Here is a 60,948-nt window from a genome sequence, read left to right as displayed (position 1 = left end):
GAGTTAAAATTTGTCATCTATTCAGCTGACCACAGAAAAAAGAAAAGAAAAAAAAAAAAAGACAACTTTTAGCCCCAGGATCCAGCAGTTAAGGTTGAAAGTACCAAGCCTGACAGAAATCCCTTGTTAAAAAGATTATATTTGAATGTAAATTTACTCAATTTTACTCAATTATTTGATCAAAACACTGTTAATAAAGGAAGTGTATCACTGAAACTCCAGCTTCAAATGTTACACATTTACATTCAAATTGCAGTCACTCTGAACAGCTTCAGAATAAACACTTCTGCTATATAACCCTTCTGCTGGAGAGAACAAGAGCAGAAAGACTAGTCCTTTCTGCCAAAATCCACTGGAAGGAAAAGAGCTGAGGCAATAAAACATCCTTCCTTCCCCTTGCTGGTCATCTGCTCCCACAAAATGCCTTCAGGGCAGATTTTGCATGGGTCTGGCTTCTGCCCATTTCAAGAGGATGTGGCTGGATGGGAAAAGGTGGAGCAGAGGGACCGTTTTTGGCCAGGCTAGTTGTGAAACACCTGCTGTGCCCCTTCCACCCTCAAGCCCAAGTGCTTCACAGGCCAAAATAAAAAGACTGCAGCAGCAGAGGGGTTGGGTGAAAACGTACACCAGGCAGGATGGTGAGGCCTCCGCTGGCTTGCAGGACTGCCCAGTGAAGGTCAGACCTACCCCACAAGTCCTGAGATCTCTGGTAGGTAAGATTCACTCCAGGCAGGCCCCTGGGACCTACTCGGTGACTCGGCAGATGTGCTCACATCTGGGCAGGTGCGCTAATGGCACTGAAAGCCTTTCAGTCCCTGGGATGCGCTCAGAGAAGATGCTCCTCTCCCATCCTGCTCCCATTCCCACCTGCTCACCTTTGCCAGAGGGGGTCCCTGTAGTTATTGGTGGGAGCAAAGACCAGCAGTCTCACTGAAGGGATGCTCGTGAGGGTGTCAGCAGGGACAAAAGCATACTGCTGCAGGGCAACTCCCTAGAAAATAATGTTTCTTATTCTAGTACACATTTCTTTTTTAAGATCAAGATGACATCTGCAGCTCCTCATGGGAAGTCCTTACTTTTTGGGTATGCACCTCATTATTGGGGTGGATTATGGGGAACCATGTTCTTTAGATAGTGAAAGAGCCCAGCGATGACCCCTGTGAGAAACTATTCTAGGCTGAGACCAACATCTCATCTTATGTGAAGTGCAGGTTTTTCAGTGTACAGGAAACTGTGAGGGAATGCTATAAAAAAAGTGAATTATTTCTTCTGCACTCTAAGCATGTCCTCGGCAATGCACTGAGCATCGCAGGGGTTTCTGACAATGTTTTGAGGCTGAGTATATTGAAAGAAGACCACCGGGAAAGGAAGGAGAGCAACCAAAACTATGTTATACTCTCAGGCTCATTCTAGACCTTTTTTTTTTCTCTTCTTCATTATTTCATTTTTACCAAAACTCACTGTCCTAACAAGGACACCTCTGCTGGCACAAGTCCTAATGCAGATGCAGTTACATAAAAAAAGCCTATTCTATTTGGGAATATGCGAAAGAGCTCTTGTGTCTCTCAACTGCAAACCTTCGCCAAGGCAGATGGGCTCCAATTCAGGCATATGTTTGCTAAAACAAAGGGAAGGGCTAAAGCACAGTTTCCTTCAGTGTCAAAACTCACCTTCCTGTTAACATGCAATATGTACAAAGTGTAACAGACCAAGATTGCTTACTTAAGCATCTTCAGAACAATGTTTTCTCTTTTCAGGTCTGTGACAGGTTGAAGTAGCTCTTCAATGCTATTTATTTATCCGTTCATGTCCCATCTCATGCAGGTCCACCCCTCACAAAACACTTGACATACTGTTTCACAGTCATTTAAAGATAATCTAAAACCAAGCTGCCATTGAAATGAGTAATCCCAGCCTTCTCCTCTCCCTGCCTGCTGCCTCTCAGTCCGTGTCCCTTCCTAAGGTCAGCTCCAGCAATTGCGCAGCTACACATCTCACGCCTTCAACAGTAAAGCCTCACCACTCAGTGACAGCTAGGTAGCTTTCAGATTAGCCAGGCCAGGGGAACACTAGGACACAATCAGAAGTTCCCTGTCAACAAACAGCCCTGAAGAGTAAGAATCCACCAAGCAAGCAAGTAGATGCCCCAACTTCAAGCACAACTGCTCAAAACAGATGTCCCTGGCACCGCAGGCCCTCTGTCAATAAGGACACATGTCACTTTGGTCTAAGGTGGGCTGCACCACTTACTGCCACCAAAAAATCCTTTTTTCCTGACCCTATCCAAAGAATCTGTCTTTGATTAAAGCTGGCCCTCGCTCTGTGTGAAAGGCAGCACCAGGAGCATCACTTAGGCTGTTCCTCCCCAACACCTTCATCAATTCCTCCCTCTGGCCACGTCTGTATGTGGGCACAACAGCAGGTGGCAAAAGAGAGGATCCCAATGACCCTTTCTTTCTGATCATCGATTGCTGGGCAGCCCCCTTAGGAAAACAGCACGGTTGTTTCTCAACCATCATGGTGCCCATGGCTAAGAAACAGAGCAAAACCACAGGGACATCACTCCTTTTGCAGGATGCTGCATGGTTTTACCTGCTCAGAAGGAGAAGGGATGGGAATTCAGAGCAATCGTCTTGCTGTGGAGCTGCTTCCCTCTTATGGAGCGGAGCACCGGCTCCATCTCTCACGCAGCGCTGCTGTGCTCCAGCCAGTCACACGCACAATTGTCCCAAAGAGCTGGGATTTTAAAAGTACACTGGCCTTGAATGAAGTAGCTGGCTGGCTGGTGTTCCACTGGCTCTAAATGTGTGTTGGGGGGAAACTTCAGTCATCAAGCAATTGGCGACTCCAGCACAGAGTAAAGTCAGTTGCTATTTCAGGGAAAGGCAACTGTTCCCTGAGGGGAATGACTGCACTAGCTCAGCGCCAGGAATAGGCTGAGATTTTTTTAAAATCTTTTTCCCCCTACACTTCAGGAAAAGCGAACACACAATGTTCATTCGCAGGGATCGTTTCCTGAACATGATGTGTGCTCGCTGTCCCGCAGGTCACTTTCCAGTGTGTCACATCCTTCTGCACAAGGGAGAGCAGGAAACGGCAAACTCCCAGTATGAGGCAAAGCATTCCCATCGCAGCAATTGGTCCACAGGAGCTATAAATTGGTCTCCTCCAGAAACAGATCAAAATTTGTCTTTGGGGAGGTCGGCTGGAAACTAAAGGTAAGTTCGAACCAGTATTTTTTGGAGTCTCTCTGAGCACTGTATTAGGAAAGCATTTGCAGGTTTTGGACTAATGTATGCCTTTATTGTTGGGGAGATTTTTCTCTAAGAGCAGGAGTTGGTTTTGTTTTCCTTTATGCTGGCATAAAACAGTGTATGCCAAAGACATGTATCAGTGTACGGCTTATGCTATATATTGAATGACTGTTCTACTAACTGCAGTGAGATGGCCACTGTTACTACTTGAGACTGTTCTCAGCAAGAAAATCTGCAGAACAAATTGTTAACAGGCTACAGGAATCGATATATTTAATGATCGTCATAATAATCTGTTGTTAACTTATTGATGATATGCTCATTGTTCATTTAAATGCCGGTATCCATTTAGCTTAGTGTCAGTCCTTGTGCTTTCAGCTTCATCTCTGGCTATAGTGTAAAAAATAAGAGGACACTGCCTCCAGCTAAGAAAAGCACAATGTACTAAGTGGCTCAAATGGCCCGATGATACCAAGAGACACTGGGGTAGCTGTTCTGAAGGGCATAGGGGGAGGCCCTAAAGAATTCTGCGTAAGATGGATTAGGACAAGTAGAAGGGAAAAAAATAGCAGTGAGAATTATTTACTTACACACTTCAGGATGGAAAGACTATGGTTTCCTCCTTCTGAAACACAGAGATTCTGCAGAATGAAAGCCCCAAGGATCCTAACTATATACTGTGCCATGTGAGGGACCAGGCACCTCCAGTTCACACACTATAGAAGACTTAGAAGTGAAAAGGTGGCTGCAGCAATGAATAGTTTTTCTTAGTTGGCTCTGGGACACACTCTTTCTGCTGCAGAGATTGCTTTTGGCTATGAGGGCATTATGGACTGCAAATAGCTTCTTAGCTCTATGGCTAGACCTTGCTAGGTACAGACGCAGCGCAGCCTTGTGCACAGTGCAGTGTTGTGGAGCACAAAAGCTCTGCTCCCTGGTGATGCTCCATCACTCCTGTTGCCTCCCTTGCCTCAGTTGCCCTATATGTAAGCAGAGTTAAGGGTGCTGGCTTCCTTTGTAAAGCACTTTGCAGCCCTCGAGCAACCTGAAAATGCTTATTGGAACATTTCTTTCTACCCCTGTGACAAAGAACAGAGAGAGAAAACAGAGATTGACTAGCACAGAAACCCTGAAGATTCACCCTCTAGAAATACAGGTCCCTGCACTTCCAACTGTTCCCCCATCCCCAAGGGAGCACACACTGAAAGTGGGCTCACTTTTCTGATGTGCCCTTCATGAACCTTTTAAACAAGGTCCATAGACCTCCTTGCCACTGTCACTGGTAATCCATCATCACAGGTTGGAGTAAGCGCCACAGAACAATGGTTCCCATCTTTGTCCAGACCCTGACGCCAGGTTACAATAGGGAAAAAATGCTGCAGGACCTTGAGTTGCTTAGGCTTAAAGAAAGGAAGGATGTTCACAATGCCCGTCTGAGGCATCAATGAGCTTCTCACCTCCTAGATGGAAAAGCCAGACCTTGACTCCCCTCAGCAGCTTCCCTCTGTCCTCCTTTAATGGGAAAAGACCCCTAAATAACAACCTGGGAAGGGTGCTTTCACCTCCTCAGAGCCTGCCCTTTCTTGAGAAAGATGCCCTTGAATATTGCAGATCCTCTGAATCTCATCATGGGGACGACACATTAGTTCTGGCAGCATTACTACTCTGGGCACTGAGTCACTTAATCTCAAGGGAATTTCTGTCCCCAGGGTTGGAAAAGATGTTTTGTGTCTTCACAGAGGTAATAACAACAGCACCTCTGACCCCAGCCCTTAAGATTTTTTAGTCTACTCAGGGAACAAGAAAAACATTTAAAAGTTCCTCCGTCTGAAAGTTACAGTGCGACATGGTAATTAAATGTACATGTGTGTACGTGCACGTGTGTGTGTATACGTGAGCGTGTACGTGTGTGCAGACAGCAAACCTTTCATGTAGCCGGGTGAAGAAAAAAAAAATTGGCTGGATGCCACCCCTGAAATTGTGGTCCAGGCTGAGCAGGTCTCATGGATGTTTTTAACCTAAATCCCAACCCAGCCTTTTCTGTTTCTGGACAGAGGCCATGGAGAGAAACGGTGCTGCCTTTCCCCAAACACCAGACCCCACGCACCACTTCCACGTAGAGCTGCTGGATCAGAGGCGGAGGCTGCGTGGCCAAATCGCTCACCTTCACAAGGCGGCTCGTAAACTCAACAAGCTCCGCAAAAGGTCCCTGATTGCCAACGTCAGCGGGAGCACGCTGACCGCCGCGGGAGCAGTCACGGCCATCGTGGGGCTGTCCCTGAGCCCGGCGACGCTGGGAGCCTCTCTGCTGGCGTCGGCTGTGGGTCTGGGCTTGGCCACCGCCGGGGGGGCCGTCAGCATCACCTCTGATCTCTCCTTAGTGCTCTGCAATTCCCGGGAGGTGAGGAAGGTGCAGGAAATCGCAACGACTTGTCGGAAACAGATGAGGGAAATCCTCGGCTGCCTGGAGTTCCTCCGCCGGGGGCAGGGTCCGGGGGACCCCACGCTGCGCCAGTCGGAGAAGAGGGCCTCCATCTCGCTGTACAACTCCGTCTGCTTCATGGTCTTCTGCGGCTCCCACAGCTTCCTCGTGCCAGAATACACAAAGGAGGTCACGAAAGTGAGCCAGGCCGTGCTGAAGGCCAAAATCCAGAAGCTGGCTGCCAACCTCGAGACCTGCACCAGGGCAATGGATGAAGTTTGTGAACTTCTTGAGTCCAGGACAGAGCTTTCCCCACGCACGAGGAGTCTCAGCTTGGGTGCTAAAAACACTGCTGAGATCCCGAGACCATCCAGCTGAAAGAGTGTTTGCTCCATAAGTAAAACTGGGCCTGGAGACATTACATGATGAATTGTCACCGTTAGCACTGCTACCTGTTGCTATCATAATATTGGTGGTGCTAATCCACACAGCTCTGCACATCTCATGTGCATCATCTATATGAACACAAACTCCTTCCTGCTAGGAAGCCAGAGCTTCCACACACACACAGCCCCCACCGACTGACAGCAGCCACCTGATTCAGGTTGGAGGCTACGATGGACACGTGGACTATCGTGTACACAGCAGCAGATCCCAGAGCCTGAAGGCAGGGGCAGGGGTGGGTGGACATTCCTCAGACCTGTGTTTCCCCAGCCATCTCCCCGGCTCTGCTTCCCCAAGGCAGCAAAAAGAAGCGGGGCAGGAGGCTGCTGAAATCCCTGCAGTCCTGGTGCTGACTGAACCTCGTTTGTAAACAACTTACAAATCTATGAGTGGTGAAAGGGCTGGGGTACCCTCAAAAAGCCAGCAGCTGCCGATTTCCAGTAGAGTACAGTCCCATTACCAAGGTACATCTGAAAGGCTGCTGAAGGAAGCAGCTCCAGCTATAAGAGACTGTGCGGATGGGTCATCATCCCAGGGTGAAAGAGCAGGGCCAAAAATTGTTATCCCTTTTGAAGAAACCTCTCCAGGCTGAGAACTGTGATGTTTGTGTTCTATTTATTTACATAGGATTATTTTAAGGTTTTGATATTGTATTTAAAGATGGTTTGTTTTTTTTCCTTTTAAAAAGGAGGCCTCTGCTCCAAAGGAAAGCAGCTATTCTTAGAGGCAAAGCAAGTCTGTGGCATGCGAGAGCAAGTTACCTGTTCTTTGGCTGTGAGGGAGGGCAAGTCCCTGTAGGAAAAGGAAAGCATGACCTGAATGCTGGCAGTTATAAAATAGGTGAAACACAGTCAGCCAGTGACAGATCTTAGGAACCAAAACAGGGAGAAGGACAGGTCAGTGACCCTGGGAGCAGAGCCTGCCTCAGGGCACTGATGGAAGAAAGCAGTTACATCTCTTGCAACAAGGAGGGAACTGTAGGTTGGTGTTACTGGTCTGAGCTGGAGCCCAGCTGTGATGGGAGTATATCTGAGAGGTGGAAGTGCCGCTCTCCGTGCAGTTGAGCAGTCTGTGAGACCCACAGTAGTTTGTGAGGGAGGAGGCAGCACTCATGGAGAGCCACACATACTCCTAGCAATGCTTCCCGGGGAAGGCTTCATGTCAGCAAAATATATACTGGTACTAATACTCAAGAGGGGTGCAGAGGAGTAGGATGATTCAGTGGTGGAGCACTTATGAAGCAGGAGGAAGGACTGTGCCCCTGTTTCAAGTGACTGTTCTGTTAACTATGTCCTTTGTGATTTTTGACCCCTCAGTGCCTCAGTTCTCTGTCTAAAATGGGGATAGTGGCATTTCCCTACCTCACAAGGATGTTTCTGGGACAAATATTGAAAAGTTCTCAAGTACTGTGATGACAGGGATTATGTCAGTACCTGGAAGAGGTACAAAGAAGAGACCCCAGAAACTAACTTGAGACAACTAGAGGAGTGAATGCAGGGATAATTCCACCTCCACAAGCATGCCCCAATGGATAAGGGAAGCTTCCCTGCAGACACGTGAATCAAGATGATCAGAAAAACCCACTCTGTAATTCTGTAACACTGAGCAAACTCTTAGGAAGGGCAACACTTCACCTCACGAAGCTTGAGTCCTTGTCTTTTTTGTCTCTTCCTCTCATAACATCAACATTTGTTTTTACACACAAGAAGAACAAAAGCTTTGGTCCCTTACAGCATGACTCAGATGCTTGTAATGCCCATGCCTGTTTGCCAGAAATGAACAAGTACACTTCTGGTTCGATTAAATGAATATGAAGCACTTTTGTGTCAGTGTCTCTCTGCACACCTGCATGTGATCACATTCTTGCCCCCTGGCTCGCCCACCTCGATTTCATGGTCCAGGCACTGGAGCCAGGGAATCAATACGAGCAGCTGGACATGTTCAGAAGGCAAGAATGAAAAGTGAGGTCACCAGCTCCATGCCACACAGCTGGCATTCGTGTATGAGTGTATGCGTTTATGTCTGTGTGAGTGCATACCCTGATGTGCATATTAGCCCATGTACACTGTGGATGTTGGTCTCTGACATGCAAACACTGAGGTGCATATGTGTGAGCACGTAAGTGTGGTTTTGCAGTGTGAACTGCACACTATGCAGAGGCAGACACGATCCAAAATTTTTCCTAGTGCTCCAGCATATCACCAGCTAACTCCACCAGATCAGTAAGAGCTTTACCATGATCTGAGATGGCTGGTTTTATCATCACAGAGAAAATTATGTAACATGTACTTCTCCTACCTCCTCCCAGTTTTCTGGCAATGCAGCTTCGTCCACACATACACACACAGGGAACATCATAGGAACAACAAAAGCTCTGAACGGACTAATCTGACTGGCAGAAGGATCTGAATTTGATAGCTTAGAGCTTCATGAGGGCTGGTTTGCTGTGCTCAGCACAGTCCTGCAATCACAGCCACTGTTTCAGCAGCTGGGGACAAATCAGATACTTTTGCTTCCAGTCTCAGCCACACAGGCAAAAAATCCTTCTTCTGTTCTGTTTTTCCCTAGGCTAACCCTTCACTTGAAGTCAGGATTTGGACTGTTGCACAGTGCTGCTGTGCAAGTGTAATTGAGTCCAAGGTACCACACACTCCTGACCAGGTCTCAGCCACTCCCTGCTCCAGGTTTGTTTCCTAGGAATGCAAAAGGAGGCTCAGGCAGCGAGTGGGGCCCGCAGACGGGAAGATCTGTAATCCTACACAAGACAGAGGAGCTGTGTGACGTGGTTTGCTCCAAAACCCATTCAGTGCTATTGGACACCTTCTAAGCCAGGTAGTCCTGTGAATTTAAGCGTGCACCCTCACGCCTCAGCTACACTTGATCTAGCAGCTAGCAGACAGGGCAGGAGGCGGTCGGATCCTCCTCACCCAGCTCCTGGCATGCCGTCCTGTCTCCTCGCACACGGTCAGCGCTGGATCTCATGTGATACCCTGGGGAACCAGCTTTGGGAGCTGTGCTGGCAGAAATCTATCGTATTTGGGGGCAAGATTCATTTCTTACTCCTTTTGCTCCCTGAAACGGCTCACTGCTAGGTCAGATGAGCACTAGAGCTGGTACCAAGAAAGCACCAGAAGCAAGCGACCTGCGCTGGGACAGGGGTTCACCTACTCCAGTATTAGTATTGGCTTAGTTCCAATATTGTGACTCCCTTAGAGTCACAAGCAACATTTGGGGGAAGTGTCTTTGATAAGCAGCTTTTTTTGCTAGCAGTTTTATTATTTACCCTCCAAAGTAGTAGACGTGCTGGTGGAAACCTTCCTTTGGTAGCTAGGCAGCAGGGGGAGAAGGGTACGTGTGTGATTTGATGTTTAGCCTGGGCTGGCAGTTATGAAGCCTGGCCTCCTGATGCCATTTTTACTCCCCTTTTATTGAAACTGCTGCAGGGAGGAATGATTCAACAGCGAAGCAGGAATGCAAGCACCATTTTAACATGAAGTGCCATAGTATGTTTTGAAAGCATAACAAAAGGTGTCAACGACAAAGGAGCCCGAGTGCAGTCAGGGAGTCAGGATATCCCAATAGCCTCTCTCTGGGCATCCCAGCGGGGAGACAGGACCATTTACCATTAACTGTGACCTACTATACACACTGTCTATCTTGTCTTATTATGCATGCCTTACAAAATAACTGGCATTATACCTGCACTAAAATTCATCCACTGCGGATGCTCCCACCCTGTCCCCCCTAAGGAAGACTGAGCTTGTAACATGCAGTAGGACTAGGAATGTATTTGGTCAAAAGCCAAGTCTAGAAGCCCTGGAGTGAAAATTTCTAAATCCAGTATAATCTCCAGTGCCCTGTGCTGAAACACACAAAAAGAAAATCGACATTTAGAAGAGGTACTTATTTTATTATATATGAGAGTTCACAACAGCATTTTAGAACAGGAGGGAACTTTTATTCAAATACATCTACTGACAAAAGGGACTTACCCAAACTGGAATTTCACCAGAATAGAATTGCTCCACCCTGCTCACCACCAAAAACAGCACCTACCATATTATATGGGCAATGAGTTCAACAAAGAATCACAAGCAGTGATGTCCTGTCACATCCCTGACTCCATTTCCAGAGGCATCCCAGTGACTCTTACAAGGGTCATGTCTAAGTGCTGGCCAGACTTAACCTTTAGTACTAATGATATATAGCAAGCTCATGGATCAGAATGCTGTAATTTTTGAAACATATGGTTATCACTAGCATCTACATTGGGTGTTTCTTGTTGTTTGGGGGTTTTTTTGTTGGCTTTTTTTTTTTTAAATTTCTTATTTTAAAATCACTGCTGCTGAGCACAGTGGGATGCAGCAGTTTCATTTCCACTGCTGCCCAGTGAATTGTTTCAGGTTTCCTCTCCTTTCCCTGTCACGCAGAGAGTTTGTTCGGATTTCCTCTCACTTTCCTCATTGTTCTGGGAGCAGCGGAAATGGCACACTTGGAATCCAGTGACAGATGCTCAGGTACGTCAGCATTTCCACTGTGAACACACCCAGCCAGGCTTCCCAAACAGCAAGGGAAAGGGAGGTCTGCTCAGAAATGCAGTCGTGAGTTCCATTTTGCAGTCAGCTCTGCTATCCTTTCAAAGCCCAGGCTCTTGGATAGGTTAGCATCCTTTTCCCTAAAACAAAGGAAGTTCACCTAGCTGCAAGGTTGCCCTTCTGCAGTCAGCCTTGGGACTACAAATCAGAGAGGCCACACCCAGACCAGATGGAAACCAATGAGCTCAGGAACTACCTTCGTGACACGATATTTTGATGCTGCTCTCCCTCAGAGGGCACTAAATCCATCACCATTTTCACTTCTCACTGTGTGCTTGCAGGCTCCCTGCCTGAGTCACAACAGCAGCTATCAAGAGAGCTGGGGGAGTGTTTGCATCCATACCCATCCCCTATTCTCTTATTTCATGCTGTGAGTTGCCACAGTTCAGTTTACTTTATGTATTTCTGGGACTTCAAAATTGCATATTGGCAATTACCATAAACAGGAAAACAAGGTGGAACAATGACAGTTCTCTTCTTTTTTTCCCTTCGCTAGCAGGTCAAAATGTTTCATACCAGCGCTTCTGAAGAAGTTAATTTGCTCTTTATATGTATTATATATGTAATTTTATATATGTTCTGATATTTTTTGTGCCTGGCTAGCTCATTTTCTCTTGTTCTTTCACAGCTGTAGAATTTATGAATACAGAATGCCACCACACACGCTGCCTAAGCAGTGCAAATGCTGAGCTGCAGGCCAGAGGCTTAGCCACTTGCTCTTAATGCCAAGCAGGCAGGTTTTCACACAGCCAGTTCTGCGTGCTCTTATCCCAATACAGGCGGCCATAGCTCCGTAACAACCCCTTCCCTGGAGGGCTCTCTGGAGTTCAGCAAAAATCCACCCACGGTTTCTAATTTAGCCAAGCACAGCACTCGCCACGTAAATCACCCCCCTCCCCGTGCAGAAGCCCAATTAAGTCTGAAGAAAACAAGCCCTGAACACATTTAAGAGGAAAGGCCTCCTCAAGCGTTCTGCTCGGCAGCTCCTTTACCTCAGGAGAGGAGACAAGGACGGCACTCGGTGCCCCGAGCGTCACACCCGCTGCCCGGAGGGCTGCGCCCTGAAGGACCCCAGGCGCAGAAGACGCCTTCTGCCCTCAGGCAGACGAGACGGCCCGTACCTCACGGCAGCGCGGCCGCCATCGCTCACGGCAGCGCGGCCGCCATCGCCCACAGCAGCGGCCATAGCGACCGCCCCGGCGGGTAACGGCCCCCGCCCGCGGCCCCTCGAGCCCCGCCCCGCCCGCTCCGATTGGCTCTTTCCTCCGAACTACGAATCCCCTAACGCCCCTAAGGGAGGGGAGGCGGGACTACAGCTCCCAGAGTGCTCTGCGCTGCCTCAGGCGGGGACGGTGCAAAATGGCGGCAGGAGGCGAGGAAGGGCGAGCGGCGGAGCCGGAGCCGGAGGCGGCGGCGGAAGAGCCACGGAGCTTCAAGGACCTGGTGAGCCCGGGCTGGAGCCGCTTCTGCCCCTGCTGCTCCCTCCGCCGTCCCGCATATCCGGCCGAGGGAAGCTCCTCGCACAGCCCGGTGTGGCAGGCCGTGCAGGCCGCAGGCGGCCCAAGGCCCGGCGGGGCCGCCGGTGCGCGGAGGGGGGGGTGCAGACGCGTGGGCCGCCGTCGCCGCGTCGATCCGCGGGCGTGGTGCCGTGCTCGGGCAGGAGGTCTGAGGAGTTCAGGCCTCTGCTCTGGTGAGGTTGGCCTTGCTGCTCTGCTCTGTGCTGCTCAGCCGGCTGCCTGTATCTTCAGTTGCGTTAAGTTGCCCAGGTGTTTTCCTTTTTCCGTGCTCGTGGGATATCCCCAGAGGGGAAGAGAGACAGCTGGGGGTGCGTGGAAAGATCCTTGTGTAAGCTGGGGGGGGGGGGGGGGTAAATTATTAGTTTCTTGCTATGGCAGTTACCTCTGGTGGTTTTGAACAAATCTGTGGAGTTACTGCTGGAGGTGAGGATCACTGTGAGCAGCCTGCCCTTTCATGTAGTTGCAGTGAGGGTCTGATGGGATTTGTCTCTGCTAGAGACAAGCTTGGCTGTGTTGCAGCATGTTTTTAACGTAACTGTATGATTCAATTTAGGTCTCCTTGGTGATGTCTGTGCCCCTTTTCTCTTTTCGCTAATGTTCAGGGAGTGACAGATGTCCTGTGTGAAGCTTGTGACCAGTTAGGATGGAAGATGCCAACAAAGATCCAAGTTGAGGCTATTCCAGTGGCTCTCCAAGGTGAGCAGTGTGCTTCTCTGATCCCGAATCTGGGGATGCCCCAGGAGCTCTATGTGAATGAATTTTGATGAGTGAGAAGTGGCAGGGATGAGAGTGTTCTCACTTCTTCATCACTGAAGATTTCTGTCTAGAAGTAGTCTCTGTGTTCATTCTTGCGTCCTTCCCATGTGGAGCTTAGAATACTAATTTCTCCTGTAACACTGCCCACGATTGCAAACTTTCAAATGGGTACAAATGTGGGTTCTTGAATGTTCACTACTGTTGCATAGTTCTGACGCTCCATGTTAAACAGAATTATTGTCAATCGTTTGAGCTGCTAGTTTGTATCAACCATTTTCTTTCTGAAATACTCAAGGACACACAGGAAACTTCTGATAGATTTAGGGCTGTGCCTCTTCTGGTAGAGACCTACAGTGTGTGTCTGAAAGTGGAGATGCCTTGACTGATTACATAGCTTGTATAATCTGCTTTGCTGTGAGCAGGCAATTCTTAGAAATTAGATTTCTGGAGTGAATAATAACCAAACCACAGTGACTTTCTGTAAACATCCTGGAATTATAGGAAAATAAATTACTGAATCCAGCAAGCATTTCTGCCTCTAGAATATTTGGTTGGTTGTCGTTTTTTTTTAAAAAAACAAGTAAACAAACAAACAAAACAAACAAAACCCCACTGTGAAGCAAGAGCAGATTTATGTAGTGACAGAATGAGAATAAACTTTCAGTGTCTACTCTGTCCTAGTACTTTACTGTTGTCGGACTCTACTCCATATATAAGAATCTCTTGACAAAAACAAAAGTAAGATTGCATTCCTGAGAAGTCATCTCCAGTTTAAGGCCTTTTGACAGCATGTTCTTCTCAACTATAGAATTTTAGGAGATCAAAATGGATTCTACTGATGAATCCTACCCTGTTGCCTGCACTGGTTTTGGACAAAGGACTTGCTGTCCTAATCCTTCCTGCTTAAAACCAGTTTAGATTACTCTCTTAATCAATGGCATAAAATTGATTGTGGCTTATGAAATGTGAGTTTGGTAGTGCTGTTGTCTTGTAGTTGGTATGACCAAAGTCTCAAACACTAGCATCTTATTTCTTTGTAAGCCAGTAAACAAACAACAGTTGGTCTAGAATACTTACCCAGATAGAAGCAATAGGCTGTAAATGGACAGACAGATTTGACAAATAATAAAGCTTTTCTTAACCTAAAGTTTGTATGAAAATCTGTATATTGGCAGAAGTTTAACTAGAGAATGGAAAAGGATGGAGACTGTAATATTGTACAAATGAAGTTGCGCTCTAAAAATGCTGCAGAGATGTTCTGAAATTCTTTGGTTTGGCCCTTTGTTCTTCTTTGCCTTTTGCGTGTCTCCTTTTTTTCCTATCCTTAGGGAATTCTTGTGCTTTACTGCACAGTGCTTTAAAGGCTTCTTTCTCTGGTCTAGATTTGTAACAGTTTTTTTCCTCGTTGCTGCTCCTTGTAGGCAGAGATATCATTGGACTGGCAGAAACTGGCTCTGGAAAAACAGGAGCCTTTGCTTTGCCAATTCTTCAAGCACTGCTGGAAACACCTCAGCGATTATTTGCTCTTGTCCTCACACCAACAAGGGAGCTGGCCTTCCAAATCTCAGAGCAGTTTGAAGCTCTTGGATCTTCCATTGGTGTCCACAGTAGTAAGTAGCTTTGTGATACTGGAACATTTTTCCTGAAGACTGCTGAAGTTTGAAACTGAAATTTGTCAGCTCTAGATTGCAAAGGAAAAAGTACAGAGTATTTGTATGGAGGGTTGAACAAAAGGTGAGAAAAGCTCATGGTGCTGGAAGACAGAGATCTGGTTTGGGAAAGAAAGACTGTATGGTCTTTCCTCATGGAGTAGTCTGCAGCTCTTCTGCATCTTATATCCAAACAGTGAAAGATGGAAGTAGAAGATAATCTTCTCAATTGTCTGGTGAAATTGCAGAGAGCTCCACTCTGTAGTGTGATGTAGTTTAATCTTTCCTTCAGACTGTCTGTATTGGTTCCTTAGATATTGTCTATAAACATAAAAGTTTTGTGGGTATTTTTAGAATTCCTGGATTTTTGCAGCTGAGTTAAGCTGCAAGGAATAGATTCTGCCTGTAACTCTTTGAACTGTGAAAAGAAAATATCCGGGGTCAGTAAGGACTCAATTGTATGGCTTAAGAGGCCTGGGAAGGTCAGGTGTGCTAAAATAAAGTGAATTCTTGTAAAGATACGTAGCCTTTCATTTGTACAGAGTTGTTGTGGGTGGCAGGGAGTAGGAGGAAACACTATAGTACCAGGGTCTGGCTGGTGCTACACTGAGAGATTCACTGTATTTTTTTTGTTCTGCAGCGGTTATTGTGGGTGGAATTGACACGATGTCTCAATCTCTGGCCTTAGCCAAGAAACCACATGTAATAATTGGTAAGTTCACATGCTGGGGGTACAGGGTATGAATATTACCAAACTGCAGTTGTCCAAAGAAAGAGTGCCAAAAGGTTTTGTGCATTTGAAGAAGTGAGAGTACATCCTTCATTTGTTTTTGTCCTGAGATCTGAGTACTGGTTTGTTAATTTTTCTCAACTATACACCAGTAGCCTTGCTGCTACACGCTCATTACAAAGCATTCCTGCTAGACTGCCTTTGGCTTGGTTTTTCATTCTCCTCGAGTATTCAAAATGCTGGTCTCATCCTTCTCAGTACAGCTCATCTACAGTCTGTCTTGTTTTGCATGTTTGGTTTTGGGGTTTTTTAGGGGGAGAGGGGGAAGGAGGGCATTCTTCAGAGAGTCTGACTCCATTAGTCTTACTTCAAAACATTCTAAAGATATCCTATAAAAGAATCCTTCCCACAAAGCAACCTGCCTTTACTTTTCTTGGGCAAAGAATCCCATTTCTGTAATGGACTACTCTCTCGCTTCTTTGGATCTTTTCCTTTGCTTTTATTCTAAATTTGCTCTCGTGATTTTGTTGGTAGCAACCCCGGGCCGTCTAGTTGATCATCTGGAGAACACAAAGGGCTTCAACTTACGAGCTCTGAAGTTCCTAGTGATGGATGAGGCTGACAGGATCCTTAACATGGATTTTGAGACAGAGGTAGGAATCTGCTAAAAGAAGAGCTTGGAACACCGGATGAGTCCCTTTAAAATCGCTTCATACAGCCACATAGTAAACACTGAGCTGTTCTGTAGAAATTAATAGCAAATTGTAACTAAGATCTAATAATTGCACAAAAGCCTATGGTGGGAATAGAACTTTAGCAGAGTTCTGCAGAACACTAGCAAGGCAGTAGGAGGCATTTTGTCTCTGAAATCTACTGGTTTCTCTGGAGCACATGACATTGACACAGTTACTGTAGAACACGATCACACGCATGTTCCTATAGGAATATTGCCTGATAGTTGCACTGCTATTGGACTTCTGGAGTTCACAATGCCTAATTGTCAGCAAGCTATCAGCCTACACCTCTCCTTTAAAAGAGGGGAAGTCTGTTCCTGCTGTGCATCTGTTGCACACATGTATTACTCTTCATTTGGATGATCATTATATTTGGAGTAGGCTTATGTCTCGATTGCTGTTGTATTCAGCATTTCCATTTCCTTTCTATTTTTACAGGTGGATAAGATACTAAAAGTGATTCCTCGAGACAGAAAGACATTCCTGTTTTCTGCTACCATGACCAAGAAGGTGAGAGCAGAGTACTCTGCTTTAGTTCTTCCATCAGGCTATACTGTTGACTAGACTGCATGATGCAGGTTTCTGACAAGATCTCTGTCTATCTAGTACTAACTTACATTGATGTTCCCAGGTTCAAAAACTCCAGCGTGCTGCTCTGAAGAATCCTGTTAAATGTGCTGTGTCTTCCAAATATCAGACAGTTGAAAAACTACAGCAGTACTACATTTTCATCCCCTCCAAATTCAAGGTAATGCCACTTCTCTTTCTTCTCTCTTCTGATGGTGTCTTGTCTTGCTGTTCCCACATCTGCCCAATATCTTGCCATCTTTGCTGGCTTATACTTACTCTTTAATGTGGCAACATCTGTGATTATCTCTGGTGTTTTTTTGGTTTGTTTTTTTTTCTTTCTTTCTCTTTTCTTCTCTCTCTCTTTACAGGACAGCTACCTAGTTTACATCTTGAATGAACTAGCTGGAAACTCTTTCATGATATTCTGTAGTACATGTAACAACACTCAGAGGACTGCTCTACTGCTTCGCAACCTGGGGTTCACTGCCATTCCCCTCCATGGGCAGATGAGTCAGGTATGGGCATACACCACACAATGCAGTAGACGGGAGAAATGGGAAATGGGAAATTTTGGGAAATTGGGCTGCACCATACTGAGTCACAACTACCTTACAGAAGGAGTATTTCACAGCTAGTGGACTGGACTGATCCCTAGAAATTTAACTAAAGTGAATGCTGCCATTGATTCTGTAATAGTTCAGAAAGAAGTTAGAGAAGTGAAGTTTCTGAGTAGTTTCTCCCCCAGTTCTTCTGTACCAGTATTTCAACAAGAGCATATTAACCAGAATGAGCATTATTTTCTCATTCCCTTTTGGCCTCCTCTCTTCCAGAATAAACGCTTGGGCTCTCTGAACAAGTTCAAGGCAAAGGCACGTTCTATTCTGCTGGCTACTGATGTTGCAAGCAGAGGTCTGGACATCCCACATGTAGATGTGGTGATAAACTTTGATATTCCTACACACTCTAAGGTAAGCTAGTCTGTGCCAGCTGAGAGCACACTTCTGGTCACTGGGAGGTGTAGTGAAGCTAGACAAAGGAACAAAACCACCTTTTCTCTGTTCTGCTGACTGGAGGTCTAGTTCACGCTTCCCTAGATTAAAAGATGTAGTTCAGCCTCTGCAATTGAGTTGGTATCTCAGTTTGGTTGGGTGGCCTCATCTGGATTGCAGAACTGATCCCATAAGTGGAGAGGGGAAGTGAGGGATGTTCTGTGTCTTTGTATTTCTGCTTAGAGTATGTGTTTTGCCGTGTTACGTTAAAGGGCTTCTAGACTTTGGAAATAGTTTTAACATATTGCTGGTTTCAGGTAGTCATCTCTGTTCCTGTGATCCAGGTCTGCCTTCACATTTTAAACTGTGTTTAAAAAACAAAAAAAAAAACAACCAACCAACCAAACACCACCCCCCCCCCCCCAAAAAAAAAAAGTAAAAATTCTCCCATTATGCTCAACGAGGATTTGATCAAGAAAGATGTCTTTAATACGTTTCACCTTCATATCACAAAAGTACAGCAAACTGAAAAAAAGAGAGTTACTAACTCTCTACCTTATAGAAAGTATAGTATTACCTTAGGGGTATGACTTTGTTTCCCAGCCTAGTTTCAGAAAGCATGCCATTAACATGCATTTCAGGAATTGTTATTGTTCCTTTTAATGATCAGAGATACTATACATTGCAAACAGAAGAAAATATGGTGGTTCTTTTGAAGACACTGCCTTTGACATTGTAAAAGGACAATGGTTAAAAAAAAAATAATGGTGGGGGCAGCAGCTTGGATGACATCGTTACAGTTTTTGTGCCCCTCCCTGTTGCCTAACCATGTCATAGAACACATCTTTTCTCATGATGCTTCCTTTCTCTACAGATCCTGCATGGAGAAGGGAGTTTTTTAATTTCCATAAAGCAGTATAAAACCTGGAAAACAGCCTGGAAAACCATATAAACAGAAGATGCTCAATAGATCAGATGCTTCCAAATTGTTCTCGTTCATCCTCCCTTTCACTGTGCTTGTCAAACTTAAATCTACTTGCTGCAGGGTTTGTCTGGAAGGCAGACTATGTAGAGCACTAGATCCCAAGACTGAAAATGCAGACATTAGCTCACTTTAAATATCAGCTTTCCAAGGAAGTGATAGTTCATTAGCAAAGTCATGTATCACAACATTTGTCCTGCAGTCTTGAATAATTGGAGGTGGTCTCCTTCAGAAAGAGAGGAATTCAAATGTTGAAACCAAAGATATGCCACCACAAGCCAGCATCTTCTCAAATCCTAGTGCTGCACACGGTCCTGAGTATTTAATCCTGGCTGTATTTTCTCCCCATTTTCTTGTTCTTTCCTAAAGAAAAATTATATGGGCTGATTCCCCATAACTTCTGTTCTGTGTTTGGTGCACATATCTTACTGCTTATCACGAAAATTGTTTTCAGGATTACATTCATCGTGTTGGGAGAACAGCTCGAGCTGGGAGATCTGGCAAATCTATCACCTTTGTCACACAGTAAGTGTTAAAATATGGCAGACCTACTCTTCCCAGCTGTGTTTCAGAGCAGAAAACATCTGACCTCATCCTGGGTGAGAAGAAAATACTACTTTTCATTTTGAGGTGCCTGCTGGATTTATTTAGTTAAAGGGGAGAGAATTCTAAGCCCAGGGTGGGGAAGGAGAAAGGTCTAGGGTAAATTCTAGAAGCAGGCACGTAATGAGCAGAGTTAACTGTTTATAACTTGATTGTATAATATACATACATTTTTATAATACATAATACAGGTTAAGTAAGTGTGGGTTTTTGATAAATACTGAAGTATTTGTCTAAAAAAAGGCTTTGCCAAATACTTTGAACTGAGATGAGCTGAATAAATCAGTGAAGACATCCCCAACGATGGCATCGTTCAGATGCAATTATGAGTTGCTTGTAAGACCATCAGCACAAGCTAACAATATATGTGGGCTGGAGATAAGGGGTGATGTGTGTGGGTGGTGACAGCTGAAGCAGTCTCTAGAGGGCTGATTCAAACTGGTGTCTTGTCTTTTCTCAGGTACGATGTAGAGCTGTTCCAGCGCATTGAACACCTGATTGGCAAGAAGCTGCCAGCATTCCCCATGCAAGAGGAAGAAGTTATGATGCTGACAGAGCGTGTGGCTGAGGCCCAGAGATTTGCTCGAATGGTAGGTGCTGGCTTTTTGTCCCTCTTCTCACTGTTGTAGTCTGAATTTCCTTGAGTGCCAGAACTCTTGGTTAATGAATGTCTTGATTGCATTGCAGGAGCTGCGGGAGCAGGGAGAGAAGAAGCGATCTTGCAATGATGATGATGACACAGAAGAAGCTATTGGTGTCAGGAATAAGGTGGCAGGTGGGAAGAAGAAGAAAAGGAAAGCCTTCTAGTTCACTATTTGGACAGACTTTTTTATGGCTACATGAGCTCGGCAAAACCAGTCTACCAAGCAACCTCCAGTGGATTTTTTCAGAACTGCTTAGGAAATTGGGCAGTCCACCTGGAAAGCAACTCCCTCTCTTCTGCTTCACCAGTTACAGACTGAGCTTGGCCCATTGTGGTACCATGGGACCAGTCTTCCTTTCAGAGACACCAGACCATCACCTCTGGACCTGAAAGTAGCTGTGGTCTGGCCCTGCTCATTCACAGAGAAGTGCAGTGTGAATGCAGCTTTCCCACTGCTGCAGCCTGTCTCACTACCCAAAGTCACCAGGTGCACCTGGGGTCAGATAGGTCTGTCAGAAGAAAGAGAGGAAAAAGTTAAAAGTAACTGTGTTTCCACAGCACAGCTGTGATGCCCTTGCCTTAGTGAAGGGACATGTGGTGTGGAGAATTCCAAATATATTTTGCTTAATTTTAGAGCTACCTGGTTTTCCTTGTCTTATCGCTGCCATGTTCTGCTCATTTTGAGTGTCAGCTCTGCCAGAAGGTTTCCTTAGGTCAATCTTGGCGATTCAGACGTGACATCAATACCTTAGATGTGTCAGCTGAAGAGTGGCCCAGCACAGAGAGAACCTGTTTCGGCAGGATTAGGCTATTCACTGCCTGGAATTCCATCCAGAATCTGTAATGGTTGGCAAGATCAAGAAGAGGTTTGGTTGTTTTGGGTTTTTTTTGTGGCTGATTCTTGTAGTACTTACAAACCAACACAAGAGGGTAGTATTTACATAGGAAAGCAGCTCACGAGCTTGGTGGTGAAGAAAAACGGGTACTGTAGAGGCTCTTTCTGTTCCCCTATTTATTTTTCTGCCTTAGGCAGAGTTCAGTGCCATATAAGTAGACTTCTGCAAGAATGGGATAAATGTACTTGTCGTCATATCAAACCAGTTGATTTGTGCTAGTTCCCACTGGCAATAAAAATTTTCACACTGGACATTTCTGCTGGTGAGTGGGCAGAGAAGGGCGAGAAGCTCCTTCGTGATCACTCAACATGAAAATTTAATGTCTGTTAGAACCATTTATAAACTGGATTTTCTGCTACATGAAAAACAATGTTCAAAAGATTCTTTTTTTAGATGTAAATGGAAAGCAGAAACTACTGCAGTAGTCAAGATGAGCACAATGGTTACTTCATTGTGTCAACATTAAGTCTAATATACACACGTATGCTAGAATGCTTTTATACTTTTGTTTGGGGCAGCACATTTTGCAAAATTACAAAAAACAGCATGGTTAAAACTAAGGGGAATGTGTTTTTTCTTTTTTATTTAAAACAGCTCTGTTGTCTTCATGAAAAACAAACATACCCTCTGTGTGAGAAGAGTGCCAGTATTCTTATGTTATCCTTTTGGTTTTTTGGTAGCAATTTACTCAAATCTCCTGAATAGTCACCTTCAAGTTTGATAGCTCTAAAGCAGTCTAAGATCAGTGGCAGATAAGTAAGGGTACAAATCTTGGGTATGTTGACTGCTAAGAGCATTCTTAGAAAGAGAGTGTGCATCCTGCATGCATCCTAGTGCAGAGAGGCAGGGTTGGAAGCCCAGTAACGAGAACATGTTAATTCTACAGGGCCCTTTGGTAGGGATCCCCACAGGTAAGAGGAAACAGCCCTAGAATGCAGCAGAGACAGAGGAATAAAATGAGTTAGCATATTGGTGGAGACGCAAATGCTTGTTCTCCATGAAGCAAGGGAACTCTTCCCAACTGGTCCTCTGTGCTGCTGGATGCTTGAACAAAATTTCTTATCCTTCATGAGCAGGACAGGATTGGTCCCCCTATCAGCAAATGAATATTAAAGCCCTCTGAGGCTCCTGGGTCTCTGGAAAACCTCTTAGTGTTACTCCCAGCTATGTAATGGGTGGCATGCAGAGTCAGTCCTGAACGAATCTTGTAAAGTGATGTGAAGGGCAATTTTACTGCTAGAGGATGTAGGGCAGGGTCATTCCTCTCAGAAGTAGTATGAGGCTTTCTTTAACAGATTGGTGGTGTCTCTAGCATCTCTCTGCATTCTTTCCTGTGTGGAAGGCTGCAACAGCAGAGGGGATCTGTCTTGCCCCTTGATGGGATCAAAGATTCTCTATCCCTTCTCTGCAGTTGCAAGAATAACAGAGGAAAGATGTAGAGCTGCTCCTTGTAAAAGGGTGCAGAGCCTCCTTGAGAGGAGTAACTCCTAGACAGCTGGCCACCTCCCTTGAGTTGGAATGACAAGCTGTAGAAACACTTGACACTAGAAAAGCAAAGGTCTCACCACACCCACATTCTCACTGGTGCCTCACCTGCCACAGGTATGTGCATTCAATTTCCACTAAAAATATCTCAACAGGTTGGAGGGGCAGGAAATAGTCTCTTACTGTGATTACGCCATAAGGGCTAGGTCAGAGGGTGTTTGTATAACTGAAGCAGAATAGGGAGTGTCTAAAGATGTATTTGGTCAAAACAGAATTTGCAGCCAGGCTAAAGCAAAATCTGTAACTGATCTAATGAAATGTGAGGGGAAAAGAATGGAGCGAGACCTGTCTGTCTCTGGATAAAAGAAATATCAGAAATAGTTTGGAAAATATCAGCACTGGTATGTGTGTGGCTGCATACTTTTGTACATCAACTGATACCAGTGTGTTTGTTCAGTCAGGAGGACTCTTGAGGGGCAGTTCTGAAGCACACCTCTCTGCACACCTCGAGTCTTTGCACAGCAGGGAGCTGAAGTGGAGGATTAACCTTAGTGTGACGTAAGGTAGGATTGGGCTAACACAGCCTGTCATTTTTTTGTGGTTGAAACTCAAGTGAAGTTTCAACAAAAACTGCGTTCTCGAAAGATGTTTTGGGGGGGGGTTGTTTGCAGTTTGAAACAATTCTGCACTTTCCAAGTCCATAATGAGAACATGGTTGTTTATATATTTTAAATAATGTTTTATAGTTTTGATTTTTAATACTGCGGAGGTGACTACGTTGGACAGTAAAGAATGGGGATGTAGTGCCTTTCACTTAAATGTTCTAGAGCTAGCAGAAGCAGGACAATCCTTTGGAGGGGAGGCATAAAATTAAGCATTGATGTCGGTGTGGATAACTGACTTCAACATAAGTGAGGATAGCTGCAAAAAGTAGCAGTCCCTACAACCACACAGTAGTCCAGGGCAGATGATGTGCTGAATTGACCTGTCCAAAATGGATTTGGTGTCTCGGTTCCCCAGTGCCATGCACCGGCTGCCCAGGGGCTGCAAGGGAAGACACAGGCAGAAAAGCACAGCTGGGAACCAAGGTGGGGAATGCAGGGCTTTTTTCTGTGGTGGCAGCCTAAGCTTAAGTCTGCTTAAAATAATGATGAGGAACACAGCCTGTTCAAGGACCTGGCAGCCTGCCTTCCCCCTTGCCCTGAAAAAGTAGAGATGACTAAGAGGGAGAGCAAAGTATGATGACTTTCTAGCAACACCATTAACTTGTGCTGAGAAGAGGCTCAAGTTTAGGAGGGAACTGTCAGAGTAAGAAGTGATTGGGAATCTGGAGGGCCTTAGTTTAGAAAGCAGGACTGAAATTAGTACATTCACAGTTTAGCCAAGCACTGAAGAAGGAAAATATCCACCATACTTAAAAGGCCTTGGAAGTACTTAAAAAGGAATGGAATTGATTGCATGACCTGTGAAAGACACAGGCAGGTACCAAGCATTTTGATGTTTTATAAATGTGAAGTTGTGGTTTGCCTGCAATGGCATGTGAGGAGCTTCTGTAAACATCCAAGTGAGCAATTCTTGTAAATGGTGCAGAGGAAATGCTGTAAAAATCCAGCTTTGGTGCCAGAGGTAGTCTGTGTAGTCACTGTGAATTCTTACTGCTCTTGCTTATGCACTTACTAGTAGATTTGGGGGGGGGGGGGGAACTGTGGCCATGTAAACACGGAGAATCAGAACATAAGTTTCTGACAAACCCAAGCTTTGGGGTTAACTCCTGAGCTTTAAAAAAAAAAAAATCAAAAAGTTAGAAGACACTTTCTCAGTCTTCAGATGGCTTTTTTTTTTCCTGGTCAGACTATGAAAGCTCCTTCTAAATAACAATATTTAAAAGGGAGAGCTAAGGATGTTTCAGTCTTCTGGCACCGAAGAAATGGCAGTGGTTGCTTGCTCTCTGGCCCAGGGATGAATACAGCCATGCCTCCAGTGCCGTATCTCTTCCTGAGGACCCCTCAGATATGGAAACTTATGATGATGACAATAGCACTTTTTCTCTGCTTCCAAAGCCCCCCTCAGGCACACGTACATGCCTTCCTGAACATGATAATCAAGTATACATCATGTTTCATGGTAGGATGTGTGTTGGACTGCGCCAAGGTCATGTCTAGTTGTGCAATAGGAGACAGTGGCACTGTGCAGTCTCCAGCTGTTGACGTTGTAGATCCTCAGGGAGGGGTGGATGTTCTTGGAGCTTGTTCAGCACTTTTTCAGGGAAGCATCTAGAAGCCTAAAGCTGTGTTTACTAGAGGTTAACACGGTGTAATTTTGCATGCTGAAAGGGAAGAGGACTATTTTTATCTTTGCCTTCTCTGCTGGAGGGTCCTCATTGTTGCAGAGATGTACATGCTGCTCTGTTGCCTCTCCCTAAAATAAAGTCTAGGGGTAGGACTGTCAAAAGTTTCTGCCTTCCCTTGGGCTTAGTGCTTGCTAAAGTTTTCTGAGGAAAGGGAAATTTAATGTGGGCTTTCTATGCAAAAAGGGGGAAATATTTTGTCTTCCATTCAAATCCTAGCAAAGGCAGAAAAAGAACCCTGTTGACAGGCCTCTCACAGAGACTATTCCTTCTGTCCATCACTTCCTCCTCCCTGTTTGATATTGTCAAGGAAGGCAGGTTTTTTGGCATGTGTTTCCCCTTTGGATTGATTTAAGTCCCCTTTAATCCTCAAGATTTTCACCCACAAACATGTCTCTGTGTAAAGAATGACAAATAGCAAAACTTGCTCTGCAAGTCATCTGTATGAGGTAGAGGGAGGGTTGTATGATAATGTTGAATTGCTTTGGTTATGCTGGCTTTCCAGATGAAAATCGTTCCTTTGTGTGGTTTTTGTTGTACATGTGCTCCATCCCATGAACAGGGCTCGAACATGGAATTTCTTGGCTTTCATGTAGGAAAAAGTCTTTTGCACAATGAGAGTTGCAGTCACAAAAGTACCTTCTTTCCTGCAGTAGCAATGTAAGGGGACACAAGATCCATGGAGCAAGCCTGGGAGAGAATGTGTGGAGGCTCATTCAATTTTATTTAAAGCAACAGAAGTTAAGGTACCCCAGTCGAGCATGTAATTGGATATACTTGGTCTTCTACTGTCTTTATTGTAGCTCAGATGAAGGGAATTTATAACAGGAGATACCCAGCCTGATCTGTCTTTGCCAGCTTCTGTGCTTGATGTATCATCAGCAGGGAAGTAATACTTCTCCCTCAATATGTATTCAGAATGATAAATTTGCTACTAGTGAGTGATTTCCTATTACTGCTGCTCATGTGTATGCTTACAGGTGTGCTAAACCTTTATCCTGGTGCATGCCAGAGGCTCTCTTTGGTTGTTAAGGACTGGTCTCCAAACACGATCAAGAATATGAAGCAGACAGCCTAACAGACTCCTTTGACAGAGCTCAGGCAGAATCAGCTTTCCATTTCTGCGGTTGCAGGCCTTGAGATGCCTCTTGGAGGTTCTGCAGAGCTATGGATTGTTTTCCATTGGATACACATACATGACTTGAGTGTATCTTTAGTTTAGGCTCTCTCTACCCATTGGTGAAAATTGTTTTAGTGCTAACTAGGAATCTTGGAGCTGCCTTTCCAATTCTCAAGAAAAATTTAGATAAAAATGCAAACAAATTATTGGCTGTGCTCTCCAAAATGGATAACATAGTGAGGAATGGTTTGTCAAAGATCTATGGAAGAAATGTCAGAAATAGATTTGCTAGTCTGTTCTCTCTAAGATCAAATTTAGAGATTGCCTCATTTCTGCTTGTGTTCAGCTAGCTGGCTGCATCCAGGCTTGCTCATCTCAGCTGAGTTTGTTAAAGAGCCTTTCCTTGTGAAGCATGCTAGTGTTTTGTGACCCTTTGGTTCTTGCAAGGCTCCCACTCAGAGATGACTTCTTTACTCCAACTGTACTGCCTCTATCTAGTTCAGAGGATGACTTTTTGAAGATCCATCCTGTGAATGCCAGGCTACCTCCCCTCCTTGAAAATGCCAGTGCTGCTTTCACAGGTCAGATACTGCCACCTGGTCTGGCTGGTGAACAGCACTTTGTGATTAGTGAGGAATCTCCCTCTCCATCAGGGTTGTGATAAGCTGGAACTGTTTGTGAGTACGTGACTGCTGTGTTCCTTTGAAAATCCTATAACAGACAGTTGTGGCTATCTTGAATTCGGTAGAAGCAGCAGATGTAGAGGAAGATGTGGCTAGTGCAGGACCCTGTTAGCCTTCTGTTGCTGATAAACCTGTTGTGCAATGGGAAGGCAGCTTGCTGGAGGGCATAGTATCAATGAAATTTTTGGTGAGTGTCTTTATCTCTGTATCTTACACAGCAAATAAGACTTTCTTTTTTTGCTAATTGCTCTGTTCTTTCTTGGAAAGGGAGGCAGAGTCCCTGAACCAGCAGTGTTTGCTTGTCCTGTGCCAAACAGGACACATGGATAAAAACTGAGAGCTCTCCTCCTTTGCTGCGTTCTTTAGCTTCTCCTGCTTGGGCCAGGGCAGCCTCCTGGTGGAAGTGTTCAGCTTTGTTAGCTGTGTCAGCCCTTTGCTTCTCTGATCACCTGAGATCTATAGGACCGTGTATTACCAATTTACACAGGTAGCACAGAAAATGCACAGAGGAAGATGCTATTCTGCCTCAAAGAACTTGTGGGTTAACATCCAAAAATACGCTGAAGTCTGTGGAGAGTACTGTGCAGTAATTATTGACATGTGAAGATACAGGGATAAAGAGGAGGACTGATGGGGGGGAAGTCCCTCTTATAGCTGGATGGTGAATTGCATGGAGCTGTTACCTCTCTTGGTGGGGAAAAGACCTTTGACAAGTAGAGATCTGAAGCCAACCATGGCTGGGTGACCTTGCCTTGAAGTGGCTTCTATGATCTGGATGCTCATCTCCTTGGCCTTCGCAGCGGCAGGACAAATATGTAAATTTCTGCCTGCTTTGCTAAAGTAAGGTAACTGCACCAGAAGCCATGCTGAGCCTTAAAATTAACCCGGGATAGAAGGAAACAGCTTGTGAGCTTGTGTGCTTTCAGCTGGAAGGCTTTTCTATGTGACTGAAGTGGGCAATGGGCTGAGCCCTGCAGCAGAAGCCCTGACTGCCTGATGTACAAGGCTGTAGTGGTACACCAGAGCAGGTTAGCCTGCCTGCTCAGCATGTCAGCAAAATCTCCCTGCCCAGATAGGCAGAGCTTGCATCTTTCTGCTCTCCTGCATTGTCTGCAGGATTTCATCATTTGATCAGATAAAGCTGACCAAGGGACTCCACTAACCTTTGAAAGCATTCGGTGGTGGAGATCTTGGGGTGGTGGTGCCCGCAGGGGCACGCAGCTGGGGAGCCACCTCTGCTGTGGCTGAGGGAGAGGGAATCTCCCTGCAGGTCCTGGGGTAGGGGAGCCCCTCCACCCACGAGTGCCTGAGTGCAGCTTCCCTCCCTGCCTTCAGGCCTCTCCACATGGACTGACTTACTCCTTTGGAAGCATCGGCCAAGGCCTCCCTTCACATAATTAACTGGCAACTCTGTGCTTCACTCCTGCAGCTGGCGCAGGCCTGCCAAGTTCTGCTGAGATCCTCCCCGAGCAAGATTTTCTCGTGCTCAGCATGCCCTAGAATGTGTTGCATTATTAAGCTTCCATTATTGGGTGCTTTTTTGGGTACCTCCCATCTTCTCCCCCCACCTTTAGCCATTCCTACATGTCTGACTCCCTGCCTTCACCAAGAAGGTCTCATGCATGCATCCCCCTTTCTAAGCACCTTCTGCACTCTGCCCTGCTCACTTCTCCCCAGCCTTGCCCCACCAAGCAGCCTGCAACCAGGTCCCTAAGCTGCCCCAGGGCTTTTTCTTTGCTTTGCTGTTCATGCTGCAGTGCAATTTGGTCCTGCAGGCTCTTCTCCCAGCTGATGGACAGGTGCTTGTCCAAGCCATTTGCTTCCAGCTCTGCTTTCCTTGTGTTTTCAGGGTGTCAGGGAGATGTGAGCTGCCTCAGCAGTTCCCACATGGCTCTCCCCATCTTGATGGCATTTTAGGAGACACCTCTGTGCTTTGAAGCCTCTTGCCAGAGGAAGCTATTACAGCCCCTGTGCAGGTGGAGGTCCCGCCATTGCACACTTGCAGGCATATGCCACCTCAGCCATTCAGGGACTGACTGGGATCTGTGTTCACAGATAAAAAAGGAATGAGGTAAATGATAGAAAGAAATGGAGATCCTGCTGGGCTCTCTGGGCAAGTCTCTTGTTGCTTAATAATGTAGGACTGCTTGTTAGGAAGAGATGGTTCATTTATATTCAACAACTTCTTTCAAGTCATTAATTGTATTAGTCTTAAATCCATTTGATGAGTAAAGAGAAGGATGGTTAGGCTTAGGGCAAACCTGTCAAACTTTTTTGCTGTCCTGGAAGGTTAGGATACATCCTAACCAGTAACAGGCTCAACAGTGTCATTTCTCTGCTCGATGATTATAAATGTGTAGTTAGGGAAGTCAGATTTCAATTGGCCAGTGGAGGTTTTAACCATGTGTACATCTAGATTAACCGCTCCGGAGATTGGGGATTATCAACTGTTATGTAATAGCAGACTTTTTTAATTAGAACAAGACTGCAACAGATGCTGTGTTTGCTAAAGAAACCAGACTGTCATGTCCATCATGTCATATCCAGAATGTGTGTTTTGTTTGGCAGAATCATGCACATGGATTGCCACTTTCCTTTGCCTTTACCTTTAGTAAAACAACACTACTGGTCAGACGGGTCAATCATTATAGGTTGGATTTAGTTCTTATTTGGGTTGTCAGGTAAGAACTGAAGTTGGTTTAGTTCGGTTCCAGTTCAACACAGCATCAGATCTACTGTGTGAATTCAGTTCTGGCTGAGGAAAAGCTAACCCCATGTAACCTAAGATCTCATGGTAACTTCACCGCTATGTACATCATAGCCCTGTAACTTGATAAAGCCCTTGGAGTCAGCAATAATATTGCTCAAATCCATAGCATGTGTGGGGTCCCTTCATTCACATATAGCATAGGCTTTTTTTTTCCCCCCAAGAATATACCTTGGCTTATCCCACACATGATGGGACATGTTGTGTGCCAAGCAGAAGGTCAGAGCCAAAATTTGTATTGATTCCTTTTGCCTTTTAAAATGTAAGCACAAAGGCAATGAGTTTTCTGTGTGATTAAATGAACCTCCCTGCAGGTCCCAGAGATGGAGTATTGTGTGCTTGCTGAAATGTAGCGGCACTGTCTGGTGTCCAACAGCTGCTAGGTTTTACCCTCAGGTGAGGTCCCATCCGCAGCCAGGGATTCCTGGAAAAAGCACTTTACAGCCTTTTCAGGAGAGCTGCTTGTGTGCCAGTTGGTATTTCGTTACTGCAAACAAATGTCTGTTATGAGAGTTTGTTAATAATGAACAAGGAAGGGATTATTGGGCAATACAACAACCATGGAAGTGGAGAAGAACCTGCTGTGGGGAGGCTGAAGCTTCCCTTTGCCATATCATGCACACACCAAGAACCATGCCTCATCTCTGATGCTTTCCTGGATTGCTCATACCATTAGCTGAAGCTGTGTTTGCATTTCTGAAGAGGTTAATTGGCAATTAGACCTTCACTAAACCCTTCCCTGGGGTATGGCTGTCACTTAGGGGGAGTCACTTCTGTTTACCAAGAAAACAGCCAGGGTTGCTGGGTCTGGAGAACAGCAGGGCTCCCACAGGAGAGCTTGCTTGTCCTTCCTAACCCAGGGCCAGGAGGAAAGGAGCACAGCAGCGCCAGGCCAGAAAGGGGCTCCTTAAGTTGAGGTTACTGGTCCAAATTGAAGCACATGCTCTCTCTCCATACTGCTAGCCAGAAACTTTGTTAACCTCCTTCCTTCCAGCCAAGTCCTTTCCATTTGGCTACTAATAATGGTTGCACACTGATGTTTTTCTCTCTGACTTAGGGGACCTCCTGGGTTGTCAAGAAGGTTGGAGGAAAAATAATCAAGGCCAGAGACTTGGCAATTGGCTGTATTCTCTGTCTAGTTCAGACCTCGCCTCTTCCCAGCCGTGGGCACAGCATCCAGGGTGGAAGTTCCTGGAGTACATAAGTTTCTACTTCACATTCAACAGTGTAATGCTCTTTTCTAACCAAGCACTGCTGCTTGTTTAGATCCGTGCAAACATGGTAAGTTCAAAATACCTTTAGTGACCATGAAGTCAGATGGCAGATGTCCCCACAGGCTTATCTGAAATCGGGAGAGGAGTTAAATGAAGGTGTGAGGTGAGACAGAGCAACTATCCCAGCAGCAAATCAGGAGACACTTTGAGTCCTGCCAGCTGATCTGAATCATCAGTGGAAATTTCCATTTGAACTTTACGTGGAATGATGGGTTTTTGGTTAAAGGAGTGAGAAAGAGTGTGTGTGTGTATTCATCTGTATATGTGCGACTGAGTGTTTAAGACTGCATATTTGAAGAGTTATTTTTTTCTTTGCATTCATCAGAAGACTTAAAACAGTAAGAGTAGGATTTTATGCACAGACTGCATTTTCCAGTCAACTCTCCCTTTGAGATTTCCACTCTTTATTGTGATAGAATTAAAGGGAGGATAATGAAATGGATTACATTAGGGCCTCAGCTTCAGTTCTCAAGTACTTAATTTCTCTGGCTAGCATTCAAATCTATGGCCTCAAGTGCTCCATCTTTACAAAGTGCAGCCACTGAACTAGCCAGCATTTAAAGAGTGCAGATCTTTCAGATGTGGCTTCACAAAGCAAGCAGAGGGGTCCTATTGCAGTGTAGCACATGCTAAACATCCTGCAGTGAATTTTCTATGGAAAACCATTTTCAGTGGCACTCCTGGGTTGCTATTGCAGTCTCCCTCTCTCTCTCTCTCTCTCAACCTGTCTGCTATCATTTCCACCAACAGCACCCTCGCACCTTGCAAGTCCTGCATTTTTATCTAGTTTTAATAGATATTGCAACAACAGAGGAAAAAGCGCAGCAGGCAATGCAAGGCTGGGTGCGGCCGGGCTTCTATGTGTGCGTGCTTGCACCCAGGTATGCATTTTTGTGTGTGCTTATGTGCCCACCGAGATTAGGATGAAACTGCAAGGAAAGGCATCATTTTACAGAAGCAAGCAGCTGGAGCAGGAATGCTATCAGGCCTCTTAAACACACCCATTTAAACTTCTGCCTTAGTGAAGCAGAGAGAATAGAGCACTTTCCCCCTCATTTTCCCTAAGTACAGCTACTTCAATGTGTATCATTGTCATAGATTTTTATGCTGTTTTACCAGATGCAGCAGGCATGCACCAAATGAACATTGCTATGTCCCTTAGGGAGCTTAATGTTACTGGTGATACTAGGAAGTTGGAGATCTCGTAAAGCATCGGTTGTGATTAGCAGGTAGGACAGGAGGAAACTCGAAAGACCTTCATGTTGATGCAAGAACTGATGGCTCCTGACAAATATTGCACCAGGAGAATCATTCCAGAAAGGGTTTTGGTGGGAGGAGTGAAGAGCTGAACTGTGGTCCTGGGCTTCTGCTGAGGCAGTATCTGGGGATACTTCTGTGCCTGTGTTGTCCTCAAGGTTAGAAGAGCAACCCACTCACCTTAATGTACAACATGATGGAAGAAGTGGTGGAAGGAGGCCTGCATTCATCATCTTGTACCAAGTGAAAGGAAGGTGCCCAGCAATGTGCTGGCCTTTTAAATGGAGCATACCGAGCTCTGTTGCCCAGCGAGCCCTATAACCTCCACCCAGCATGAGGGTCCTAGGCTACCACCTGCACTCCCCCTGCGATGGTGGGACACAGTGCTGTCTGTGCATGCCTGAGGAGCACCAGACCTCCAGGCTCCCAGGGCATGCCATCTACCTGTGCCAGAAACCAAGTGCTTCCAGGCTGCTGCTGTCTGCAGAGCAATTCCCCTGGCTCCTGGGTTGCCAAAGGGAGGGGAGTCCTTAGGGTTTGAGCGAAAAGCTATTTCTTGCATGCTGAAAGCATGGCCCTCCCATCCCATCTCTGAGTGTTTGCAAGGCTGCATCGGCCTTTTTGGCACATGTGCACTGGGCTGGGGAAGGACTGCAGTGTGGGCTGAGCTAGGGCTTCCCTCATGGTTGCTGACTTAAGAGTGCTTGAGCTGCCCTGAAAGGTACCTTGTGGAGTTTTATGGTCATATATAATTATGGCCAAGCAACAAACTTTACCTAGGGTGAACTAGCAAGCAGAACTGAGGTGTTTGCTTTATAAACCATTTATATGTATAATCTGGCAACTATTACTTACTCACATTCCTGCCAGGTCAGCACTGGCATAGCACTTCCAGCAGTCTCCAGCTCCAGACAAGAGAAACACAGACCATCTCCCCCCACCTCCATCTGCCTGAGCTTTGCTGCCAAGCACCTGACACCCCAGAAGACGAAACTGCAGACAAAAAGCTCGTTCTCCCAGGGCTGCAGTAAGACATTCTTCATCAGGGCTAGCACCAAAGCTTTGTGTGTTATCACGTTCCTTGGTTACACTTCCCTGAAGCCTGACTGGGGTTCCCAGGGACCTACGTGGCTCCTCAGCAGCTCTCCAGCTCCAAGAGGTGACTCTGGGTGTTTTGGCACACAGCGATCAAGAACTGCCTGACCTGGGGACCTGCTCTAAACTGCAAGAAAATATTCAGGAGCAATAGGCTTACCTTACAATTGTTCCTTATATTTTTCTCCCCCACTGCCCATTTCCTTCAAGAAAAATCAGAGCATCGATTAATGATTAGCCTTGGTTGGATAACACAGACCAACCAAAACTGCTGCCTGATCCCAGGCCATGGTTCTGCAGTCAATAACAGATTTGTGCACAACCATATTGCTCAATAGAATGTGTCTGATTAAGATTAAACATGTAAATACAATTGTATTTTTGATAATTTAGCCAGGACAGACAATATTGAGCTTATGCCAGCTTTTATGCCGGCTGTGTGGGTACACAGATCTGTACCAGCATAAAGCTTGTTGATAAAATATAAAATCTATCAACACCTTTTTTTTTTCCCAATGAAGTCTAAAAGGGAGGAGTGATTTATGGTGGACCTCAGCTTTGTTTTGTGTCGTTGCGGTGGTGTTTGATCCAGGAGCAGTAAAGCAGAATTTTCTGTATTGTTGAGCAGGGAGTTTTTGTGTGCAACCTGATTCCCAGGAATGCTGCTTGCACAGCAGCAGTCCTCTGCAGAGCCTCTTACCCAAGGCGTTGCTGACAGGAGAAATCAGCCTCAGACTCCAGGGCAGGATGGCTGTCTCAGAACATCTATTGCCAACAGCCACCCGTGCAAGAGAGGACCTAATCCTCTCGCAGTGAGAATCTCAGCCAGTCATTTCAACCCTGCAGTGTGGAGTGGAAAAGGAGGGAAAAGGGAAAATTACTCCAGGCACAGTGGGCAAGGAATACTGAAGGGAGCACTATTAGGAGCCAGGCAAGGGTACCAAAATGAGGACTGGCATGCAGGGAAAGCAAAGGCTGACTCGTCCTGGAGTGCTTTGCTTAGAGTCTGGCTTCATGAGCTAAAGATGCAGCCAGACATCCCCTCTCTCCTAAATCATTTCCCCAGCCTTGGGATCAGCCTTTCTGGGAGAGAGAAAAGGCAGATTCTCCTGGATCTCCCTTGGCATGTTTTCCTTTCTGGGGGTATCAGGCAAGCCACCAGTTGGTATGTTTTCAGATCCCTTGTTTCCTGAGAGTTACGCACTTCTCCCCAAATGTCTGTCTATATACAATACTCACTCATCCATAGCAGCGTGACTTGCTGCTTTGGGAACACATCAGCACAAAATCAGATGAGGTTAATGCCATAAAGGAGCCTTCTTAGCTGTTCTGGTAAGTGGATGGGTACGGGATACCCCCAGGAAACTACATCTAGAGGAATGGCTCAGTTGTTGTGAGTGAAATGTTTATCAGCGTACTGTTGAAAGTCCTAAAGGAGGTGATAAATCTAATTTCTTTTTTAACTTGCTCACAGCCTTCAAGAGCACCAGTTTAGCTGTATGAAAAGGCTCAAAATGATCACAGCCATAGGTGCTCTTAGCTGCTTTCTACTTATTTCTGCCTGTTCTTGCTCCGGCTTCCATGCTTGTGGAGCATGAAAAACAGTGTGACACCCGCCCCTGTGGGATAGGAGCAAGTCTAAGGCATGAACTCAGCCCAGTTTCGGCGGGTGCTCCGGAAGCCACCCTGTACCCCTGGGTTTCCAGGTACTAGGCTGACCATACCTGGGATTGTGTACAGAAGTGCTCCTGTTTGCAGCACAGCAGAGCATTATGTTCCTCATGGAGGACCAGGCAGTCTGTTTCCATTACATTTCCAGAAGCAGGGTCTTCTCACCAATTTAGGTGCTCTGGCAGGTAGTTCACAGGTTTGAAAGTTTCTGTTTATAGGACATACCCACTAGCACTGATTTCAGTATTTTAACAAGTCTCCTTGCCCTTTACTTGCCCAAAGCTCTCCCCCTCCCAGTAAATCATGAACGTCCTGTACCAAGAATCTGGGCATTTAGGAGCCAGGAGGAGAAAGGGATTGGCCAAAACCTACTCATTTAAAGAAAGGAGCTTCTTTGAGAGAAGGCAGCAATCAACACTCAAAGCAAAGCAAAGCACATTGCTGTTACATACTAGAAATGTTTATTTTGTTCCTGAGACTGAAAATGGCAGGGAGCACAGCATGCAGTTTGGAAAAGCTGATGGCTGCAGAGACAAGTAACAGCTCTGAAGGGTGCTAGTATAAGTTTATTTTGCAATTTTTTTAGATAACATTTGCTTTTTGGTGCCACACTTTTAATTTCCAAAGGAAAAGGATTCAGCTCTTAGACAGGTGTTTTGGTAATCCTTGGGTACATGCTTTCAGAGCCAGAGCACAAGTGATTCAGGGACAGGACCCCCAGGAGAAAGCCCAGTGTTATGCAGGGGCACTACGTGTCCCTTTCCAGAAAGGACACCCCCTGCCCTTGTCTTCGCTCCTGTCTAAGGCAGAGGTGCTCCGCGCTGGCTGCCTGGACTGAAGACCCATCACCTCTGTGCCAGGCTGTTTCCAAGGGTGTCATAATGTTTATATCTAAACTGCTTGAAGGACGAAGGAAATGGATGGGGCAGGACAGGGTGGAGGCTGTTCTAATGTTAGCTCAGTATGACTGTGATAAGTGCTGGCAGGGGGGATTTTTTCAGGGAGTGAGGCCGTTCTTGTGTTGTCAATGTACTGCACAGGTAGCTAAGCAGGAGGAATGACACAAACATAATTCACAACACAGCCAATACCAGTGACTAAAAATAAACATGTTATTTAGACACATTCCACAGCGCCAAGCACCGTCTCTCCCCAGGCATCTACTTGCTTTATTACTTGGCTTAATGAGAGATACTAACTCAGTCCCTGAACCTCCCAGACGTGCTCTCTCCCCCAGACCTGGCTGAGCTGAGCGGGGCTGCAGCACTCGCCCTTCGCTGGCCACTCAGCCCTGCGGCACTGAAGCTGGTGGAGCAGAGCTGGCCCAGGGCACAGTGGGCAGCACTGGGCATTGGCACCCCACGGGAGGGAGCAGGGCCAGGCAATGCCAGCAGCGAGAAGGGGAAAGGAGTGGAGCTGACACAGAGGGAGAACCCAGCCTTCGTCCTCCTCCTCCTCCTCCTCCTCCTGCTGCCCGAGGACTGGAAGGGGAGGTGTGGGTGCCTGTTGCCTGAAGGGGTCGGTCCCTGCTGCCATCCCTGCCACTCCTTGTCAGCCTTAGCTACTGTTCCTTCCCATTCATCAGCAGCCAGCTTGCTTGTCCAGGGCTGCGGTATGGCCAAAGCAAGCTGTTTTGCTACCAACAGCCTCCCACCCAAAGGAACTTCCAATGTTACCAGCCTTTTGCTACTGGATTGTGTTGAAAAGATTTTGGAGACTTGCTATGCAATTCAGCTGACAAGCATAAAGATCTGTATCTAAATTCATTATCTGGTCTCCCTTCACCTCTGTTGGAGAGAAATATACTTCTCAGGTGTGATTTGGTTTGTCATGAAGCAGGTCAACTGAAACTCCCCTGGAAGTGCCTCTTTCTCTCCACCAACTATAGTGGGAATCTGGATGACTGCCTCCAATGAAGAAGTCTGCTATGTAAACACCCAGGAGTCAACCTAATTGCCCACACACTGGTGCCTAGGACCGTCTGCGATCCCCTGGGTTATTCAGTGTGAGCTGATGCTCCAGAAGGGTAGTTTCCCCCAGCTCTTCTACCCTATATGCCATCCCTGTGCTGGTGACTGAGTTACTGGTGACTGAGCTACAGTACCTTCAATGAACTATTTGTCTATGCTGATGCTGATGATGCACAGAATGAAATCCATACGGTGGACATCTACATCTAGGTACCTATATATAAGCTGGGCATCTCAGCTCTGAAATAGCTAGTGGAAATTCAGCACTCAATCCATTAAAAAGGTGATTTGAGATGCCTAAGGGTATCCAAAATATCTGCACAGGACTGCCAGATCTGATACAGGAGGTATGGGAGACCCATGTGCTCCTGGAGTGGTTCCTGGAAACTGAGCAGGATACCCTGTGGCATCTCAAATGATGAGGCCCCAGGCAATCCAGCCAAGGACACCTGGGAGCATTTCAGCGCACACAGAAATAGGGACCTTCATCCAACCAGCGGGGCCAGTCCTGAGCTTTTGGCTGTTTGGGAGCTGAGGTACCCAGCTCGCATTTAGGTAACAACCGTCAGACATCTAAATTTAGGTGCCTCTATCTGCAAATTGCATCCTGTCCCTAAAGCAAGGTGACAATCATCTCACCTTTCTGGTGTGATTGTTGTGCCATTTGTACCCATGTAGACCAGCGATGCTTCACCACCCTCCGTGGCACAGCATGAGGGCCATGGGCACCATTGCTCAGGCTACCTACCAGGAATCAGCAGCACTGGGGCTCCTAAGTCGCTTGGGATGTTTTTTTTTTAAATTAGCCCCATTTATTAGCCTTTTGAAAGTACAGGGTGTGTTTGATGACTGACTCTCAAGGATTTCTCAGGCATTCTGGAAGATGGTAGTGTTACTCTTCTTATCTTTTCTTCTTCCCCCCACCCCCCGCTATAATTTGACATGCTGCCTTCCGTGGGGTTTTGTGTGTCTGTGTAAATGTAGGGAAGTAGCTGGCAGTCCATAATGTGCTCTGACAAGATGCAAATAGGCTGGCGGTGACCCGTGACCTTTGAAAGCTTCTCGGGATGTCTTCCTAGACAGGCTGGGTCCCACTGAGCTGGTGCTACACTCCTCTCCATCACTCCTCCTTTCCTCCTCTCATTTTTCACAACTGCCTCCTCCTTGGTTGGCTCACTAAGTCTGGGACCTACTTTAAAGTTGAGATTAATTTCATGTAAAGAAACCTGGTATGTCCTTTCCTAAGAAGCCTCAGGATTTCACACTGAAATGAAAAGTAGGAAGGACACGAAGAGCTGTCCCAGGGCTCAGCATGGGCCACCCCGCAGTGACTGCACCGAGCGTTGCCTTTCACTCGATGAGCCACTCATCCCTGCAGGCCCTCGGGTGCTTCTTGGGGGGTGCAAGAGAGGACTCTCTTGTATGTATTCCGTGGCAGTCTCCACAAGTGACATTTGAAAGGGATCAGCACCCAGAAATAAGCCAGGGGCCCTAAAACAAACAAACAAACAGAATTAATATGCAGATGAGACAACCATGGGCAGTCAGACCTCAGCACGGATATGTAGAGCTGCTCCCCCGGTTTTGGGAAGGAGCGCAACCTCCAGAGAGCAGGAGGGATTTCCAGGCTTAGGGGCTGTATGTAGGGACTGAGTGCTTGGTGGGGATAGGCCCCGATGTCAATTCCTTAATCAGAATAATAAAATTCTCCCAGTGAGTAATATTTAAAATAACAGACGAAGCCATGGACACATTGGAGATAGCTGGGGCTTTTCATGGGATTGTGCCAACAGGTGTGTCAGGCCAGAGGCACAATGTAGAGCAAGGGGGAATTCGTCATTGCCTTCATTCATTAACCATTCGGGCCAGCAATTTGGACAAAGTGACTCAGCACTCATGAGCAGACAGAACTGCGCCTTCGGAGAGCAGGGCTGGGCTCAGCGAGACACCAGGAAAGGCAAACCTCCCTTTTCAGGAAAAGGAGCCGGTGGCTCTCGCTGGCCGAGGTGGAAGGGACGAGCGGAGCAGACGTGTCCCCACAGCGCCCAGCGAGAGCCCCGAGGAAACCATCTCTGGAGCCGGGCTTGCAGCCGCTCTCCCTCCAAGTGCTGTGGGCCCGTTTGCATCCCACAACCTCCTCGCCTTCCACCTCGCGAGCGGTTATCTGCCAGAAAAGCACGCAAAGAGACAAAAGGCTTGGAGCAGGGAGGGGACCTATTGGTCCTATTGGACCTAATTGGACCTATTGGAGCAGTCCCTATTCCTAGCCACAGTCCCCACCGGAGTCAGGCAGGGGAGCACCGTCCCAGGCGCTTGGCTGAGTTCAATGCCGTCCCAGGGCTGGGACAGGCAGCGGCTCCATCTCCACCCCGACGCGGGGGTGAGTGCCCCGCTGACGTCAGGAGGCTTTACTTCATTTCCTGGCACGGGACCATATTTTCATAGTTGTGTGCTGTCAGAGGGGAGAGGCGGTGGAACTGGAATAGGCGTGCTCAGGCACACCTCCTCAGCCCTCCAGGTGTTAAAGCTCCCCGAGGAGGGTGAGCGCGGGGCTGCTGCTTGGCTGGGGTTACAGAAGCGGAGGTGACTGTGTTACTGGTGCACTGGGAATTTGCCTTTTCTAGCCGGAGCCTCCCTGTCGCCTTCTCCGGGCAGGACCCAGAAAGGTAATTCAAGGCAATGTCCTACAGGATGCAGGGTGGACCTGCCTTCTGCAGCTGGGGTGGGATGGCGTGCCGGACCGTGGGTCTGAGGGGTGGGAGAGCAGGGGCTTGGGGTGCCACAGCAAACGGAGAATGCCTCCCACCCTTGACTCTAACATGGGATTGCCAGCTGGAGCGGGGGGAGTTACGGCAGACCTTCCTGGGAAATGATTTGAAATTTGTGGCTGGATGGGTGTATTTTATGCACAAGTATCAATGAGAGAGGAGGCTCAGGCTGGAGGGGGAAGACTCAGCACTAAAGTGAGAACCCTGATTTGGGGTAAGCCATGAAGTTACCACAGCACAGGCTCCCTTGCACAGACTGCAGAGCCCCTTGGAAATCCCAGACACTTCTGTAGGTGCTGGGTGAGCAAACTCAGCTTCTGGGGGACAACACTCACCCAGGAGACAGTGCAGAGATTCTTCGTGCCTCAAAGGACATCTACCCTGGAAAAAAAAGAAAAGGGAGTAAAAGTCGGTGCAAGTGGCCAAGTTCTCCAAGGCAGCGAGGTTCTTCCCATCCTATTTGTTCCAAGGGCTGTGGCAGGCAACTGGGGCAAGTACCACTTGCAGTAAGCGCCGGTCAGGACCCAAAGCTCTGGGTGTGCTCAGTGCTGCCCTGGGGTCTCACGCTGGGTCTCTGAGCTCTCCACCTGCCCCGACAGCAGGCACCAGTCTGTATCTGCCAGAGCTGTGAATAGATAAGCTAATCTTATCAACAGTGAATGTCCATGGATAAAACTGTAGCATTTGCTCTCCAGATTTTCAGAAAGGTTCATTATTTATTACTCACAAATGTCCAGATAACTCAGCTATTTGTACAAGAGATCATAAATCCCCAAAATTTTGTGAACAATGATTTGTGAAAACTCCTGGATGTGTTATTCACTAATTCCATTCTCTCCAAGGGAGTCCAGAGTTCCTGCATATTTGAATGATTTGCATTTGATTGTAGCCAGCTTTTTGAAGAGCTGCACATCTCCTTTTACGCAGTGAGGTTAAAAGCTGGAAAAATATTCCACCATTTATAAGCAGGTCGCATTGAGGCATATGTGGGGCTGAGAGTGAGTCAGTGATATTTTCCCCCTTCATTCATTCCTTGATTAGATCAACTGCCATTTACTGAAGATTCAACCTACACTCCCTAAAATCTGCTGGAAGGGTTTTAGAACCAGCCTCATAACTGCAGTATGTTGTCCTGGAGGGGGGAAATCAAGAAAAATGGCCTGGCAAGCACTAAAGACTAAATTTTGCAAGGTTGACTTTTTTCTTTATATATCAGAAAAGAAAGCCCTTGGTTTTCCAGCATGGGTCACCATTAAGGCCAGATTCCTCCATGTTTCATGCTGATATTGTATCTAAACTCCCATTTTTATAGATTTTAGAGACCTGAGACTAACTGAGCAATTTGGTACCAATTTGGTCTCCTGGCGAGACGGGCTTAAACCAGGCTTACTCAGACAGCGCTGAGCTCCTCATGACGAGACAGCAGGAATGCGCTGGGTGCGTTAGAGACCTTGTCCGTCCTCGACTCGTGGACTCCTCAAGCAGTAACTTGGCGGTTACTTCTCATGCAATGAACAGCATTAGTTCTGATATGTCAGGCCTCCGGCCAGCGCAAGGCAGTGTCTCGGGAAGGGGACCAAGGTCTCTGAGCCAGTTCTTACTGCTGCACTGTCATGAAGAAGGAGGAATATGAGTTTAGGGCTCATGGTTGGTGGCCTGTATTTGCTATTTAATTTGGAGTGAAAAGAGCTATTCTGGAGGCATTCGGGTTGGTTATCTGCAGGGTAAAAGGTAGTTAAAGTTCCCCTTCTTTCATACCCATAAACCAAAGCCAAGAGTTTTTCAGAGAAAGCAAAAAAGGGAAAAGAAACAGTAATGAGTTTCCTGGTTTGCATTGCTCATCTCTGAACCTCACCGGTACAAGGTACTGATGCTGTCTGAACTTGTCAAAAGAGCATAAACTGTATTATGACTAACTGCTGCTCTTGTATCACAAAAGTGACAGCTCAGCCACAAAAGCTCAGTCTGTGCTGCAGGGCACCGAGCTAATGCCTGCTAAGGCGCCTCGCTTTCTCCCCACGCTCCTACAACATTGCACAACCGCAGGCACAGCGCAGAGGACGTGCGAGGTGAACTGCCTCCTGCTAAGGGGCTTGGCTTGCCTTTGGTGGAGAGCCGATGCCAAGTAAGGGGTTGGCTCTGCTCCCACAGCCCCACGTCCTGAGCACTGCAGTGTCCTTGCCCAGTGAGGCAGGGGTCAAGGTCGGTCCTGCCTCTCCTTCCCCACCGCTGGCAGCACCCGGGTGGTTGATACGACAGCCTGTGTCTTTTCTTCTTCTACAGCTCTGGGGAAACATTTCACCGGGAGGTTGTTCAGGAAGGCGAGAAGATGCCAACGTCGGCTCCCCGAGGCTGTGGCAGCATCGATGCTGACTATTACCTACTCTGTGACATGGAGAAGGCCTGGGGGATTGTCCTGGAGTCGCTGGCTGCAGCTGGTGTCCTCATCACCATTTTCCTCATCTGCTCGCTCTTCTTTCTCATCTGTAAAGTCCAAGACAACAGCAAGCGGCACATGATCTCCGTCTATTTCTTCTTTCTCTTAGGCACGCTCGGCATTTTTGGTCTCACTTTTGCCTTCATCATTCGACTCAATGACAGGACTCGCCCCACTCGCTTCTTCCTATTTGGAGTCATCTTTGCTCTCTGCTTCTCATGCCTCCTCACCCATGCCTGCAACCTCAACAAATTAGTGAGAGGAAGAAAGCCCTTCTCCTGGCTGGTGTTGCTGCTCCTCATTGTTTCCTTTGCCCTGGTACAAGTTGTGATCAGCATTGAGTACTTGGTCACCATGTTAGTAAACCAGAAAGACAAATTTCTGCATATGTCTGCGGAGGAGACCAACAAGGACTTTGTCATGCTTTTGATCTACGTGCTCTTCTTGATGGCTCTGACCTTCTTGGTTTCCATGTTCACATTCTGTGGGCCTTACAAAAGCTGGAAGAGACATGGGGCACACATCTTTGTCACTATCCTGTTCTCCATTGCCATTTGGGTAGTGTGGATCACTATGCTCACAAAAGGCAACACGGCTTTAAGCAAACGTAGCTGGGATGATCCTGTCGTGGCCATTGCTCTCGTGTCCAATGGATGGATCTTCCTGATAATGTATATCGTCCCTGAAATTTGTTTCCTCACTGCCCCTCTGAAGCTGGGGGACTACCCACCAGAAAATGACTTCTGCCAACCCAAGTTCATAAAGCAGACAACTGGAGTGGACAACCGTGCCTACACCCAAGACGAAATTGTGCAAGGTACGATGAAGTGAACAACTCCAGAGTCCCCCAACCCTAAGCACACATGCACTACTCATGAGCTGAAAGGGGTAGGAGGGCTACAAGAAAAGATTTGAAGAGGATGGATAATTTAGAGGTAGGAAAAAGTTTCAGACTGATGAAACTTCAGAAATGCAAGTGAAAATGAATCTCCAGACAAGAGGGAAAAGAGTAAGGACCAATGCAAAAGCCAAAGATGTGTAGGAGGAGTGACTGAGTAGGAGACTTACTGCGTGTCGGGGCTGAGATATAACTCCTTATGATTCTGTTATGTCTGGGAAGTCCATGTAAAAATTCAGGTTTTTGTTTGTCTCAGAAATGCTCCAGCTCTTCAGACCTCTCCAGGTTATACCTTTGAGATTATTTATTCCAGTTCTGATCTGGTTCCCATTATCCATTTAAAAATGAACCCATTATCCAAAAAGGAGGCAAGGAGGTCTTACTTTTCTGTATGGGTCTCATGCCTACTTGGACAAAGCAAAATGTTTTATCAGTTGGGGTTTCCCAAATCTGTGGGTAGGAGATGTGACTGCACTCCCCATGGATCTGCTATGGAGATCACGTTTGTCCCCTGGAGTCAGACCTCCAAGTTTGTAAATAATAGCCAAGAAAGGCTGTGCTTTCCCAGGGAATACTGCAGAGGGGGTGGTGGGCATGCCAGTGGGAGGGATTTGGCTGGATGATGACAGTAATTGTGAGGCAACGGGAGGTGTCTAAACTCCAAGGCCACCTGTGTCCTGTTATTTACAATACCATTCATTCCTGCTTTCATAAGGAAATATTTAATGTCACCCACCCGTGGATTTTAACCCATTCCTGCCTGCATATCGCATAGTTTGATCAGTCTAAAAGCAGCTGCTAACGTAGCCACAGGCCCTTTGATTCTCCCTTCATGTGGCATTTCCAAGCTACCACCTAATGCTAACTCACTGTCTTTCCCCACCTCTTGTCTTGTGACTCAGGAGACGCAGGAGACCTCAGCTACTCCCCATACTCCTCTCACTTTCAGATGAAGGTAAGTTCATGCCCCCCTTCACCCATTTCACCACATGTAGGCTATTGTTCAGGCACTGAAGGGAAGGGAAGGAGAAGGGGCAAAGACAAATGGACCTAGAGCAAGCTTTGTGGAAGCAGGCAGGTGCTTCGCATGGAGCCGGGCGATACCGTGGCTTGTGTTCATGGAGGTGCCTGTGGCCAGGGGGAGCGAGCTGTGACATGCCCAGGGACATGGGGAGGCAAGAGGGGCCCAAGGCAAAGCCTGAGGTTGTGGTTTTCAGTACTTCTGGATTTGACATCATGTAAGAAGTCCATTCTTGCAGTAGACTGTGCCCTTCCCTCAGGAGATTGTGCTCCTTTCCCCAGCCTGTGCCCTGGATGTATTCCCACTAGCAGTCACTGGAAGTTGCAGTGCAGATCCAGAGTGGGCAACCTGCATGTCCCCATGTCCATTCACCAGTCCTCCTTCAGACCACAGCCTAGCCAGGTCTAGTAGCTCACATCATGTCCCCACATGTCCTCCGGTGACATGTCTCCTTTAATGGTTTGTTCTGCCAGGATCCTCTTCCACAGCCCCATCGATCACACTCTCAGGAAACCTTCAGCTCTGTTTCTCCCTCCCCTCTTTTGGTTTTTTTAAGCCCTATTTTATTACTTCTCTCTAGTTTTGAAAGCTAAAGACTTCCGTGCTTCCTTTGCAGACCATTGAACCCCAAAATGAATTCTCCATCCCTCGGCCCAAGGCTCGGACAAGCCCGTACCATGACTACACTGGTGGGAAAGGCCCCATGTAGCAGCTCCTCGGTGAGCAAAGAGACAAAGTGCCCGTCAGCAGAGGTGTGGGGAATGGGCCACAGGGTGACAAGTGAGTCGATCCTGCAGAAGAGACTGAGTCAACCCACACCGGCAAAAGAGGAGAGGAGAGGGGTCCTCTTTTCCCCGCACAGGCAGCCCTGTAGCCCCTCTCATTCCTCCGACACAGCTTTCAGACACCGCTCTGGCCATCCTGTCCCCGCTCACTCTGTTTCTCCATGGGATGGAGCTCATCTCTTCTGACAGAGGAACGTGCTGGGAAGAGCCTGTCCTGGCCTATTTTCAACAGGAATGCGGTAGGGCTAGAGCAGCAGGAAGATCATCGGCCGGGTCTGCGCCCGGCTCTGCCCCAGCCAGGACGGGCTCTGACCAGCTCGTGGGGATGCCTGAGCCCTACACCTGATGGGAGAAGAGGTGGGAGCAGGAGCATCAGCCCTACACATCCCCACTCCTGCCCACTCGTGAACACGTCTCAGGTACTCCCGAGGACACCCTATCTATCCACTGTTACTTTTGTGCCCACTCCCAGCCCTGCCTGGCTCTCCTCCAGAGATCAGTGGAGAAGAGACAGAGGGAGAGAGAGAGAAAGAGCAGTCCTTTTCATTTCTTCATGTTCACTTCCAACCCGTTCCTCATCACCTAGAGACCACGGTGGAGGGGGGGAAGGAAATTTAAAGACATAAAAACCTCTACACCTATTTACCCTGACGCATTTTCTGATTTCTGCTCCCGCATCAGCCTCTCTCCCAGCTCTGACCCCTGACCACGTGCCCCAGCCGAGCTCCCCAGGCTGCCTGCCCTCCCCTGCAAACCCTCCCTCCCCACGCCTGCCGCCCCAGGCTGTGATCCCTGCGGACAAAACCTCTCCCATGCAGCAACCTGCAGTACCCTGGTGGGATTTAAGCCCGTGCACCTTGGATCTCTGCCTCCTCCCGAATGTGGCATAAACACAAACATTTCCCAAGCAGCGAGGTTACGGAGGGCGGACGCCCTTCTTCCCGCGAGTGAGCGAGCCTGCGCGTGTGTGTGCGCGTGCATATATATGTGTGTGCACGCGTGTGCGTGTGCGTGCTGTGTGCGTTCCGCGTGGACTGCACCCTGGTGATGAGCAATACGTCTGCAGAGCTGAATCATTCTGTAGCCTGCTTTGCATTTGGTAAATAGCTTTCCATGATATTTTGTGTATAAATACACAGAGCTCTCCAAGTGGGTGTGTATGGTACACTGGTGTCTGACACAGCTATATATATTTATTTAGTACTTTGTATGTGGAATATTTAATTAATAAAAACCCAAACAGCCTGACTATGAGAGACTGGTGTTCTTCCACGGGAAGGTGGAAGTGGGGTGACAGCAAACAGCTCTCCGTCGGTTGGAGTGGGCCACCTGAGAGACTGCAGCTGGGGGGGAAATGGCAAAGAGATGCTGGCTTTGTGGACCAGAGATCAACTGCTTGAGGGTGCAGAGGAGGGTTAGTAGCTTCTCCATGCTACTTTTCTTGAATAAAGCAAGCTGATTCAATGTTAGAAGTGCTTAAGAAATAGAAACCCAAGCCACAGCAAGCAAATGCAGGAGGAAGGATGTGATCTTTTCATCACTGCATATGTCTGTGTCTGCTGTATCTATATTCCTGTATTTATTTGCTTGTGTCTTGCTGGGTACTTGCATAATCAAGAATAAGAAAGGAGCTTGTACACATTTAATTCAGCTTGTGAAAATATGTATTTCTGATGTTCTGAACACATGTAATATTTTTATTTGAAAGTAGGAACAATATCAAAGCAAAATAATGGTGATGATGGTAATGATGAAGATAATAATGGTTATAATGATAATGATGAAGATAATAATAATAATAATAATAATTTTTTAAAACCTCCTGATGGTATGAGGTTGTAGTCTCCCATTTCAGAGGCTTCCTCTCCCATGAGTTTTTATATGGTATGTTATGGTACCACGTATCCATATGCCCCTGGCAAGCAAACCCCCTTCCTCAAGCACAGTGCTGTCTACAATATGCCAGGCTGGGTCTTCCCCACTCTTCCTACCAGCACTGACAGGCAACACAGGGACATTTGGGTCTCCTGAATACCTTGCCATGAGAAAGAGCCCTCCTAGGCATTGGTTTGAAAGGCGTTATCTTGCCTTTTTCTAGTAAATTTGAGGTGGAAATGGTGCTTGCCCTCCCCTTCTCCTCTCCCCTCCACCTACACAGTTCAACACCTGTAACACAGAGGATGGGAGACAAAACTTAAGGATACTAATGTAACATTGGGGAGCAGATTGGGAAGGGGGTATGTGAAGCCGTGATGCAAGTTGTTGACTTGCAGCCTGAAGGCAGGAGGGATGTGCTTGAAACAATATCAAACCTTCAAGAAATGAGATTTTCAAGCTGGTGTGGTGCCACTGAAATGTAGCTAGACTATGTCCCAGGAGGAGCCAAAAACATGTTAAAACAGAGCCAGCTCCCCTGCTTCCATGGAGTCTGGTGGAGCAAAAGGACAGGCTGACAGGACAAATGAGAGCGAAGTGTGCTCTTACCATGTGTGTTTTCCACATCACAGACACTTACCAACTCCTTCACTGACTGCCACAGACCAGAAAGTGCCTCCCAAATGCACCTTAGCCCCAGAGGCAGCAGCACTGGGAGGGCTGAGGGACACCATATGCACTCCCATTGATTCAGGGCATGGCGATTTTCTTGATTACTTGGTTGTTAACTGTGCATGCTGCTCAGCAGAGAGTGAAAATCTCCTTCCACGGATTTGCAGTGCCTTTTAGAGTCATTTTTTTAAACCTCTGTAATAACACAAATACTAATCTGCCCAGGGTTATTTTGCACTTTTTCAATATTAAGGCAGCTTTGGGTAAAGGCTGATTTAAATGCCAAATTAAATACAAATTTCTGTGGAACTTGGCGCTGGCAGGAAAGGGGTGGTGCCAGTCTGCACGTTCCTCACACCTCAGGAAAGGCTTTTGGGAAAGCAGCAGTTTCCTCTTTCCTTAAAACTGAGCTTAAACCAAACCAGTTGGCCACTTACACACACACATGTCCCAGGGAAATCCTGAACTGGTGGGGACACAGGCTAGACCTGAAACGCACAAGTTAGTGGAGGAGGCAGGAAGGTTGTCTGATCCTTGTGCTGTTTTTTCTTAAAATCTGTCCACTGGAAGGCCAGTAAATCCTACCCTTTCTCCTGCAAAGGGCTCCCTTGGTGGTGGGGGCTGCAGGTCCACTGCCTTCAGGGCCCTCTGGTTTCTGGTCCCTCCTCTCCCTGTTCAAGGAGACCAGAGCACCAGAAATGTACACACTGGAGAAGGGTTGGCACGGAGCACACCTGGATTATGAAAGCAGACAGGCTTATCAGGAGGCAGGATAAACTCAGCTGATCTTCAGGTCAGAGATGTCATGGGAAAAGGGTAACGAAGGGCAGAGGCACCGCTCGGACCCAGGACCTTCAGGGTCACCATCCCACGGACTTGCCAGGGCTGTAGGGTTCCACATGCCCAGCCAGGCGTGGGCATGGAGGGTACGGTAAACCCTTGGAGCACAGACCCAGGCCAGTGGTGCCAAGGCCTGGAACAGGGAAGCACCTTGCTGGGTTCACCTCCCAAATGCTCCCTGGCTTGCCAAAAAAGCTCCCCTTTTGGCAGCTGGTGGCACCCTTCCCAAACAAGGTGTTTCTCTGGGAGGGATTCACCCTCTCTCAGCAAGCCCTGTAGCCCTTGCTCTGGCACAGGGGTGGTACATGAGTCCCCCTCCCTCAGCTGAGGCAGGAGATGCCGAGGACTGGTTGTAGGCAGGGAGGAGCACACTGCCAACCGCTGCGGCTGTGGTTGGGTTGCATCTTCCTTCAGGCTCTGGAGGCAGAGTTACTGGGGAGCATGTCCAGCTCCCATGCGTGCCAGGCTGATCATGGACCAAGAAAGCAAGCGTTGGTCTCCTGGGGTGGCAGGAGGCAGGGACAGGGAACCCACGACGCCTCGTAAGCGTGGGGGACCCCTTGCACCCCCCAACCTTTTCTGAAGCAAGTGCTGAAAAGCTGCATCCCCTCTGGTCTGCTCCATATGAGTGATGGGTCACTGGCAGCCACTCCTGCCTCCCTCCCTCAGACGGCCCCTCCTGCTGCCATCGGTCCTGTCCCTGTTTCATTATTCAACACAGAGCAGTGTCAAACAGTGACTCAGGCTGTGCCAGAGTAACCAGAGCTGGTGGGGAGGCTGGCACAGCCTCGTACACCCACGCTCTGTAGGCTCGAGGGGCCAGGGGATCACTTTAATCAGATCTGCTCCCCAAGGAACAGAATCACAGGGCCGTGTCTTGGACGTGGCAACTGTTGGCCCAAGTGTACAGGGTGCTCCTTTGCCACAGGTGACTGTCCCCGCAGCAGGGCTGACAGTACAGATGGTGTGTCCAGTCCCCAACAACAGCAGTCACCTTCTCCCATACAAACCCTACACTGTAGGTTTCAGTGTACCTCGTCACACTGGACCAGAAACAGAGGTAGCTGAAGAGCAGAAACGCCTCCCATTTTCCTGGCCCTGATACAAGCAAGGTGAACAGCTGGGAGCAGAGTCTCCTTCAGCCACCCCGAGTAGCTGCACTACAGCCTGTGAGCAGCACCTAGAGGGGACCAACACCCAGAGGAGCAAGTGGCAGCATCAGAGCATCAACCTCCCCTACATTTCTACCCAGCCAGGTGGATTGCTTAGCTTGCACTGTTCTCCTCGACACGCACACTCCCCAAGGAGGAACTGGCTTTGCAATGTCTTAAAGACAAATATGAGATCTAAAAGCTGCTGGTGTGTAGGTCATGTGTGGGTAACATGTGGGATGCCTCTTGCTTTATTCTGCCCCAAGCTCTCTTCAAAGCATAAGCTCCCACACATGCAGGGAGCTGGTGGTTCTGAGAAGCCACAGGGTTCCTCCTCATTTCCAGCTCTTTCCTGCCTTTTAGTAGGCTTAGTGGAATTAGAGAGTCACACAAAGGTTTTGGTCCGATGGGACCTCTGGAAAGGTCTAGTCTAGCCTCTGCCCTGAACAGGGCTCACCTCAGAGTTGGATGAGGTTGTCAGAACCTTGTCCAGGTAAGCTTTGAATATCTTCGCAGGTGGAGAGCCCACAGCTTCTCAGGACCCCTGTGCTGGTGTCTGATCACTCTCATTGGTATTTTTTTTAAGCTTGTGTCTAATCAAAATTTCCCTTGTTGCAATTTCTCTGTCACCTCTTGTCCTTTCACTGTGCAGCTCTAAGAAAAGTCTGCTCCCATCTTCTCTATAGCATCCATTTACTTAATAAACAAGAGCAACTGGGTCCCCTTTCATGGCTGAGCAGATCCCTCAGTCTCTCCTCCTGGTGACATGCTCCAAGCAGCCCCCAACTCTCTCAGTGGGCCTCCTGCCAGACTTTTTCCACTTGATCAAGTTCTGTTGCAATGAGAGACCCACTTGATCAAGTTCTGTTGCAATGAGAGACCCAAACTGGACACAGTACTCCAGATACAGCCTCACAGGTGCTGAATAAAGGGGAATAACCACTTCCCTCACTTTGCTGACTTCACCTTTACTCATGCAGCCCAGTATGTGGTTGGCATACATTGCCACCTTCTTCAGGTTCATTTTCCCCAGTTACTCCCTTTGCCCTGGAGGAACTTGTGTGGTTACGAACAGAAAGGACTGAACAGTCCTGAGGTTCCGCCTCTAAGGCAGGTGGTTTCTGGCAGGAGCCAGAAACAGCACCCAAGGGCACTCGTGACCCAAGGGCTGCAGTGGCAGCTGCCTCTCCCAGCAGGGAGCCCTGGGGAAGGAAGTCCAAGGGCCCTGTCGGCATTTGCTTGCTTTCTGGGGGCTTTGAATGCAAAGTGGAGGTGTGCCCTGGCGGCAGCAAGCCCAGCTCTTGGGTACCTGCTGGTCTACATCACTCCACCCAGGCTGGGGTTGGTGACCAGCTCTGTTCAATTAACGTGTGCCCTTACTGGGCCACCCAACCATGGGGACTCAGCCCCCTCTGCCCCAAAGCAGTCTTTGCTGCTGCACTGAGCAATGCAGGACAGTGGCTGTGGGAGTCTCTCCTGGGGGCCCCTGCCCCACTCTGGCCACCCTGGTCACTGTGTGCCTGGGACTTGTCCTGTCCCCTCTCCCTACCTGCAGCACCCTCACCCTTCTGCACCCAGAACTGTCCTATGTGGGATCCTCTCCCTCCCTTAAAGTCAACGCGCCACCTGTAGTTTCTAGGGAAACTGGTGTTTGCTTTGCCTTTGCTATGGTGATGAGCGAAGCACTGTGCTAGATATGAGTGCCGTTGTCTGCAAAAGGCTTTCTGAAGTGCCAGGTGTGGAGCAGGTGCTGCCTTCCCAAGTGGCGAGGCTGATCTTATCTGGCTCTATCTCTGGAGTCAGCCAGGGCTCTGCCTGGCTGAGGAGTTTCTCCCATCAAACTGGTGACAGGTGTGTTTGAGGAGAAAGCAAAGGCTGTGGCTTACAAAATGGGCATCTTGTTCTCTAATGAATTAGTCAAGAGCTGAAATAGAATGCCATGTCTCCAACATGCGGTGCTGTCTGCTGTTTGCCCCCCAAACTGTCTGCACTGAGGCTCAAATGCTGGAGCAGGACTGTGAAGAATGTTGAAGATTTGGGATGAGATGTGCAGTCATGGTGAGAAGGGGACCTGGGTAGCATCCTTGACTGGTGCTGCTCCTTGCTCAGTGCTGTAAGAAGCACGTTTCCCTGCAGATTTAGCTCTTTACTGGTTTTGCCAGACTGAGCAAACACAGGTTTGAATCTCTGCAACGAGGCACCGCAGCGTTGCTCAGCGTCCCTTTGTCACCCCAGGACCCCTCTATAATCAGAGACGAGCTGTTCCCGCGGGCAGCCTGGGTTTAGCAGTGCCGAACCACCCTCCCTCACTGCCTGTTTGCCCAGAAGGAGCCGGACCCCCAGCCCCTAACCCAGCCCCCTGAGGCTGGGGCCGAGGCAGCAGCGAGGCCGGCCGGCTCCAGGATGCTTTCAGCATCCGCCCGGTACCCACGGTGCTCCTCCAGACCCGCGGGCCACTTCCCGCGGGGCTAATTCGGGCAGGACGGAAAGCAACCCCCCTCAAAACCAGGCAGGAGGCTGGGTTTAGGTTCCTGGCTCCTCCGAGGCAGCGGCGGCCAGGCCGAGCAAGCCGGTGGCGGAGCGGAGCCGGCGGCTCTACCGGGGGGGCGAAACGCGCCGGGGGGCGAAACGCGCCGGGGCGGCTCCTCCTGGCCGTGACCCGCCGCGGCCGCCAGGTGGCGCCATCGCCCCGCGGAGCCCCGGGCTTCGCGCCGGCGGGATGGGCGGGGCGGGGATGGGCGGGGCTTGGGGGGGCGGGGGCTGCTCCTGCCGCGGGCGGAGGGGTCCGCACCTCCCTGGGGTCAGGGCGAAACGGGCTGAACTCGTCGCTGTCATTTAAAACAAAAGCAAAACCGAAAAAAAAAACAAAGAGAAAATCCCGCATCTCATTAAGGCTTTAATATCAAAACCATTTTAAAAAAAAAAGAGTTATTTCAAGGCCTTTCATTGAACTTGGGTAAAAATCTGCAATTTTGCTCCCATGAAATGATTTCTTTGACTCAGCATGTTCCAATAGAAAAAAAAACCCCCACACTAAAACTTTCCAGCCTAAAAATGAAGCTTTTCCACTGTGACGTTCAGCTTGTTTTATACAGCAATCCAAAAAGCTTGTCTCTGAACTCATTTTATTTTAGGCACAGTTTGGTTTGATTGCAGCTAACCTCTTCCTGACTGGCTGCATTTCAGCTGCTGGAGAGAAATGGCTGCCTGGAGAACCTCCTGCCCACCTCTGGAGAGACGTCTGTGGGCGAGGAGGGTCAGTCAGTCCCCAGACCCTGCGCCACAGACTCCTGGGGCCTCATGAGCCCTCTGGAGACGGACAGTCACTGGGGTAGGGCAGCAAGCAGGCGTGCTTCTGGCAGCCTGGCTGGGCAGGCAGTTCCGCTCCCCATCCTGTCCAGCCTCCCAAATGGAGACCACCAAGTTGCTGGGCCTGCCTAGGTGGGACTGGGCCAGTCAGCAGGACTGGAGATCCCCAGTGGCAGAGCTGGTGATATCTGGCAGCAACATGGGCAGGACAATTTTATTACACAGAGAAGCAGCAGGTAGATAACATTGCAAGGAGCTGCAGGTAGATAACATGACCTGTCTGTGTCCCTTCTCCTCCTTACCCATCACCACCATCATCACTATATATCGAGGCTACGTTGTGGTTCCCCTTGTTACATCCTGACTTTTGGGTTTAAGATGGCAAATGATTTGCGTGAGCTGAGACCTTAGCAGGGCCAGGATTAAATGCCTAGGTCTTAAGCGAAGTCACCTCACAAGCAGATGTAGTCACTGATTCAAGGATGTGTGCACTGATTTGAAGGGGAAAGGATAGAAAAGGTACGGAGTTATCTACCTGGCTCTACTGGGTGGTCTATGGACAAGATGAAAGCATAAGGTTTTTCCAGCAGAACAGACCTATCTGTGAGTTTCTGGCAGCGCGGGAAGCTATTGGGTTGTGAGACAAGAGTGTGGTGGGTGAGGCCATGCTCAGTTCTCCACAGTGTGGGCAGCTGCTAAGCTGCTGGAAGGACCGTGAGGCGGTTACAACGCTGCTTCAGATGACCTGGGAGCTGCCTCCGCAGCTCTTGCAGCATCGTGGTTCTACTGTCACCCTCCCTGCTGCCCTGCCTCTGTCCTAGGAGACCAGCTCTGCCACCCCCTGTGCTTTAGTGTGTTCTCTGAAAGACGGACTAAAACCTGTCCCGAGTGAGGACCAGAAATCTGGAACTGCCTCTGTTTTACCCTGATATTGGGATCTTCAGTAATGCGGCAGGGGCACTGCAGGACCGGCAGCCACTGGGAACACATGGTTCCGTTTCTGCTGAGTTACCCAGAACGCACGAAGATAGAGCATGAACCATTTTTAATCTATTGAAAGAGTTTGAGTGAGTTCACACCAGATCAGTGCTTCGTATCTTGGTGACTATCACATTTTTCATCCGACAGGAGGAGTCCTAAAGCCAGATTTACTGAGGTACCCAGCCCTGGCTCTAGCTACAAGTGATTCTTTCCAAATCCTGGAGACAAGTGGGGTGGGAGGAGGGGAAGGTCCTCTCTCTGCAAGTTTCATTATGCATCTTGCCTTTTTTTGAATATCATTTGTCTTTATTGTCTGGTGGTAATCTCTAAAAGTGGAATCAACTTTGTCTATATTGAATGAATGAGGAAATGCTGAAAGAAGCTCTATGCTCCTTTACAGGATCCCAAAGAGATGAAACCCTTGATAGTGTCTCGCCTGATTTCTCTTTCACAGTGCACTCTTCAAATGTAATCAGCTTTTGGGGCATGCTCTGCCTCCAACTGTGCATACAATGCTGACATTGAAATTAATAGAAGCATGATGATACATTTGAAGTAAAAATCTGGGACAAAAAAGTTAAATTCTTGCTGGTAAAATCAATGACAAAAGTTTCTGTGGCTTTAGTTCTCACCTTAGAGGCATCTGTATGTCTAAGGCTGGAAAGAATAACTTTTGTCAGTATATGTGTCTTACCAACATCCTAAGAAATAAAAAAACATGAACTTCGGAAACATTTTATACAAGGAGTTTAGAAACATGTCTTTGCGGCCCTCCTCTTAGCAGAGATTTGTTGCTGTGTTTAACCCCATTGCCTCAACCCCACTTCTGCCCTGGGGGATGGGGAATGGTTTGTGATTAGATGGGATGATCATAATACATGTGGACAAGGTGCTGAACTTGGATTTGTATTGGTGACCTCATTTGGTTTTGATGTGGCTATTGAACTTCTAAGAGTCCTACAGGAGATCTTTCATGGGCTTATCCTTCTGCCATGCCAGCATGATGGGGAAATGCTGTTCCCTCCATTCGGGGCACAAGATCAAGGGCAGATTTCCACCATCCCGAGGAGACCGCTCACCCACACACCCAGGTGAGTTGCTCCGTGTCACTCAGAGAAGAGACTCAAACCTGGGCTGCTTCCACTCAAAGATCAAACTACTGTGACCTCCTTCCTCCCCTACTAATGGAGGTGGCATCTGGATAATTGCATGTGCCTGCAGTCCCCCGGCTTGACTCAGGTCGCTGCAGGGGAGCTGGAGGCTGAGCCACACCAGCCCCTGCAAACACACGTCATCTCAGGCACGAAGAGGCAGGGCCCACAGCTGAGCCAGTGGCTTATCGTTACCCGGCAGTGAGGGACACCAGTCCCGACCAGCAAGTACATTGTCTAACCTGGGAGCAGAGGCTAATCACAGCACGGAGTTTCTGGCTCCTTTTCCATTTTCCTTAGGGTTAACTGTTGTCACTGGGTGTCGATGAGGTGAAGGTAAGCAGCGAAAGGTCTCAGACCAGAAACTGTCCTGATCTCTTTACGTGGTCCCTGCAGGTGCAGTGCCATCTTCCCCACTGCTCCATGCAGTTGCTGTGACCACTCTCACAGCAGAGGAGCATTGGTCCTTGGCATACTCCCGTCCTTGCAAATCTCTCTGCCTGCAGAGAACTGAATAACTTCTTGCATAATTAGCCTCTCCAGCTGTCAAAACAGCCAAAGCCCCAGCAAAGCTCTCACCAACAGCTCACCAAAGAGGACTAAACAGAGTAGGACAGCTCTTCTGAGCAGCAGCCTTACTCAGAAGGGGCACTACTACCAAGTGTAAGTCAGTGGGGTTTAAGGTCCCTTCCTGAGGGAGGATGCCCTTTCAACTGGCATTGAACATTTGCTTAAATGGGAATCTCTGTAGGAAGAAATAAGGGTAGCCAAAACACCTGCATGCTTTCAGGACCTGAAGTAAGGGGATGCTTGGGATAGGTCTTCTCATTCAGACTGTCCTGCCCCTCCTGGCACTGACTGAATTGCAGCCCAAGCGCAGAAGCTAGGTACAGCCCATGCTGGCAGCTGGACTCCAGGCTCTCTGTGGACTCTCTACCCTGATCCTGACAATTTGCCTTGTCCTGTCCTATTAGCTAGATGAAGCAAGCACAGGTTTCCCAGAACAAGCTGCACGCCTGCCACTTCTGCTATGCCAGATCAGTCAGCAGCAGCTTGCTGCAGAGATTTCATAAGAGGGAGGAAGTCATGGGTTAGGGACACTTGGCCGAGGGTTTCTCTGGCTGCAGCTCTGCCTGGGAGAAGCTCCTGATCTTTGTCTCGTGAGCTGGACCAGATCTGCAATCACGAACAGACAGCAGGGGGGATGGGAGCATCTCCCAGTCAGGCAGAGCAACCTCCTGTCTCCGTGGGCAAGACAGCTGAGATGCATCGATGCATCTCCCTGCACCCAAACCATCCATCCTCCCATTCACCGTGGCCTCCTAGTCAGCCTCCAGCTGGTACCCCGGCCAAGGGGAGGAGAAAGGCAGGAGCGGGATGTAATCCTGTCCCCTTGTGCTGACAGTGAGCGTTCATCCTTTGTAGCTTCCTCTGAGCATCTGTAGCACTGATTTTCCTGTCTCAGCTCTGTTCAGCTCTGCAGGTGAATTCCCGAAAGCGCTGTGAACTAACTGCTCTTCCTAAAGGTCTGAAGAATGAGGACATTATTTACTTTGGTTGTCGATGGACATCAAATGGTGTGAAAGAAATGTATGCCTCGGCTCCATCACTATCTGGGACCAAAATAACAGATAAAAGAAGAAAACCAGTGGGAGTTATCATTATATGGAGTTGCCATGGAAATAGCATGAGAGAACTTGGAGGAGAGCTAGCACACCATGTCTCCAGGAGGGCATAAATCCCCTGCTAGCCTCACTCCTTTTTATCACATTAACAGGCAATATTTCTTGCTTTAGCAAGAGGTGGGAAAACATCAAAGCACAGTTCTGACATTTTTTTCTATCCCTTGTTTTCTCTGACCAAGACCTCCCTGACCCCTCAAGAAGTAGAAAAGCGCACCCTAGTGCTATTGGAAAGTTGTCCTGGAAACCATTTGATAATTTCAGTAAAATGGTAAGAGGGACGTAATTTTCCCCAGAAAATATTTATTAACTTTTGTGAAATCATATGAAAAAAACGGAAAAACTTTTTTTTTTAAATGTACTGTTCTTTTTTTCCAAAGAAAAATGTCATATTTCATTAAAAGGATTTTTTTTAATGCTGATTTCTAAGGAAAAGCATTACAATTTGAATGATCTCAGAATTTCGGTGAAGTTGCTGTCTCATGCTGTTGCACCGCTCTGGGAAGCCCATTTTATTCTCCTCTCTCAGTTGCTAAATCCCACTTTTAAACTGCCTTATCCCCTCTGGTCAGGACACGACAACCATGTCTGCTCATGCACTGTATCTTGAGGCTGCACAAACACAACCGCAGCTCCGAGGCATGATGTTGTGTGGGGTTGGCATCCTCGAGGATACTCATCCAGTTCTCCACCCTGTGCTTCCCGGTGGGCCGCAGGTCTCTCCTCTGGAGGGTAGTCCCCAGCGGGACCATCAGTGACGGCTGTGGCAATCTGATCCAGAGTAAACTACCAGTTGGATGCTGGCATCCAGCTTGCTTATGAGTACAGATACGTGGGTGTGAGTGACTGAAACCAGTTCTGCTTTCAAGCAAAATCATCACCCTTTCCTGTAAGGTCTCACATTGAGTTCTGCTGCATTATTGCTCCCATGTTGCTGTATTTTTTCTCCAGATATAGCACCTTCCCCACCCCTAGCTCCTACCCTTCCCTAGGGCTTTGGCCACTGCGGGATGTGACTGAGCACCTTTAGAGGTAAGAAGGACCCTCAGCCTGCAGCCAGGCTCCAGAGGGGCGAGGGCAGACGGGAGAGACTGGGGCAGGGCAGCGGTAAAGCCTTCGTATTTGTACCTGCTCCCCTTCAGCAGAGCCAGTAAGTGGGAAAGGAAGGATACCCAGGAGCCTCCCACGAGACCTCATCTCCCTCACCCACCAGTACCAATGCTTTGTCCCCCCATCAGTGCTGCAAGGGCAAGTGAGATGAAAGGAAGCAGAGTAACAGGAGAGGAAGCCAAAGAGCAATGTCCCCAAATGCTCCTTGACGAGCCAATCCAAGTTGTGTCCCAGCTACTGACCCCAGTTCTGACTCGGAGCACCATTTCAGCAACTGAATTTCCATCACATCCGTGACTCCATTTTGTACTGGGTTTGTGTGGTGGGGTTTTGGTAGTGGGGAAGGGGCCGCAGGGGCGGCTCCTGTAAGAAGCTGCTTGAAGCTTCCCTGGCTCCAAGTCAGACCTGCTGCTGGCCCAGGCTGAGCCCATCAGTGACAGTGGTAACACCTGTGGGAGAACAGATTTAAGAGTGGAAACCTGCAGGGAGTAGGGGATTGGAATGTGAGAGGAACAACTCTATGGATACTGAGGTCAGTGAGGAAGGAGGGGAGGAGATGTGCTGGAGGAGGGGATGCCTCCGCAGCCTGTGGTGAGATGGCAGGCTGTGTCCCCCCCAGCCCATGGAGGTGAGCAGGGGAGCAGATGCCCCCCAAGATGGCCAGGGCTCCATAGGAAAGCCCGCGCTGGAGCAGGCTGTGCCTGAAGGACTGCAGCCCACGGAAGGGACCCACGCTGGAGCAGGGGATGAGTGCGGAGTCCTCCTCCCCCTGAGGAGGAAGGAGCGGCAGAGACAAGGTGGGATGAACTGACCCCAGCCCCGTTCCCCGTCCCCCTGTGCTGCTGGAGGGGAGGAGGTGGAGAGAACTGGGAGTGGACTTGAGCCGGGAAGGAGGGAGGGCTGGGGGGAAGGTGTTCTAAGGTTTGGGTTTACTTCTCATTATCCTTGTTTTGATTTGATTTGTAGTAAATTAAATTGATTTTGTTTCTTCCCCAAGTTGAGTCTGTCTTTTGCCCATGACCATCATTGGTGAGTGATCCCTCCCTGTCCTTGTCTCGACCCATGAGCTTTTCTTTATATTTTCTCCACATCCCACCAAGGGGGAGGAGTGAGGGAGCAGCTTCGTGGTGCTTTGTTGCCAGCTGGGCTGAAACCATGACACACTTGCAAAAGCTGGGACCTCAAGTGATGTAAAGCCCTGCATTTGGAAACCTCTCTCCTACAGAATAGCTAAAGCTGTGGAATTAATTTGCATGGTGTGACAACTTTGGCCTGGGCTGCTTTTTTGGCTTACCATCATCACATTTGCCATGATGGCAGTAATTTCAACTTTTTTTGCTAAAGCTGTCAAAAAAAGAAAGGAAGGGGGGGAGGGGGGAGGAAGATATCTTTTAACATCTGCATTTCTAAGGCAAAAGTCATACAGTTATCTAAGGTGTTACCAGCAGCTAAAATTTCCCCTCAGAACAAAACTTATGTGCTAAGTTCTTGTTGATTGTTTTGTCTGTTTGCTCAGCATCAGTTTAAGATAAAATTATACACGTAATTTTATAAATGCTATTTATAAAGCTGTGAATACATATTATGCATATTTTGTGCCAAAATTGATCCATTTTTACCCTTATGAAATTATAAGTCCCAAACACTGAATAATTCCAAAGGGGCTATTTTTATGGCACTTGGTGGTACATTTGTTGCTGAGTAGCAGCTCTCTGTCTATAGCCATGGGAATAGACATCATTTTTAGCTTGTCATAATTCTGGAGCTGGAGACGTTCCAGGAGAGTTTGTCATAACAGTGGGCTGTTGAATGGCTATTAATGATAAAAGGATTCATGGACTGTGAGATCAAACATTTTTATTGTGTTTATCTTCATATCAGGACTGCTCCATTCATCCCTTTGCTGCATCTCCCAGGACAGGGAGCTGCAGTCACTGGGAAACTCTCTGGGTGGGTGGCAGTTCCCAGGACAGTTTCCTCATCTCCCTGGTGTGCCTGGTCGTATCTTGTTGCTTTCAGTAGAGTTACCGGGAAGCAGCTGCCTCTAGTGTTTCTTCAGGATTGTTATTTTCACATATTTTTTTTCCAGGGAAAGAGAAAACATCCAGAGCCTTTTCAAATGCTACTGCCTTAGCATCAGGAGCAGGAGTAACTTGAAAAGTGGAACAAAAATCTCTGTCCATATCTGTGCAATTTTTGCTACATTCTGTGCATTCTGGGCTTCCATTCAAAATAAACATATTTTTAAACACAAAACTAAATCATATGCTACAGAAAAAAGAATTCATTTTTCTCTTTTGTTCATAAATAGCACCATCGCAACGTAAAATAAATGAACTCCTGCCGCCTGTTAATAAACCAGCTCTGTGGAGGGCTGTCTCCAGCCAAATGACTCCCCTGGTTCAAGATCTGGCCTTCACTCCTGGATCCAGAGCTATGTCCTGTGCAACTATTAAAAAGCTGATACCGATTGTGCCTGGAGCGCATCTGAGGAGCGAAGCGGGAAACAGGGCACTGCCTGCCCTGAAGGTGGGCAGTGCCACAGCCATGCCCGGGGAGATGGGAGAGGTGAGGCGTGAAGCTACATAGGGGTCAATGCATGGTCGGACCAACAAATACACCTGGGAGGAACAAAAACACCCCTGGGCACCCTGTGTGCCTGAAGCAGTACCTGTTTTTTCCAGCTCTATTTGCTCCACACCCTGTTTTCCCATTCAGATCAAACAAACACTCCAAAACCTGCAGGACTGCTTTTATAGTTTTGCAATCAGCTGGGCAGGATCCCAGCTGGAGGGTGTTTTAGGGCAGGTTCCCAAGACGCAGTATCTCACAAAATCGGCGTTTCTGTTTTTCCCCCTCCTGGGGCAGGCAGGGGTGCTCAGAGCAGTCTCAGTTGCTCTTGCGGCTCAGGATTTCACCCCTCCTGGGAAGCAGCGCCGAGGATGTCCTCGGAGGAAGAGCGCTGCTCTCCTCGAAGACATTTACCAAAGCTTTGCGCAAAGCAGATGGCAACACAGCGGGAGGAGAGTCGTGCTGAGGATTTCCAGGGAGATCTTTGTTCCCTGGGCCCTGCTGCACGGAGGAGATGTGGTCTGGCTCAAGGCAGGGCTGGAGGAGCTGGGAGGCATCTCTGTTCCTCTTTCTATGTTTAACTGTGCCGCAGCCACCGCGGCATAAGCCCTATTGGAAAGGGTCTGGCAGCCTCCCCTTCCAACACCTGCCAGGGCAAAGGGCCAGCACGTGAGTTATGGGGCACCTGAGGCGCTATGTCCAACTGACCCACCCTCCCCAGAGCGAGCACAACCAGGGCATCAACCTTCTCCCTCCTACACCTCCACAGGGTTCTTCCTCCCCCTCCAGCTTGGGTTTTCCATGCATGGGTATGGGCGTGCAAGTGGAAGCAAGGCATTGGAGAATGAGAGGCATGGTTCTACATGAACTTAATTATCCCAAATAAACACCACGGCAGTAACCAGCCCCTTCAAAGTACCATGGCTAAATAGTACTACAGCTCATGAAAGAAATTTCAAAGAGCCAGCCCATGTTGATTTGGAAAGATGTTCCTTTGCGAGGCTGAGTCATAAAGAGGATTGAGAAACTCTGCAACCAGTGATTAAACAGCTAGAAAGATCTGCCAGTGGGAAAGTGTGCCAAAAATTGTCATGCTGTACACTACCTTCTATTTCAATGATTTGCTTTGGGTAAAAGGTTTCATTTGTTTCATTTGTCTGAGTATGATGCAGTTCAAATTTCAGATCCTCTCCTCTCTTACTCACAGCAACATTCAATTCTGTTGATCTTGTACTTCATCAGCT

At 47.8% G+C, this 60,948-nt stretch overlaps 3 protein-coding genes and 1 long non-coding RNA gene across 7 annotated transcripts; 3 read left to right on the top strand and 1 right to left on the bottom strand.

The window, feature by feature from the left end:
* The first annotated feature begins 3,069 nt into the window (after window positions 1-3,069).
* APOLD1 (apolipoprotein L domain containing 1) lies at window positions 3,070-7,938 on the top strand. The gene is made up of 2 exons (XM_075057987.1): window positions 3,070-3,218; window positions 5,309-7,938. Exon 2 carries the CDS (start codon window positions 5,314-5,316, stop codon window positions 6,052-6,054), a length of 741 nt encoding a protein of 246 aa, XP_074914088.1. The 5' UTR covers window positions 3,070-3,218; window positions 5,309-5,313; the 3' UTR covers window positions 6,055-7,938.
* Window positions 7,939-10,056: 2,118 nt separating this feature from the next.
* Window positions 10,057-11,872, bottom strand: LOC142045042 (uncharacterized). Its single transcript, XR_012654506.1, has 2 exons — window positions 11,708-11,872; window positions 10,057-10,795 (listed from the first exon to the last, which is right to left on the bottom strand). It is a non-coding gene; the product is annotated as an uncharacterized LOC142045042 (long non-coding RNA).
* Window positions 11,873-12,021: 149 nt separating this feature from the next.
* Window positions 12,022-21,311, top strand: DDX47 (DEAD-box helicase 47). The gene is made up of 12 exons (XM_075058154.1): window positions 12,022-12,158; window positions 12,835-12,928; window positions 14,410-14,598; window positions 15,278-15,349; window positions 15,902-16,020; window positions 16,540-16,611; window positions 16,733-16,849; window positions 17,040-17,186; window positions 17,502-17,639; window positions 19,097-19,167; window positions 19,706-19,835; window positions 19,933-21,311. The coding sequence occupies exons 1-12, from the start codon at window positions 12,075-12,077 to the stop codon at window positions 20,050-20,052; spliced, it is 1,353 nt and encodes a 450-aa protein (XP_074914255.1). The 5' UTR covers window positions 12,022-12,074; the 3' UTR covers window positions 20,053-21,311.
* On the top strand, window positions 20,623-45,729 carry GPRC5A (G protein-coupled receptor class C group 5 member A). Of its 4 annotated transcripts, none has more exons than XM_075058155.1 (4): window positions 20,623-20,754; window positions 41,505-42,475; window positions 43,459-43,511; window positions 44,194-45,729. In XM_075058155.1, exons 1-4 carry the CDS (start codon window positions 20,732-20,734, stop codon window positions 44,284-44,286), a joined length of 1,140 nt encoding a protein of 379 aa, XP_074914256.1. In that variant the 5' UTR covers window positions 20,623-20,731; the 3' UTR covers window positions 44,287-45,729. The 4 variants fall into 4 exon arrangements, with proteins under 4 accessions (XP_074914256.1, XP_074914259.1, XP_074914257.1 ...); XM_075058158.1 differs by lacking the exon at window positions 20,623-20,754 and adding an exon at window positions 22,757-22,832; XM_075058156.1 differs by lacking the exon at window positions 20,623-20,754 and adding an exon at window positions 30,322-39,119.
* Window positions 45,730-60,948: the final 15,219 nt, after the last annotated feature.

This window comes from Buteo buteo, chromosome 26 (assembly GCF_964188355.1).
Source record: "Buteo buteo chromosome 26, bButBut1.hap1.1, whole genome shotgun sequence".
In the NCBI taxonomy this organism is placed as follows: Eukaryota; Metazoa; Chordata; class Aves; order Accipitriformes; family Accipitridae; genus Buteo; species Buteo buteo.
This window is presented reverse-complemented; position numbering and strand designations above follow the sequence as displayed.

Bases quoted from the DNA above. Each gene is read 5' to 3' on its own strand.
- APOLD1 (XM_075057987.1), top strand. From the start codon at position 5,314: ATGGAGAGAAACGGTGCTGCCTTTCCCCAAACACCAGACCCCACGCAC.
- GPRC5A (XM_075058155.1), top strand. From the start codon at position 20,732: ATGGTTGGCAAGATCAAGAAGAG. The intron at 20,755-41,504 runs GTTTGGTTGTTT...CTTCTTCTACAG, and splicing joins GTTGGCAAGATCAAGAAGAG to CTCTGGGGAAACATTTCACC. The intron at 42,476-43,458 runs GTACGATGAAGT...CTTGTGACTCAG, and splicing joins CCAAGACGAAATTGTGCAAG to GAGACGCAGGAGACCTCAGC.
- DDX47 (XM_075058154.1), top strand. From the start codon at position 12,075: ATGGCGGCAGGAGGCGAGGAAGGGCGAGCGGCGGAGCCGGAGCCGGAG. The intron at 16,850-17,039 runs GTAATGCCACTT...CTCTCTTTACAG, and splicing joins TCATCCCCTCCAAATTCAAG to GACAGCTACCTAGTTTACAT. The intron at 19,168-19,705 runs GTAAGTGTTAAA...GTCTTTTCTCAG, and splicing joins TCTATCACCTTTGTCACACA to GTACGATGTAGAGCTGTTCC.